The sequence below is a fragment of the Rhipicephalus sanguineus genome, chromosome 3, assembly GCF_013339695.2.
Source record: "Rhipicephalus sanguineus isolate Rsan-2018 chromosome 3, BIME_Rsan_1.4, whole genome shotgun sequence".
Classification (NCBI taxonomy): Eukaryota; Metazoa; Arthropoda; class Arachnida; order Ixodida; family Ixodidae; genus Rhipicephalus; species Rhipicephalus sanguineus.
Window position 1 is genome coordinate 77,923,664 of NC_051178.1, and position 72,089 is coordinate 77,995,752.

Consider the following 72,089-nt stretch of genomic DNA (forward strand, 5'->3'; position numbering starts at 1 on the left):
TTGGAACTTCTAGCGCTTCGAATGAGTTTTCTGCAAAAACAGAACTGTATCATCAATATACAAAATAAACTTGGAGAACGTGGTATGTAAGAAAGATCATTATTGTGTAGGTCAAACAACAAGGGTCGAAGTATAGGTCCTGGTGGAACGCCTTGTAGTATCATTAATTGCGGAGATTTGGAATTGGTAATCGATACATACTGTTACCTGCCTTGTAAATAACTTCTAATTAAGTCATGTGCTCTTCCTCTTATCCCAAAATCATAAATCCTAGTCAACAAAATAGCGTGGTTTACAGAATCAAAAGCTTTTCTGAAATCTAAAAAGAGACTCACGGTGTATAATTATTGTTCAAAGTTATTTATTTCCCGTTTAATAGAGAGTGACGCTCCATGGATCTTTTCTGTCTAAGCCCACATTGCGCATCGGACATAATAGAGTACTTTCGGATAAAACGATCAATGTGGGCGTTTATGATAGTGTCAAAGATTTTTGACATTACTGGTAATACCTATATGGGATGGTAATTGTTCAAGGTGTAATCTGTGTCACCTTTGTGCGCTGGGCACACTCTAGCTAGCTTGAGTGCTTCTGGGAATACACCATGTTCAAGCATGCAATTAGCGACATGAGCTCAAGGGCTGGAAATTATGTCTATTACGTGTTTTACGGCAGTTGGTTTGATATCATCGTATCCTGCAGCAGCGTCATTCTTTAGGTTACCTATGATGTCTGACACATCGTGCTCCGTAGTTGGCGACGAGAGAATAGAAGTAATGGTAGTTTTTTTTTTATATGCGCACGTATGCTTAGGTGTATATCGTGCACTGTCCGTCTGTACTCTCCGCTACGAATGAACGGGCGGTTTAGCACAGTAGCAGCTTCCTCATTGCTGAGTATACCTTGAGTCGTAGTTACAAGTCTGGGCGCTGCATCATTCTTTCTTTGAGCGTAATTGTTAAGGGCCTGCCAGAACTTTCTCTTGTCGTTTCATACTCGCGAGAAGAAATTGTCAGAGTAAATATTTTTGCATATTTAAGTTCTGCATCAAGCTTGTTTCGGTATTTTTTTAGCTCAGCAAATTTCCGTTCGTCACGTGTCTTAATAAAAAAGGGAAACATGGTATTTTTAACGGCAATCCTATTTAAAAGTAAGCGCGTGATCCGCGGCCTCCTAATCTTATTCTTGGAAATTAGTTGTTTTTATAAAAAAGGCCAGCTTGGTAACATTGCATGAAACCAGCACACAAAAATATTATGTGCTTGATTTACATCGCTTTGCGTGAATATCGGTTCCCAGTTTGTGTTTTCAATAAGAGAACGGAAATGCGTTGATGGATTTGGGCTGAAATCCACATATGAACATACGCCTATTTTAGGCTTTTATCATTCGTCATCGGCAACAAACAAAACCTAGGTAGGTGATCACTTATATCCACTGACAAGAGAGCAGCATAAGTACTTGAGCCAAGCGCATTCCTGATGGCCACATCTAACAACATTGTGTTATTCACTGTAATTCGAGTGGATATATTCATAAAATCTTTCCAGCCATACGCATTTATAATTCTCTTAAGTTCTCGCGCATGAGTGTCATTTCCTAGCATATTATTCAAGTCACCCACGATAAGAAACGTTCAACCAGCGTTATTTAGGTAATTTAGTAGTTTGTCGGCGAATATAAAAAAAACGGTTGATCCCTCCGTCGTAGGAATCGGAATAACACGAAAGTAAAGCGTGCCCTTATAAAGGAACTGAATGCTTATTGTACATTGATATAACAGAGTTTGCACAATGTATATTGATGTCTGGCAGCTAATGACGCCGTTTAACGTGTATGCACCCAGTTTGATTATTGGTGGTACATCTCCATCCCGACGACTAACGTCCATGTTAAATGATTAAACGAGCCCTTGTGGTAGCTGTAGTAGTTAACAGTGAAAGCATTATCAGAGAACGAGGTGTGATAGCCACAAGAGCGTCGCATATTGGACGCAGAACTTGGTCGCCATCCCGTGACATGTTAAAATGTGATTGCACACCACAGCCGGACTAGAGGGAAACGCAAAGCGCGTCGTGCCGCGCCGGTAGCCCGGCTATGGCCATGGCCCGGCCCCGATTTTTGTCGGGGCGAGCGCGTGAGCATGGAACGCGGTGTTACAGCCAGGTGAGGCAGGCGCGCGTCGCGGAGCTATTTTTGGTTTGTGTTCGCGTGATGCTGAGCGAGGCCGACGCTTTTACGACGCTTGGGCAGAGGTCGCCACCTCGCGGTGCGTTAAGGCATTGACAAAATTCAACTTCTATTGAAAACGCAGGTGCTAGTCGCGGAGGCCACAGCAATGACGAATTACTTTACCTTCCCACTCCCAGCGGTCAACAACACACAGTCGACCGGGAGAGTGGTAGATATTGTGGGTACTGGGCTTGCTGCGTCCCGTCTGTAGTTAAAGCAAGGAAGACTGAGGCTTCAATTTACAACAAACAACAACAATAATTTATTTAACTACGCTGCATACGGCGCGGTCGGTCCAGGCACACGAGACGACGAGGCGACGACCATGATCGGCGGCAGCAGCAATCGGCCAGCGCGGGTGGCAGCATCCATCTTTCCTGGCGTCCCAGGCACGTCTCCCCCGGGCAGCGTGCAGGCTGCCCCTTTTAAGCCACGCAGCTGGGCCACGCGCACCACCTCTTCGCAGCACGTGGTGCTATCGCGCCATAGCCGGTGGGCGTGGTTCCCACACATCCGCCGCCCCCCTCAAAATGACGTGGTGGGGACCGGAGGATGGTCCGGAAAGGCCGGCTGCAGGGAGCCTAAATATAGCGAGGACAATGAAAACCAGTAAACATTTCCTTCTCGCCACCAACAAAATTATGAGCATTCAACGCATAACAAGGCGAACGGGACATTAAAGTACTTTGGGAAGGCCTATGAATGCTTCTTGCTCCCTCTAAAATTCGTGGAAAGACTGAACTGGAAAAAAGTACAAGTAAAGGGAATGAGTCATTTTCGCAAACCCCTCTTGTCAGTCACCGGGGACGCAGGTCAGTCACCCACACCACCACTTGCTTGGTGGTGTGGGTGACTGGGTGGCCAAGCCCTGGTGCGGCATATCTGTTTCATCAGCTGCTGCGTCTTGCCGTGCATAAAATGGTTTCAGATCTGAGACATGAATAGGGCCACACGCTTGATTAGTTAAGGAATCTTTCAGCATGTACGAGAGCCTGGATTTCTGGGGGATTCTATGCGGTCCGTCCCACCTGTTAGCTAAGGAAGCGGCAAAACCTTTCGAGGCGTCGCTGAGCGGGTGTGTCCGTTTCAACACCAAGTCACCAACCTCAAAGCTAACGTTTTGTGGACGCTTGTCATACTGTCCTGCCTGTTCCATTCGGGACACATCGAGGTGCTGTCTGGCTTGTTGTACCGCGTCGGTCAGCCTCTGTCTCAGGTCCCCTGCAAACTTTGAATAAGGCCTTGAAGAAGCGGTTGCACATGTCAAAGCACTGTCCTGCGGAAAGCTCAATTCTTTGCCCAGGTTAAGTTGAGCAGGAGTGAAACCTGTTGAGCGATTAACTGTCGTCCTAGTTGCGAACGCTATTTCTGCCAGTTTCAGATCTCAGTCTTTATGACGCTCAGTATGCGCGACAAGCATAGATTTCAGATTTCGGTTTACCCGTTCCGTCGTGTTGGCTTGCCGGTGATACACAGACGTGCGCTTGTGACGAATTCCCAAGGTGTCACAGGAATCCGTGAACACCTTGCTGGTGAAGTACGTCGCGTTGTCAGTGATCAGTTGGGCAGGAAATCCGAACCTCGTGAAGGTTTCGAGAAGGCAGTCCCATACTTTCTGCGAAGTGAGCTTGCGCAAAGGAAACAATTCAACCCATTTCGTGAAATGGTCAGTCACAACAAGCAGATACTGGTTTCGCCGCGGACTCATGGGAAACGGGCCCATTACGTCACATGCAACAATCTGCCATGGCGATGTACTCTCAACTGACTGCATTGTTCCTAACGGTAAACCCCCACGTGGCTTCGCCTTTTGACAAACTGAACAGGAACGTGCGTAGCGTAATACATCCTGTTTTAACCCTGGCCAGGTTACCGTACGACACAGCTTCTCGTAAGTCTTCTGCCCTGAAGAGTGACCATCTAAAGCACTGTCATGGTAGTACTTTATGAACAATTTGCGAAGATTGCAAGGAATGACAACTCGAAACGATGACTCCACACTACCATCGTCAACCTGAGGAAAGTACCGGAACAAGAGGCCTCCTTCTCCGAGCAGGTAGCAGTCTGTCTCCTCGTCGCTTCCGGTGTCAGTTGGATCACGAGCCGCTAGCTTTTCTGACACCTTACGACAAAGGCCATCGCCCTGCTGTGCTGCAACGAGCTCCTGTTTACTCACCAAAGTACCCCAACGTGACTGCATTGTCACAGCTGGTGTCGTAACCGCACACACTCTTTCCGGCTCGACCTGGGGTTCAATACACAAAGGTACACGTGAAAGTGCGTCAGCAACTGTGTTAGCGCTACTCTTCTTGTACTCAATGACATAGTCGTAGCGCTGCAAGTTACGCGCCCATCGGGCCAATCGTCCCGAGGGGTTAGGCAATCGTTTCAGCCAAGAGAGCGCTTGGTGATCAGTCTGAATGACAAACTGAGCCCCGTCCAAAAACATGTCAAACTTCTTTAATGCGAAAATTATAGCCAGGCACTCTTTTTCTGTTACCGAGTAGTTGCGTTCCGCACCGCTCAGAGTGTGGCTTGCGAAAGGAACAGGCCTCAAAGCACCTGCGCATTCCTGTAAAAGTACTGCGCCAAGTCCGTAATCGCTTGCGTCTGTCTGTAACACAAAAGGTTTGTTAAGATCTGGCAGCTGAAGGGAGGCGTTAATGGTGATTGCTTTCAGAAGCGTGTCGAAAGCTGCTTGTTGCTCACCGCTCCAGAGCCATTTCGCGCCTTTCTTCAGCAAATGAATTAGTGGTCGGGAGATGTCTGCGCACGGCGAAATGAAGTCACGATAAAAAGCAATCATTCCGAGAAACCTTTGGAAGCTCTTAGTATTCTGGGGTGGGGGGTAATCTGCAATTGCCTTTAGTTTATCTGGGTTTGGTTTTAGTACGCCATTGTCGACAACAAACCCCAGAAGGTTAATTTTGTGAGTAGCGAGCTGCAGTTTTCCCGGATGAACAGTTAGACCGGCTGCTGACATGCGCTGTAGCACTGTATGCAAGTGTTGCAGATGCTCTTCAAACGTGCGCGAAAACACCGTCACATCATCAAGATACCAAAGTGCATAATTAAACTTTGCATCACCCAAGACCATATCCATCATGCGCTGATAGGAACTCGTACTGTTGGAAAGACCAAAGGGCATGCGCACGAACTCGAACAAGCCTGTATGGCATGTGAATGCCGTTTTCGGGATATCGTCAGGGTGAACATCGATTTGCAGATACCCCCGAGAACAGTCGATAGTGGTGAAGAACTTTGCGTTTCCCAGCGCATAAGTTATGCTCGATATTGCTGGCAAAGGGTAGGAATCTCTCACCTTGACTGCGTTGAGCCAGCGGTAGTCCACACAAAGACGTGCCGTGCCATCTTTCTTTGGGGCCAATACCACAGGGAAGGCCCACGGGCTGTCCGAGGGTCGTACGGCTCCTGTGTCGATCATTTCGTCCATGGCTTTATCGAGAACGGCTCGCTTGTGCTGGCTCATTGGTCTCGGGTTGCAACGCCATGGCCGGGCGTCGCCGGTATTGATGCGATGCACTAGGACGTAGGTCTTCCCAGGACGGTCCGTAAACATTCCCGAGAACGGTGTCAGCACGGCCTCTAGCTGCTTCCGTTGGTGGTTCGTTCCCGTGAAGTCGCTGAGGGACAGCTGACGGCAGGGTGGTGTGCATGGCTGCCACGCCTTGCGCGTGTCTTGGCAAAGGCTCGAAGTCTATCTTCTCCGCAAAGGGTGTTGTCTCGGACTGTCCGTGAAGGCGGTAGCCTCTTGCAGGAAAGTCGAGTGTGAGCCCCTCGTCTGCAAGAAAATCTCGACCGAGAAGCTTTGACACTGATAGACCAGGCAAACAAACAAATCGCTGGCGCTTCGTTTTTCCATTAAAGCTTATCCGTAAACGAACACAACCTTCAGCGTTTGATACGTGGCTTGATGCCATTCGCAACTGAACATCTGAGTTACGAAGCTTTACACTTCTCAAGCAACACGTCACCGATTAACGAGATTCCTGAACCGGTATCAAGAAGTGCAGGTACGGTAATGCCCAGCGCTTTAACTCTCATCGTTGGTTCTGGAGACTGCGCCTGCGTTACGCGGCAAACAGAGGGAACGATGACTGACTAACCAGCTTGATGTTCGTCCATTACGCGCTCCGGACTGCGTTCCACGCTCCTGGCATTGACGGCCGTGGGCTGCGACACACCGCCAGTGTTTAGTGTCGCCGGCCGAAGCAGTTTCCCGAACCTTCTGCATTCGCGCTACGGCGCGCAAAGCATTGCCGCCGCACATGACCAGTTTGACCGCACTGGTAGCATACGACATGCGTATGTCTGCTTTGGCCAGTTAACCTATCACTGACATCACGCCTTTCGGCGGAGTGGCCCCCGGAGTACCCATAACAGGAGCGCCTGTCGCAGTCGGCTCGCGCAGGACTTGTGAACCCGGAGTATCGGGACTGGGGGTCCGACCGACTATGCTCTTGTATGGCTCGAGAAAGGAGCGAGCGCTCTGCACTATGACGCTGCTCCGCGGACATTTGCTCCCAGGGACAGCTTACCCCTGATACGGTATTCAAAGGGGCCCCGCGCCGCCCTTGCTCATGTGCGAAGGGGTCCAGGGCGCGGGAGGAGATAGCTGTGAATGCGCCTGGGCTCGTCAGGTCGCACGAGGGACTGGCTACGGGGGCGCGCCAAGCCAGTGACGGCTCAAGAGCAGATTGCGGCGCTGGCGGTGGCACGTAAGTGCTCTCAGCTAACAGGGCGTCTTGTACACCGCGGGCCTCCCGTGCGAGGTGATCAAGGGTTTCGAATGTGCGCCCATAAAGAAACGGCCTGAATCTGGGATGACTGTCGAATGACCCGGGCTACTTGGTCCCTTTCCGAGGCAGTCGGTGCTGCTCGGCGATGCAGTTCCTGCATCGTCCGGACGTACTCGAGCAAACTTTCGTCCGGATGCTGGGTTCTTAGTTCGAGCTCACGCTGGACTCGCAGCTCGTACCCAGGGGGCAGAAATTCCTCTCGGAGGAGCTGTTGAAATTCTGCCCAAGTGGTGAAAGGCGTTTGTAGGCTCCACCACCGTCCTGCGGCATCCCGTAAAGCCAACGGTAGGATTGGAGCCATCACGTGCGCTTCCGAGGCACCGGTCGCTCTGACATACCTGTCCATTTCCTCTAGGAAGTCAGCCACTGATTTCGGGTCGTCGTAACCCGTGTACGTCGGTAGCGTGGCCGGAAGTAGGAGCTGTGGTTCGCCGGCCTGAGTGCCTATGCGGTCCATGACCGTGTTGCACAACTCAGCGACACGCTGAAATGTGTTCAGCTGCTGTGCCAGCAACTGGTCAGCCTGCTTGTGCGAAGAATACTGCTCGCCGCCGGTAGGCACGGTCGTCCCGGACCGGAGATACATTCCGTCTGCCTGCGCGATGAAGAGAGAAAAAAAGAAAACCCGCGCCACAAAAGAACACACACGAGAATGCGCTATAGCGAGACTCAACGAAACAGACGAGGGACTGGACCTACGTCGAACGTGCTATTCCTAAGGGCAGGAGCAAAAACCACGTTGGGCGCCAACTGTGGGTACTGGGCTTGCTGCGTCCCGTCCGTAGTTAAAGCAAGGAAGACGGAGGCTTCAACTCGCAACAAACAACAACAATAATTTATTTAACTCTACGTTGCATACGGCGGGGTCGGTCCAGGCACATGAGACGACGAGGCGACGACCATGATCGGCGGCAACAGCAATCGGCCAGCGCGGGTGGCAGCATCCGTCCTTCCTGGCGTCCCAGGCACGTCTCCCCCGGGCAGCGTGCAGGCTGCCCCTTTTAAGCCACGCAGCTGGGCCACGCGCACCGCCTCTTCGCAGCACGTGGTGCTATCTCGCCATAGCCGGTGGGCGTGGTTCCCACAATATAAAAGGCGCTTTCGTGAAGCCTCCACGGTCTGTGACTGTGGCACAGTGGATAGTGTGCCCGGCATCTGTTGTTGCGGACCGAGCGGTCGTGGGTTCGAAGCCTGTTGACGGTACCTTTTTTCTTTGCCATCTGATTGTGTATATTTTTTCTACGTCATTTCCATGACGGAAATACGTCACTGAAGCTTGGTGGACCCCGGCATAAAACACTTTCGTGTTAAAAAATGGTCTTTTATCTCCGTTCGCAGGCTTATATATCACACATACGTAAATTAATTTCAAACATGCAGTAAGGCATTCTAAATGTTCTGTAGTAGTGGTAAAATTTGAAATGACCTTGTGCTGGTGAGGTTTTCTAAGATACATAGCGACGCCGCCGCCGCCGCGCCCACTAATGAACTTAATATACTCGGCGACAACTTATCTTGAGAGTGGAGCGAAGGCTACGCAGGCGGGTCATCCGCACATTTGTGTTGCTCCGCATTAGTACGGCAACTTGTGACCTATTTCGGTTTTTCCTAGCTCGCATCGCTGATGCATTTAAAAACATACGCACGAAAATTGTGAATGGGGGAGACATTTCGATTGCTCCATGTGCATTTCAGTGTCATATTACGGGTATATTTTTCTTGGAGAATTAAACAGCACGTTTGTAGCCGCACACTGACTCACTACGTCATGGACGCCATGTTCATTTTGAAAAACGGGCGTGCTGAAAAAGTGGTGCTGTCTAAGAAATGGAATGAACAGGAAGGCGTTCTTGCAAAGTGAGCAATAACTGTATTTCACCTACGACTTCCCGCAACTGTTCTAGTCTCATAATAAATAAAGGAGCATGTATTTCAGCAAAGAAAATAAGAACATTATCAGTACGTGGCGCTCTTTGGCCACCCATGGCCCTTGCGCCAAGAAACCCCACTAATCAACATTATCAGTACATTTAAATATTATTTTTTCCCGCGGTAGCAGGCATGCGTTTCGGTTCTGTAGCCTCCACAGTGCTGTCAAAAAAGCTGTCGCCGAGTATAGGATGTAACTTAGAAACAGAAATAGTAAACGAATCATGATCGTAATACGCAGAACATTTGTATCAGGGGTTAGCCGTGTGTGGTGGTATAAGTACACAAACTTTTGTTCAGATAACTCAAGGCGTTCACTCGACCATTTTATCAACATCATCCAAACAGATTAACGAAGGACAGGTGATGTTTCGTTTCGCCTAGCCAAAATTTTCCCACCAGCTGTCCGCACCAATTTCCAGTTAACAGCTCTTTTCAATAGCAGCACCGAGCAGCTGCTTACCCTCTTTCGTCAAGTGTTCATTAATGAACACTGGGTAATGCTTGTAAAATCCGAGCATTGTTGTGCCTTGCCGTGTTTGATTCAGCTAGAATGGGATTCCTTTTGTCCGGACGGAAAAAACGAACAATATTGTTGGACTGGTCATGCCTAGAAATGGGAACTCTGGCAGACGTTATGTCACGTTCTTCCATTTTCGCTTCTAACATTTTCGTTAAGACTCATATTGGTTCACTGTCAGGATGTGTGCCCTTTGATTTTTAGGTTGTCTGATCGCTGCAATTGCTCTAGCTCTTCCAATCTACGCGTCAGTTTTGCATTTTGTAACTCAATTTCCTTGTTTTGGCAGAGACCTTGACACAAGTCCTCTCCATAGGCTTGAGTTTCTGTATATCATGGATCAGTCTTTTTAGGTTCATTCAAAGCAGCCACGATTTCATGGCAGTCAACGGTTAATTAACTCAGCAGATTATCAGCAGGCTTTTAGCCAGGAATAAATATAGCTAGGTAGCCAGTATTCAGCAAAGAAAAACAAAAAAAAAACTAGAGAAGCGAGTTGGGCTAGTTGGTGCGTATTAGCTGCGGACATATTTACTAGCGCGAAAAACACAAAGGACGATGTAAAGAAGGCGGATAGGATGCAGCGCTAAACTTCAACTGATCATTTACTTCCACAAGAAACAGGAAATCACAAGCTGCGCAGGAGGCTGCGGTTGTTTTTTCTTACGCGCGATGTTCGCCACGAGCTGGAAATTTTCTAATGAGGCAGAGCCTCACGTGCATCTTTTGCTGGGCTTAGTACCTGCATGCCGCTCAAATAAATAACTGATAATCAGTAAGGGTGATGTATATATTGTCAGGTTATTCTTCGCCAAAGAAAAGATTACAAGACACGCAATAGACAACCTCAGATTCATTTTCATCCATTGTTCTTCTTGAATACGTGGATAAATGAAAATACACGGACGAATTTTGCATTTTGGCTCTAGTGAAATTGGACCGTGGTTGCCAGACGTAAAACTCGCGCAATTGAAATTAGAAGCTCAGCACTGTATTAGCAAGGCCGGCGACTACGGCAACGCAGAGTGCGAGGCCAGGAGAAGGGTCGTACAGTGACATCTGCAGCTCCAACTTTTCGTATAATGTAAATAATACTTACAGCAATATTAGTAGTTAACGAAGAATCAGAAAAGAAAACCTAAAGCGGTTAAGATGAGTCTAGGACGAATTCACCATTTACTCAGCCGATCCCTCCAATGGGTATGTGCCATGAGGAGAGGTCAAGAACAACAACAACAACGAGATGATTTAGCGCTGGACAGCAGGGCGCCAATATTACAGCATCATGCAATATACGCTTTCTCAAAGACTACAGTGCGGTGTCATACATTAGCATAGCTACGGCAGGCGGGCCGCCGGAGCAACTACGAGGTCAGACAGCTCCAACATTACAAGCATTTATTTGGAGCTGGTGATTGATATTATGCCTTGAAGTTAAAAACAAAGAGGAACAAAGGGGAAAGGAAGCGCATTGCGCATGAGCACAACTCTGTTATGACGCGCACAACACACATTCAATTGATGAAATGCATTCAGTTAGACAACCATTAAAGATACTTTCTGCCGTAATGTTATTGCTGAGTTTTTCTTAAGGACCTACTCTTTGAAACGCTGCATATTCAACTATAGCAGAACATCGAAGAGCTCCTCCCGTCTAAGAAAGCAGCTGTGCATTACGAGGCCAGGAGAAGGGTCGTACAGTGACATCTGCAGCTCCAACTTTTCGTATAATGTAAATAATACTTACAGCAATATTAGTAGTTAACGAAGAATCAGAAAAGAAAACCTAAAGCGGTTAAGATGAGTCTAGGACGAATTCACCATTTACTCAGCCGATCCCTCCAATGGGTATGTGCCATGAGGAGAGGTCAAGAACAACAACAACAACGAGATGAGTTAGCGCTGGACAGCAGGGCGCCAATATTACAGCATCATGCAATATACGCTTTCTCAAAGACTACAGTGCGGTGTCATACATTAGCATAGCTACGGCAGGCGGGCCGCCGGAGCAACTACGAGGTCAGACAGCTCCAACATTACAAGCATTTATTTGGAGCTGGTGATTGATATTATGCCTTGAAGTTAAAAACAAAGGGGAACAAAGGGGAAAGGAAGCGCATTGCGCATGAGCACAACTCTGTTATGACGCGCACAACACACATTCAATTGATGAAATGCATTCAGTTAGACAACCATTAAAGATACTTTCTGCCGTAATGTTATTGCTGAGTTTTTCTTAAGGACCTACTCTTTGAAACGCTGCATATTCAACTATAGCAGAACATCGAAGAGCTCCGCCCGTCTAAGAAAGCAGCTGTGCATTACTGAAGGCAGATTAAACGACCTGTGTGATTTACTCCTTTACCACATTTTGTTTTGCAACACCATGCTTTTTTTAACTTCCATGCAGTGCTTACCACATACCTGGTTCTCCGCTGCTGACTTCCAACTTTATCTCATCTCTCCCATATTTCTTTATCTTCTATATAGGTAAGCTTTATTGAAGAATAGTTGTTTATTTTTTCATTATGCTTATTGAGCTTCATGTTTATTGACCTTCACAAATCATAGTACTGCATAGTGTTTGGGTAGCGCATGCAACACTACCATCAACAGCTCCAAGGTCTTCCAAACTGTCATAAACTCACGCGTGTTATCGCACTGCCTATTTGAGTCCGAGGAGGAATTCAGAGCCTGAACATAACTAAACTTCATGATCGGCAGGACTAAACACGAGTAATAAGCACCGCACATAGAAGCCATTTCGCTCTGTATTGCGACGCTTTTGGTGCCATTTCAATGTTTCCGCTGTATGTTGTATTGTTTGTTTGCCTCTGTTTCCAGGTGGCCTCGTGCAGGAGCGGCAGTGTGCGGAATGCTCGTTGTGGCTACCACTATTTCAGGCATTATGTACACTGCGTTCCATGGAATGGGGTTGGTATATTCAGTCTGTGTGCTTACACTATGGCAATATGGCTCGATGTTCACAACTCTGCATTGCTGTTCACGGTCGCAGTGGTATTAACAGAACAGAGGACAACGCTGCTAAATCAGTGCTCAATATGATTTTTCTTATTAGAAAATCATTTGAGGACATCTAAGTGGCATTGCTTTAGAAAGCACCAAAGACATCCTTAAGATTTAACACCAAAGTTATTTTGCGAACCTAGACATGATTGAGATGAGTAATGATCTATTGGCGCGGCTCCTACTAATTAAGCATCATAGAAAGTGACTGGCTGCCGGTTTGATGTACGTTGCTTTTGTTCTAATAAGGGATGCCTGTGGCAATCCATTTATCACGCAGTGTGTCAATCGTATTTCATTGGCACACAAAGACCGAAACAGTCTGGCAATTACATAAGAGACTGAAAATAAGGCAAACAAACAATAGGCTAGAAATACAATCAAGCAAAACGGTCTCCATGGCAGAGGATGCAGCCGCATAGATTTAAGTTTGTGTCCCACTCGATATAAAGAATGAATGCATTGAAAGATTTAAAATTGTCGTTAATTGTTTTGGAGAAAAACGCAAAGGGGCGTCTGACTAAATGCGTAAGTCTTCAACACCTCACGACAAAATTAGTACACAAGAAAGAAGACATGTAATATATGCGACAAAGGAACGTAGCAAGGAGGAATTCTAACTTCCATTCAGGAAAGATAAATATGCTAAGAGTAAGACTTGCTCTCCCCTGATTGCGCTTGGTATTTCAAGATAACTGGAACTGTAAATGCGTGGTCTTTTAACTGAATTTTATTAGGTGATCGCACATGACATACCAAGCATCGCAGGCAAGCCAAAGAGAAAGGCATAATGAAGAAAAGGCACAGAGGTTCTGAAAGATTTCCGCAATTGATGTCAGAATTCAGCTTTGATTTTGTAGGTTATAAAGCGATACAAATGTCACTGAACTGAACATCTAACTAGTTTCCGAAACTATCCAAATTCTAAAGAAATTAGTGTTGTCATGAATAATCATACGATAACCTGCCGACTCTCACACTCAACAGTTTGAGTTAATTGGTAGTCATGTATTTTTTTCAAATTATTGATTACCAGAACATATGCTCTGATTTATTTATTGACTACAGATACATAGGGATCTGGCGTAGTTTTCTGTCAGAAGTAAAATGAGCATTACGGCGTTTGGGCTGACGAACACAGGGCACAGAAAAAGACCGATGTTTGAACAGCGAAGCCGGCCCGCAAAATGTGCGTGGGCACCAGAAAACTCTCATCATCATTGGATATGTAGCACATAAATTGTGCAAATCCCTCTACTCACCACTGCTGCACTAAAAATGGAGAAGGCAATAGTGAGCCAAAAAATGGCTGCGAAGCGATGGCGGTGAGGCACAAAAATATAAAGAGACAGAAGAATATAGCGAGAAAAAGAAAGAGAGAGATAGGAAGAAAGAAATAGAGAGAAGAAGAAAAATAGACAGAACTAAAAGGAATAAAGACAAAAGGATAGAAAAAGAGAGAAACAAACAGAAATAGATAGAAAGAAGCAGACACGATAGATAAAAAACATAGGGGAAAAGGAAAAAAAAAAGAGGGAGAGTGAAAGAAGCAGAGAGAGACAGAAAGAAATAGAAATAAACAGGCACAAAATATAGATAAAAGAAATGGAGAGCAAGAAAAAGAAGAAAGATGCAAAAAAATAAGGAGTAAAAATTTATGTTGAATATATCACAATATTATGCGATTTTATTGAGGCGATTAAGTAATTAGATGCAGCAGGCTCCGCCGCAAAGGTCTATTGGTTACGGTGCTCGAGAGTTGACCCGAAAATCGCGGGTACGATACCGACCGCGGCGGTCGCATTTCGATGGAGACGAAATGCTAGAGGCCCGTGTGCTGCGCGATGTCAATGCACTTTCGAAAATATCTAAAATTTCCGGAGCCCTCCACTACGGCGTTCCTTATAAATCATTTCGGGGTTTCGACACGTAATACCATAAAATGTGTTTTTTTAGATGCAGAAGGAGGTACTGCGTGTCAAAGACGGCACTGATAACTGCTTCTCAATCTAACCATTTAAAGCATAGGCCGCATCATTTGGCGCACATCGACTACGCAGAATTGATGAACTTTAGCAATAGAAGTTTAACTAACAACGAGAACGTGGGCGAATGATAAGCACACAGAAAGCGTTACGGGAAAGTGATATTATGCATAGTTAAACATATAATATTGTGATAATACTATGATGTATAAAGCATAAATTGGAAATACATATGTAAGACAATACAAAAAAACTGCATAAGAGACCGTATGTACATATCCCGAAAGAATAATTCATATTGATATATGCATTACAAGGGCGGTAAAAAGAAATGTACGTTGTTCAAAGCAAGCTAATTATTTAGGCCCTCATTAAATCGGGGGACAATAAACGAATGGTGATGAATATAAACTAAGCATTTGCATGCGAACGTATATATTTTTAGAACTTCTTGAATTTCGGAGTTTTAGGCGCTTCAATGGCTCATAAAATTATGCTCGAGAAAGCGACACATTAGAAATGGGCCTTCTGCTTGCTGTAATCAGTATGCATTTTAGGGAAAATAAGAGTTCCTTTTGTCGTAAACCTGGTATTATACGTATTTTTAATAAAGCTAGAAAAAGAAAAATATTTTGCATTCCTATCCAAGCATAAATGCACTTGGTTCTAGCTGCTTTCTCTGAGTTAATTGCCATGTATATTATTGGAATCTGTTTCTGACTCACGTAGCTTGTTTTACTACCGACGACTAATAGTATTCGTATCAAACACCGCCCCAGGTACTGTAAGAACACAGATTCCGTGATATCGACAACTATGCGAACAGCGAGTTGCTTGTGATGGCGTTCCTGATAAGTTCGCCATATTTCTGTTATTCTTATTGTATGCGTCCTAAGTCTCGTTACTTAACATTCTTTATAGTATAACCGTGAGGATAGCTTTGTCGCGATCAATAGCTACATATCTGCTCTGCCATCGGTGGTATTATCAATAGTTTTGCAGTACTTATCCTCGGCCTCCAGCATTCATGAAGTAACATGTATGATCCGGTACACGAACTTAGTACTGTACTATATTTTCGCAGCTTAATGGCCGGCACCTATTACTACATCGAAGATGTCTACATGAAGCCATATTTTCGTTTATCAACTTATCTGACTGGCATTCTTTTGGGGCACTATGTTGTACTCAACAAAAGGGGCATCACGACAAAAAAGGTAAAGAGATGAAGACTATTTATTGAATACGTAATTTATATAGGACATCATCATGACTAATCTAAGCTGACACTACGTCAGCTGTGCATCCGATTTCGGTCAGGCTAGCTTAAGCGAGAATATATGCATGTGAATAGAACACTCCAAAATTCCCTGTGGCAAATACGTTTGTTTGAGCCGTTGGAAGGTCATTCATATTATTGACTTTCTTCTGCCACAACGCCTCCAGAAATTTTCCCCGAATGTGCCTTGCTCGCATTTTCGTCCCTGATTTACTGAGCTATGTCTGAATATCTCACTAATTATTATTTATCCTGCTAAACATGTCTTGATATAATTATCTTCTTACCACTAAAGTCTAAATCTTAAGAGTAAATGGAATGAATTTGAGAAAATCTTAATTTCAGTCAACATTGAGACCTCAGTGGTGCCTCAAATTAAAGTAAACGCTATACCAGGAATCGAAATCAAGAGAGTAATTCATCTCATATGATAAGTTTTATCCTTCGATTTTTTGTTTTAAGTAAGAATATCTTTTCTGCTGCTCCCTGCTGATGGTGATCTTCTCAGTTGTTGATATGGCGGCTTTACCGCTTGGCGCATCGCCACTTACTTCATGCCACTTCCGCACGATATCTAAGATGGCAGACATCATTCGTAGAACAGGTAGCCTCTTTCTAATCCTAAAAATTACTACGAGATGCATAAATTAAGTTTACATTGCTGAATATTTGTGTATGATCGCCTTAGGAACGCAGCTGGATGACATATGAATTCGGTGCACTGTAGCTATAAAACCCTCCTTTTTCTGTATTGCCACAGTATCGGTCATAGACCCGTCGCGTTGTGTTCGAAAATACGCCAGATGCATTATTCCATCACAACATGGCTGAACCGTGCAGTTAAGGTGCCATAATTAAATGGGAAAATTGCCATGAATGGGGAACTTGAAACTTAGAAAAAATATTGCTTGCAGCAAAACAATGTCGTAATAGAGCTTGCCACATAACAAGGAATATTCAGTTGCTTGAAGGTGGAGGTAAAAATCTGACTTTTGACTGGGGCACTACAAGCTGTAAAATGTGTGTCAATGTGGATCAGGATGAAGATTTTTAAACTGGTAATTTTTTTGCTTAAGATTTACAGACTGCAGTGGTCGAGAAAATAATGTTCACCTAAAATTTACAATGTGTAGATTAAGTATTCATTAATGTGTTAGTCAGATACAGCGCCATAATACATTGGCAAAAATGAAAACATGGCACACTTTGGCAAAAGTTCTAGAGGCGTACAGGACAGGAAAATTGTGGTAATATTATTGCGCTAGTGAAAGGTCTCCTCTTATAGGTAAACCAAATTTAGTATTTACAATAGGAACGATACAGTGAGAATGAATTTTCTTACGAAGATAACTCAGCAGACAGTGCGAAATTCAGAAGGCTCCCACGTGACCAAAATTTTGTCCGTCCGAAATATTTTAGGCAATCACTGTTTCCGGCGCTGTAAATAAGCACGGTTTTACGAGTATATTTGAGGGAGGGAGAACGAAAGAAGCGAGGAAATGAAGGAAGGTTACTCAGACGGACGTCCGGTTTGCTACCCTGCAGTGGGGAAGGAGATAAAAAAAGGAGTAAAGAGACAGCGAGAAGAAAAGGAAGAGGGCGACAGAATCACCCGCACACAGCTACTACACAATCAATGCCCTAAAAACTGGTCAGATTATAAATCAATTGCAGGTACATTTAAACGTACAGTCGCGAAAGCGAAGGTGGAGTATGACCAAAAGCATTTTGAATTTCTTTCGAAATCAAATAACAAAAGAGCACTATTTGGATTTCTCAGACGTAAGAAACTAATTCCTCAATCAGTAAATATTGAATCGATAATTTTATCGCCACAGGAATTGACGCAATCATTGGAGAGCATAGCGCAAGGTTTGGAAAAGCGCTTTGCGGCGAAAGTTCATCCCCCTCCAATAATGCCGAAATCAGGTGATAGTTTTACTGAAATATCGATGGAGGAATTATCAGAGGTGATAAGGAAACTTCCCGCTGCTGCTCCAGGCCCCGATGGAGTCACGTCGGCAATGTTAAAAATTTTATTCAAAGAGTCACGGGAAGATGTCCTTAATATAATAAATTATTCCATAAAAGAAGCTTGGATTCCAACTGAATGGAAAATCGCCAAAATTATACCTGTTCTTAAGAAACCAGGAGAAGGATATGTGTTAGGCAATATCAGGCCAATTGCATTAACGTCAAATTTTGTCAAGTTAATAGAAAGAGCATTGCTCATTCGGATAGTGAAGTTTGTGGACGGAGAAATGATCCTTCGTCCATGTCAAATTGGATTCAGGCAGGGATGTTCAATATGGCAAGCGCATATTGACCTCGAAAGTCGAATACATCTGGCGCGGCGACAAGGACAGTATGCAGCTTTAGTTACTCTGGACATTACAAAAGCGTACGATAGTGTTGAACACAGCGTGTTAATTAGTCGTCTGAGAGAAATCAACTTCCCACATTATTTAGAAGCGTGGATCGCGGAATTTCTTGGTAATAGGAAATTTTAATGTTCCCAGAACGGAGTTTCACCAAGTAATTATGAACAGGCAAAAGGAGTACCCCAAGGGGCTGTTCTGTCACCGGTCTTACTCAATATTTTATTAAGGTCGATTCCATGTAACGACAACGTACACACGTACGTCTATGCGGATGACGTAGCGTTCTTTTCATCAGCTAATGACATTCACGCTCTCTATCAAAACCTGCAAATGTACTTATCTGAAATAGAACATTGGCCTGACGCTGTTCATCTTTCTCTAAACGTGAACAAGTGTGCGGTACTAGTATTCCCTATAAAAGACCCAGTGCATTTATCTGTATCATACAAACTTGTCATCATTCCACAAGTTCAAAATATGAAATATTTGGGAGTGATATATGACAGTTCTCTCTTATGGCGAAACCACATAGAATATGTCGCAACGAGGGGTGTTCGGGCAGTTGGTATCCTACGGAGAATAAGCAACAGGAGATCAGGAAAGCGTAGAGCCGCATTACTATCAATATACCGCATGTATGTACGACCGGTGCTAGAATTTGGGAGTGTTTTATACTCCGCGGCACCTGCCTATAAGCTTCGTCCCCTTGTTCTTCTGGAAAAGCAAGCACTGCGTATGTGCTTAGGGCTACCTAAATTTGTAGCGAATAATGTGTTGTATATGGAAGCGAGAATTCCCTCACTGGTCACTAGATTCAGAATATTGGCTGTACAAACATATTTAAGGGCAATTGAATCTCCTTTAAGACGTAACCAAACAGTTTTCATTGCGCAGCCGGGCTTATTTTATGATTGTTATTGGCCTAGATTTCACACACCTCAAGTAAAATTTCTACAATCTCTCCTCGATCCACTGTCCGTCCAAATAAGGTGATGGTCCAAATGGTCCAAATAAGGTCCAAATGTGATGATGGGTTCGTGGGCCCTCAGACACAGACAGAGTCAAGGACAAGAAAACATTTATACACAACACTCATCAAAAGACAAATACATACACATACACTTGCTGGACACTAACATACACCAGTACTTTTCCCTAAAGCCTCAGTCCTAGCAGTCCTATACGTCTACGCGAGTATCCGCGCGTCCTGCCTAGTACGGAGTCTATCGTTCCGTAGACGTCACTAACGGCACCGAAGACCGCGTAGCTGACGCACGCTCGCAGCAGGAGATGCACGACGAGCCGTCGACGTGTCGGACCCAGATCCCGAGCTGCTCGCTCAGGACCGCACCGGACCACGATGTACCCGGAGTAGCACCGAGTCCACTCAGCATACGGTAGTGCCGGACCGGAATACGTGGCGCGAGGACCACGCCCTCAGAAGTCGGTAGTGCCGGACCCCAGAAGCCTCAGCACCATGTGCCGACTCGGTAGCTGGCTGGTCTCGGACACACCATCAGTAGCTTGGCCTGGCCCGCTCGCACGTCCACCGCCAGAACACGCAGCAAGGCCTCGCCTGGGACACCCGTTCGCCACAGGAAACGCCAGGCTCGTCCCGGCTGGTCTGATGGGCCCCAGCTCGCGGATCGAACGAGCTGCTTCTTGCTCGATCGCTGGCCACGCACGCTCTGTCCTCGCCGTTCTGAAGCTCACGCGCTTCACGTTGGCCTCTCTCGCGCGCACTCCGTCGTCTTCTTCACTTTCGTTTTCACTTCTTAATAACACCTTACTACAGGGAGGTTATTCCGATTGGTAATGCGACAAATTCTCTTCAAATATACTTTGATGACATTTTCCCTAACAATGCAAAACACCTACCGAGTAACATGTTAAGAGCTACCCTACAGGACTACCTGGTCAGAATGCAAGCAAATGTAGTCATTGCGACGGACGCGTCGCAGAGAGAGGAAAAGTGTGGTATCGGTATATACTGCCCTGTTCTTGACTGGTCCTTTTCGCTCCGAATTCCAGATTACACACCCATCTTTATTGCAGAATTCTTAGCGATAGTCTTGGCCCTTCGTAAACTGCCGACATCAATAAATTCCGCAGTAATAATAACGGACTCTTTATCAGTGTGCAGTGCGCTCACGGCATCCGGTGATATGAAAACATTGAAAGAGTTCAAATCCCTAACACCTGAGCACTTAATGTACGTTCGTTTAGTATGGGTACCTGGGCATAGAGGTCTATTTCTAAATGAAACAGCTGATACATTAGCGAAAGCGGCGTTAGACGGACCAGCTATTAATATTACCCCTACATCACCTTTTATAGTAGCGGCTAGATTTCGGAGGCAAATGATGATGCAAGAATTCAGTAATCAGCTCTAAGAAATTCCCCGGACTTTAATCATCTAATGACACCCTGGAAAAGTTCAACATGTCATAACAGAGATCTAGAAGTTATAATTACGAAGTTGCGTTGCCGAATTCCATCATTAAATTTTTATTTATATTGAGCCGGTTTGGCACCATCACCCCTCTGTTCCTATTGTAGGGAAGAGGAAACAATAGAACACTTTCTGATCTCATGTCAGAAGTTTTCTACATTACGAAAGACATCTCTGGAAACGCCGTTACGCATAATGGGATTAGAGTTGAGAACCTCAAATTTACTATCTCTAGGTGCACTTACCCTTGGGCACAGCAGCGGGAAAGTATGCGAGGCCATGCAAGAGTTCATAGAACAGTCAAAAAGATTTAAACAATAACCACAGTTCAAAAGGTCCATAGTTAACCAGAAGCAAAGTACAGCAAGATTCTTTTCTATATTTATGTATTTCTTATTTGATGAAAATTAATTCCACCCACCTTTTTCCTTTTTTTTGAAATTATTATTCTCACAAAATTAACTTGTAAAAAATCATTCTGTTAAACAAAATAGGAAATTATTCTCACTACTAGTTTATAAATAATTTTTTCTAAGCTACCCGATTCTTGGCCAATCCACCTGAGTGGGTGTGAGCCAGCTGTACAGGATCTACATCTACATCTAAATCTACTTAGGGTTTCACATCAAGTCTAAAGGTGGTCGCAGAAATCTGTTGACTTTACGCATTTTTATAGCGCTTCGATCGTCTTCTGTACGTGTGAGGCACATATCCATGGTCCATGAAGCATGGTTGTAGAAAATGGCCTCGAGTTCAATTGATTGAGAAGCATCCGGAGCGGGCAATGGTCGTCAAAGTGGCTCGGTCATTTTACATGAAAGGATCCTATGTTCTAGCGCATTTTAGATAATGTCGCTGCCATGATCCCTGCTTCAGTGACTGTATGTTGTCACGGGGTCATAACGTCGACGAAGGTAGCAGTCGGCGTGTCGAAGATGACATTCTTTATTTGGCCGAACTTGCGGCCGCGAAACGGAAAGAAAAACTACAGCAATACACACTATACACCGATAACGGCGAACAGAGCGTCGGCCGTCGATAAAACTGATCTGCAGCAAGGTGCGTCGCCATTTACACATGCGGCATCGAGCATTCCAGCCTTATCGCCGGGGGCCGCGTTAGATCCAGAATAATTTCAGCTGTTCGCATTTTCCTGCTCAAGCCTGTAAGAAGATTCTAACACAACGTAGCGAAGAAACGATCTCCCATCTTCTGTGTGAGTGTCCCCGTTTCAGTGCGCCAAGACAAGAACTTTCCAATGCGCTAGATAAGCTTGACAATCGCCCTTTGTCGGAAGGAAGGGTTTTGGGACCCTGGCCGAGTCCATCGTCAGCACAGTAGGCTTTAAAAGCATTATTGCACTTCTTGCGGACAACTGGTCTTAGAGACAGACTCTAAGTAGTGCCATATTCTCGTTTCCTTTTTTCCCCTCTCTTTTTCTTTCTCCTTTTCTTGCTCTCCATTTTTTGTAACATCTCTCTTCGATCATCTTTTATCCCCCTTACCCCTTCCCCCAGCACAGGGTAGCCAGCCGGTCTAAGAACTGGCTAACCTCCCTGTCTTTCCGCTTGTTTCTTCCTTGCTTCCTTTCTAACACAACGTAGAAGTTTCCCAGACACTAGGGCGCGGCTGCGCTAGGCAGCGGCTACGCGTGAAACGCACTAGTTACATAAAATTACAAAAGTGCGCGTGGAATAGCCCCGCTCTAAAAAACATCACCCCGATGCTTGTAACATAAAATGGACGCGGGGAAAAAAGTGCATAAATAAAGTACAATAATAAAGCAAGTGCAGAGTCCTGAGGTTCGCTAACGCGTATAAAACGCCTCAAAGCGCACGACATGGACGACTTCGGGTCGTGCGCGGCGTCACTAAAACTGCGTGATGCCGTCCGGGACGACCTCGTAGTCTAGTGCGCCGAGACGTTGAAGCACCTTGTATGGCCCGAAGTACCGCCGAAGAAGTTTTTCACTTACTCCATCATGTCGCTCGGCTGTGCCTCTTGCGAGGCAAATCAGACAGTTGAGAAGCAGGTGCTGATCGCCCTCAATGATGCCTTCTAGGTCTGCGTTTTCTTCGTTGCCGACGGAAATGATGACGCTGGAGAGAGGCGGAACTGTGACGTGCTCTTCTGTCACATCATTGTATGGTTCCCTGACGCCGTGTGGGGCGGCAGCGCTTTTGCTGAGGTTAGTGTTACTGACTCAGACCTCAGATCGATGACGGCACCGCGGTGACTTAGGAAGTTCATCCCAAGTATCACATCCCTCGCGCAATGTTGTAAGATTACAAAGCTCGCAGGATAAGTCCGGTTATTCACGGTGGCTCTTGTGGTGCATACTCGAGCCGGCGTTATTAGATGGCCTCCAGCAATGCGGATTTCGGGGCGTTGCCAAGCAGTGCTAACTTTCTTCAACTTTGTGGCGAGCAGTCCACAGACGACTGGATAGTCGGCTACAGTGTCGATGAAAGCGGTGACGTTGTGGCCGTCGAATAGCACATCGAGGTCACTAGTCCGTTGTCTTGCGTTGAGGTTATGTCGCGGCGTCTGGTCACAGCTAGGTCGGCTTCCTCTGCTTCTACGTCGCGTCGAATGTTCTTCTGCAGGCCTCGAGGTTTCGTCGTCAGTGCTCAGTCTGGTTTGCATCGTGTTCTTGATATTTTGTCGCAGCGTCGTCGTCGGCGGCGGAGGATCTTCGGTATTTCGTCGTACAGCAACCGCACCTCCATCGGTTGCTGCCCTTTGTTTTCCGGATACGGGCTAGGTGGCCGGCTCCGCGTTGGGCTAGTGTATGGTTGGCGTAGGGGAGAGACGTAGCGGCCTGGCGAAGGCGATCGAGAAGGTCCTCGGGCGGTCCAGTGCGCTCCTGCGAGATAGTCGGCGATGTCACGTGGTCGTTCACCCTGCTGTGGACGCGGCGTGTCGATGGTGAACCTACGCAGTGGCATCTGTCGGCACTGGCAGCGGCGGTAGGTGTGGCCAGTTTCTCCGCAATGACAGCAGAGTGGGCGGTGCTCGGGGGTGCGCCAAACGTCAGTCTTCCTCGGTGGGTAACGCTGGCTGACTGGCGGGAGGTATGGCATCGGTGATGGCGGCGGCGTCTGGCGACGGTTCTGCGGCTCTGCTGCGTCTTGACGTGGCCGTGCAGGTGGGGCGGTGCGTGGAGCTGCAGCAGCATAGCTCAAGGCTTCTGGCTGAGCCTGTGGCGGTTCAGGGATTCGCAACCGTCGCTGGACTTCTTCGCGAACAATGTCGGCGATCCAGTTCACCGCTAGGATGATCTCGCGCAGGTTGGTTGTTGGTTGATTGTGGGAGGGCGGCTGTTGTACCGCCTTATCCGCATCTCAAGCGCCTTTTCTTTTCTCCACGCCTCTGTAAGGAATTCGTTGACAGTATTGGGCGGACTGGGAACTAGTCCCGTAAACTACTTTTGCTTAACTCGTCGCATTAGAAACCGCAGCTTCTTCTCCTCGGACATGGCGGAGTCGGCGCGATGGAACAGGCGCGTCATTTCTTCGGTGTAGATTCCGACGTTCTCGTTTGCCAGCAGTACACGGCTTTCCAACAGGCTATCAACCTTTTCCTTACGCACGACACTTGTGAAGGTTCCAAGGAATGCAGCGAGAAATAGGTCCCAGGTTGTCAGGGTGGGCTCTCTGTTCTCGAGCCAGGTCCTGGCGCTATCTTCGCTATCTTCAAGGCGAAGTACACTTGTCGAAGTTTCTCATCACAGTCCCAGTTGTTCAATCGGGCAACTCGGTCGTATTTTTCCAACCAGCTTTCCGGGTCTTCACATAGTGATCCGCGGAAAGTTGGCGGCTCCCTCGGCGGATTCACGACGACTCGTTGAGGTGACACAGCAGCCGTCATTGTGCCTGTCGTACTCGTCGTCACAGTATTGGCCTTGTCGCGTAGGGGTCCGTATTCTGGTGGGATACCTTTCTGCCTGCAGCTGGCTCACTCGTTGGTGTCGATGTCCCCTTGACGGTGTGGGCTTGGCTCACGGCTGGACGGGGGCGTTCGGTACATGGAAAGGGAAGCACCTCCATCAGATATCGAGGGGTCGTGACGTCGACGAAGGCACCAGTCGGCGTGTCGAAGATGAAACTTTTTATTTGGCCGAACTTGTGGCCATGAAACAGAAAGCCGAACTACAGCAATACACTACACTGATAGCGGCGAACAAAGCGTCGGCCATCGATAAAACTAATCTGCATCAAGGCGGGTCGGCATTTATACATGCGGCATCGACCATTCGAGCCCTGTCGCTGGTGGCCGCATTAGATCCAGAATAATCTCAGCTGTTCGCGTGTTCGCGCTCAAGAAGATTCTAACATAATCTGGAACATTCCCAGACACCAGGACGCGGCTTACGCAAGGCAGCGGCTACGCGTGCAACGGACAGGTTGCTTAAGAATAACAAAAGAAGTGCGCGTGGCAATATTAATGTGGGAGAAATGTTAAGACAGCTCTTTGCAATTCGTTCTAACATTTACGCTCATGTGCACCTATGTCAAAGCTATTTGCTTGAATTTGTTACGAGGATTCTCACAATAGCCTGCCTTTTAACCATACGGTGGTTTTCATACTATAATGCTTCGAAGCAGCTTTATTTTAAATCATTTAATATATTTAGGTTTGCGGCACAAGTTTAATCCACCAGATAAGATAGAACTACCTTAGTATGATGGAAATGTCTGTCTTGGTTTACAAAAATGCCGTATGGTGGGCATGTTGGTAATCTATGCAGAGCCATACTGGTTGATAGCTTGCAACTTTGAATGCGTGGCAGTGAACATGGTATCAGCTGGGCCCGAGTGCATGTCGAACATGGAGTATTTCTTGCAGGGCAGCAGCGACCAGTGTGGTACAATGGTTATGGCGCTCGGCTGCTGGCCGGAAAGCCGCTGGTTCGATCTCGGCTGCGGCGGTCGCATCTTGACGCAGGCGAAATTCTACAGGTCCGGTTAAGTGCACGTTAAAAAGCCTGAGATGTACCAAATTTTTGGTGCCCGGCACTACGGCGTTCCCCCGGATATCATGGGTTTTGGCACGTAAAACCCCAGATAATATTATTTCGGGACAGTAGTGCTCACAAGATTTTATCGCCGCAACACAAAGCAACCGCTTCAATACTGTTCATAATGTTATGCACAGCGTCATAGGTTTTTTACAAGGAGTAGTTTCACAGTAGAAGGGTTAAAAATTTGCTAAAACTACAATTTTAAGACAATCTGAAAGCTTCAACTATTCTCTGTATTGTGACAGTCAAATGTATTCACAACCTTCGTATTCATTTCTACAATTTCTTTCGATAGGAGCAATTTTTTTATCTGAGACTTCTAACATATGTAACTTTACGTGTTTTGAAACGTTGGATTGGGACCAAGAATTAATGAAGGTTAACACGATAGAACGCTGCATTTGTTTACATTAAGCGGAATAGTAAGAACAATAGAGATGACACGATGACGTAACGATTTGCCTATGTTCTGTCCACATTCTGTTGTGGACAGAACATAGGCACAGTCTTTCCTTTCTTACGTTATATTTGACATTGGACATCCGGCTTCTGTGAAGACTTGTGCAGGCTTAAAGCTGGCCAAATTCCGCTTATGTAGAACACGAAGAATTGTGCCGAGCGCCCAGCTCTCAGTCCTTCTAAATAATCTAGAATAGTAGCGTAGCGCGTTTTTGTGAATACAGGGCAATTTCATCGCGCATTTTAGAAAATGCTTTCTGACATGAATAAGCGTGTTCACTTGCATCAGCAGCGTATGCTTGGCCATCTGATCTGACTCTATCGGTGAGTAAATTCCGCAAGGATGAAAGCGCGATAAGGCATGGGCATACAGGCACATTTAAACACTGTTCACGAGCGATGAGTTATGAGGAAAAACTATGCCTTGCTTTTCTATTGAAGCTTCACTGTTTCCTGTTTCCTCTTCACGATTGGTCGAAATATTTCGAGCCATGCTTACTGCTCTACTCTTGCTCGGGAAATAGGGACAACAGTATAAAACGTTCCACCACCGAATAAAATGCCCTGAATGTTATCGCACGATTATGTAGAAGAGAAGATAATAAATGACATTGGACTTTCCGCCTCCATGGCTAATATCATCAACTGTTAACAAACTTATAGATAATTTTAACGTCACCTGTCCCACAAAGGACGCCGAAAACTGCGAAGATGTATTATCACTGGCAGCATTTAACAGTTCTTTAATATTCGCAACAAAACTTAAGATCTGTTCGGAAATTCTGACGGAAGTTAGGATGGCTGCCCCCGATTTCTACAGCGCTCGCAACTCGTAGCTACCCGTAGAAATGGACTCACTTGTATTAATATTTCGCGGGATTATAGAACGCTGGCAACCCGTTAGCAGTAATCTTACTGCTCGAGGACACAATGACAAGAAAGTACACGACACGCTCCGCTATATTGAATCATAGGACTAGGAGTCAGAGCTACGCAGGGGGAGTTGACGAAAGCACTACCCAGTTTTCAGATGTGATCAGGTTAAGTGGTTTTTCTCGCGAGCTAAAATCGATTTCTCGCCAACACATGCGCTCTCGTGAAAATCGGCACGCTGCCGCAGTCCTTGCAATGTACACCTAAACGGTTATGCTCATATGGACGTTATTATGGACACGAACGCTCATGCGTATAAGCCCACGAAGCGGCTGCAGCAGCAAATGTCGTAAGACAGTGCAGTGTGCCATCTTCTTTCTTCTATTCCTGTCCTCGCGGTGTAGGTCTGCTGTTGTGGATTTGAACTTTCCAACAAGCGCAAGCCTCTACCTTTGTCAGTCGGTTTAAACGCATGCACAGCAGCGCAATCCGAAAGTTTGTTCACCGAAAATATGTTATATTTACTGCGTCGTTCGAATGCAGTTCAAAGTGGCCATAGGGACACAGACAAATTGTAGGCGCAGACCCTGAACTCCGTCATTCTGCTCTCACTCCGCGAGCTTGATAAAATTATTACTTTTGCCACGTCTACGCGCTCATCAATTCATGTGAGCTGGACAGCATGAAGTGGTCGAGCCTGACACGGCAAAGCTGCTTGTTTTAATGCAACTAAAAGGGAACCTCCTGTAAACAAGAAGGCCCTTTTAGTTTGGCTGCTTAAAGAAATTTGCTGCCTATGCATGGTTAACAGAACAGAAAAACATATTACGTTAAAGCGACCATTATTACATTGTTAATTCATTAGAATCTATATTGCGAATGCAAGCCACAAAGTGATGTAGATCTCACCGCTATACAATCGATTACTCCGGAGGCATTGTTTTCATTTATTTAGAAGCTGAGGCATCCGTTAATATTTTTACTCTACCTAATATTCGCAGTATTCAAAGAAGTAAACACCAGCTTGCCCCTTTAAACACATAGCATGATACGATACCCTGCCTGCCTTGTTCTTCAAGCAGTCAGATAGTAAATATGAAACATGAAATGCTTTTGAGAAATGCCTTATAGATTGTATTGGATATCTATATTTATTCTTTCATGGACGACTATATATAATTTATTTTCCAATCATATTTTATGAATAGGAAGAAGTAGCAAAATATATATATTTGGTAATCAAATTTGTTTTCTTTTCAGTACCACGATCGCATTGGCTGGTTGTGGTGCGTGTTTTGCCTGCTGTTCGCCGTTTTTGGCCTGCGAATTATACATCCTTCAATGCGAAGAACTTGGCACGATGTTTTCCATGTTGCTACACCGACGCTTTGGTGTCTAGGAATTGCATGGGTTATCTACGCCTCCATGGCAGGATGTGGAGGTAGGTGACGAAATAAGCAAGTACCTAAGATCATTGCATTAACACCGCAATGCATGGTAAATATCAAAATAGGCGAATTGAGAGGACCAATATTCAATTCACGAACATACGACGCCAACATTTATTAAAGTGCATGAAAGAAAAATAAACATCGGCGGGCTGCATGTCACAGCGACAACAAATGTAATTTCAGATAATTTCGAAGAGCAGATTTGATTGAAAACATGGGATAAATAACATTTAGCACTTATCGCCTTCTCTGTGGCACTAAGTACCAACATGAACCGCTTCTTTTAACAACTCGGGAATCGGGCACCTCTTCAATGCGGTGAGATAAGCAAGACGATTTGAACAGTTCACTGATTGCTGACATAAAGCTCCAGAAACATGAATTACCGAAATGGGTCTTACTACAACATGGAAGATGATGTAATATTTTTGGAACGGCTATGTTGCTCATTCTTCCTAACGCTCCTTATAAATCCGCCTCATTCCTTCTTACGGCTGTGCTGTTGAAAAATGTCAGGCAATCACTACACACGGATGGTATGTTCACTGGCTAGCTACCATTTATTGCATAGTATTCAGCCACTCTTTAGGAAATTATTCACCGCTGAACTAGCAAAACAAGCTTTTTCAGCAAATTGGAGCTGTGCTAAATATACGTGCCAAATGTTTTTTACTCGACTTCATCGACCCTTATCAAGAGATCGAAAGCGACATACTTCCTTTCTTAACAATTTCATTGCAGTGATCACTGTCAAAAGACAGTGATCACTGGAATATGAGGGCTTGTTCTTTGCGATGAGTCTATTTGAGTGGGCCAGATGATGTACTTCATCTGGGATACCACCAGTAGCCCTAGTGCAGGCCAAAGCGGTTCTATTAAACCCCTTGAGTTCGAAGAAGGTGTCGTTCCAGCTTCTGCACCAGCCGAGCTTGTTTGGAACCCCATTCATATCAACGTCAGGCTACACACCTTTATGAGTCTTTTTGGGCAGTGAAAAACCACGATCCGGTTTAAGAACACTCTTGTTATCGCAGCTGAAAGCATAACTGAAGTATATTGTTGGTAGTTTGTGGCAGAATCATAATGTTTTCATCAGTAACGCAAACTTTATTGTTAAACTGGTAAATAAATGAATCCGCAACGTCGGAAAGAAAACTGCCCGGCGCTGCAGCCACATAGCCGTCATTGCGCGTTGCAGGAGCTCGCGATAAGCTTGCTTCGTCTTGCTGAGACGCTTCCGGCTGCTTGAGGGACGACTCCTTTGCTCAGTTTGTAGAAAATAAATAACAAGTGGTTACTGGCGAATGTGTTTTCAGTGTTTAACAACGAAGCCCGCGGACGGCAGTTTTCGCTAGTTCATTCTGTTCACTTATCGTGGCTTGCCGGTCATTGCGAGTTTTTCCGGTTCTAAACAGAAACATTGTAAACGTGTTTTATATACACAATTCACAAAAATAAAATAATATGCAAGATACAGAGCCTTCACGAACACAGTGCATATCTAGCGAGAATGCCTTTAAAGGACTAATATTATTTGCGCGTTGTCACTAGTGTTACATGCAATTGTGCTACCTCATTTTCTTCTCGCAGCACTTAAGGTTTTATATCTTGCAGCATATTGGAGCCATTAGTGAACACCAGCACACATCATAACATTAGAGAAGAGTGGCTGCTTTGCCTCGGCGACTTCGTTCACCGGAGAGTGTGCTTGAAGAAATGCACAACAGAGACACTACCTTACATAGGAAATAACGAAACCACAGCAGTGTAGTTGTGAATATGAGTAACTTTTCACTGTCATCATACAATTGACAAGGCCGTTCATTACACAACCCAGTCTTCTATTTGTGTCAGTTAGTGCACTACCAGTGTTTTTATTTCTCTTTACTGCTCACCTTCACCAAATCACCCTTGTCTGTAGCGCACTATTCCGTGAATCAAAATGTTATCAAACAGGGAGGTAACTGATATTGTACAATATCTCTTCTATTTTGCGTCCCTTGTTTCTGCACCATGTTACTTCACCCATACCGTCTTATTTATGTTTCAGGCTTCGTGACCAAGTTCCTTTCATCTAGCATATTTGCGCCGCTTGGGAAACTGGTTTTTGCTGTATACATTACACATCATCCTCTTCAGTTTATCTTCTTTGCATCACGAGAGGAAAGCTTCGACTATAATTACTTTCTGATGGTAAGATTTCTATATTCTCAGCTGCAAAATCGGGCATTTTTGCTCGATTCTGGGTCACACAGTGTAACTCACATGTTGGGGTAATATTTGTCTTCTGAAATGTCCGAGTTTATTCAACTCATATGTCTTTAGCTTTCAATTATACAGCGTACAATTGTATCTCAAAGAATCGCTATTTCAGACTAAAGCAAGCATTGCCCACGCACGAGGTCTCTCGGGGCGGGTCGATTTCAAGCCGCGGTGGTAGCATTTTGATGGGGGCGAAATGCAACAGCAGCCGTGTGCTTAAATTTAAGTACATGTACATTAAAGGATCCAAGGTGATGGAAATAATCCCCATTTCCACAAAACGGTGTGCCTCATAATCACATGCTAGGTGAGGCACGTTAAACAAAAGAAATATTAGCAACTTGGCGCCGCTACACTCACAGCGCTTTCGTTCTGTGTGCGCTAGATATGACGGTAGCTTATCGATGAGGAACGAACTTATCTCAGCCTCTGTCGTTTTCCCATTAAATGACGTCCTTGCCCAGAAAAAGAGTGGTTACCCTTTAAAACCTATCGATGCCACAGATCGATAATGTAAACAAGAGCCACTGATTTATGTAAATGTTCTCACCTTTCAAAGCGCATCTAACTCAATGAGTTGGACGAAACATGAAGGGGTTTTTTATGTTGCTTCATCCTTTTTAAATTAGAAGCATTTCTCGGGGAACCCAAGGCCATTTGAAGGTTTCTATTTACGTATCTAAGTATCTATCTATATGTCTATATATATATATATATATCTTTCTATCGAATGCAAAGAATATAAACTAGGTTCCCAGCAGGAATCGAACCCAAGCATTCTGCGTGGCAGTCAGGTATTCTACCACAGCGCCACGCCAGGTCTTTAAATTGCTCTGGAAAAAGACCTATACAAGCGTAAGGTCAGTGGAACGTCAGTTGTGGTTGTAGTGCTGGCTATCTAATTTTATATCAACGCAATAAACACTACATACGTACTCCTACAATACAGACTTCTGGTAAGGCTAAGGTCATTTGTGGTTCCAGTGTTGGCTCCGCTTTTACAGCAGTATAATATACATTACATTTGTAGTCATATTGCTACATGTAGGCTGCCGGAATTCATATTGTCGACGCGCGTGTCCGCCCGACGAAGAGGACGAAGGTCGCTAGCTGCTCGAGCTCGGAGCCGGACTGGTCAGCGCTACAGCCGCTCTTGCAAATACATCTTGTGAATAGCGACTTGTAAAAGCGACTCGTCACTCACGTAACTCACGTAACATATTTGGTGGAGGTGGAACGTTCCCCGTCCTCACCACGCAGCTCCGCAGTGGCCGCGTCATCCAGCCTCTCGCCATGGCTTCCAATGACAACCCGTCCCCATCTCCATCTGCGGCTCCTACGACAACCTTTGTCGCGGTCCCCACCCCCCGCGATCCCGGGACATTCTCCGCGCAACCTGGCCTCGACGTCGACTACTGGCTTCGCCTGTATGAACGGGTCAGTCAAACTCACCGGTGGGACCCTACCATGATGCTCGCTAATGTTCTCTTCTACTTGGACGGAACCCCGCGCATCTGGTACGAGACACATGAGACCGAGCTCACCAGCTGGGAGACGTTCAAGGAGAAGCTACGTGACATCTTTGGGAACCCGACCGGTCGCCACGCAGCTGCACGACAAGAGCTCGCTACCCGTGTACAGTCGCCTACTGAGTCGTATGTCTCCTACATACAAGAAGTGCTTGCTCTTTGCCGGAAAGTGGACGAGGCAATGCCCGAAGCTGACAAAGTGGGTCACGTTTTGAAAGGCATCGCGGACGACGCTTTCCATTTGCTGGTCTACACCAACGTCCCGACTATCGACCGCATCATTCAAGAATGCCGCCGTTTCGAAACGGCCAAAAGCCGTCGTGTGCACCCTCAATTTTCTCGGTTGCCAAACACGGCTGCCACGTCTACCTGCTCCGATTCCGCCGCTACACCGCCCTTTGAGCAGAGTGTAACGCGTATCGTTCGACGGGAACTTGAAGCGGCAAGTCCAGCGCCGTTCCAGCCCTCTCCATTCGACCATGCCACTATACAACCAACCCCCGCGGTCTCCGTTATTCAGGCGGTCGTACGACAAGAATTCGCCAACCTCGGGTTCCCTGTCGCCTGCCCCGTCTCTCGCCCCTCGTCCCGACCAATGCCCATGAATGCATCTCGAAGTGACCCATTCGTTCCTCCACGATCTCGCAACCCAGCGGAATGGCGAACTCCCGACGACAGACCCATCTGCTTCCGGTGCCACCGCGTTGGTCATGTCTCCCGCTACTGCCGCGCCACTTGGACGCCGCCATATAGGACCCAATTTTTCTCGCCTTCCCGCCCATATGACGATCTTCGCCGGTATTCGCCCAGCCGTACAGACCCTACTTGTGACACACCTAACAGCCGCCCTCCTGCTCGTTCACCGTCCCCTCAACGCCGTCGTTCCCCGTCGCCCCAAGCACGCCGCCACCCCTCGCCGCCCAACTTTGCATCGTACCCGACGGAAAACTAGATCGTGCAGCTCCTGGAGGTAGTGCTGCATCATCTCCTTCTGAACCAAATCCTCCGTTGACGCTTCCTACGAACAAGAACCTCATCGATGTGCATGTGGACGGTATTTCTTTGACGGCTCTAGTCGATACTGGAGCTCACGTGTCCATAATTAGTGCTCGTCTTTGTCGCCGACTGAAAAAAGTCCTCACGCCTGCTACTACAAAAGCTGTACGCGTCGCCGATGGCGGAACTGTTCCTGTCACTGGAATGTGTACAGCTCGTATAAGCATCGCCGACCGTTACGTTCCTGTCCTATTCACGGTGCTCCATAATTGTCCTCATGACCTCATCCTAGGGATGGACTTCCTATCGACCCATTCTGCCCTGATAGACTGTTCCGCTGGTACTCTTTGCTTGGACCTTCCTCTTCAGCCAGATATTCACCCCGACCTTCCCCACAGCCTCTGCACCACGGATTTCATCCGCCTACCGCCTAAAGCCCTAACATTCGCCGAATTAACAACGACTTCATCCGTGTTGGATGGGCACTACGTCGTCACGCCGATTACTGATGTACTTCTGGCACGTGACATCACTGTGCCTCACTGCGTCATAACTATAGCCGCTAACCGGGTACATCTCCCCGTCATAAATTTCGGCTTCACGAAGCAAGTCCTCCCTCAAGGCATCTTAATCGCGACGTTGCAGTCCTTAGCCGATGACCACGTCACCTCTTTTGCAGCAGACGTATGCTCCAATCTTCCTTGTCGCCCACCCGATGCCACAAGCCTCGACATGGCATTACGCCCCATGATTGCCCCAGACCTCCCCCCAGCGCAATCAGCCGCCCTCATCCGCCTTTTGGCTTCTTACCGCGAGATCTTCGACCTTGACAATCGACCACTCGGCCAAACTTCTCTTGTGCAGCACCGTATCAACACAGGTGATGCTGTTCCCATTCACCGTCGACCGTATCGGGTGTCCGTATCGGAGCGCCAGATTATTCAAGAAGAAGTAAACAAGATGTTAGCTAAAGGTATTATTGAGCCCTCATCGAGCCCTTGGGCGTCACCCGTCGTCCTGGTTAAAAAGAAAGACAACACGTGGCGTTTCTGCATCGATTACCGGCATCTAAATCGAATTACGAAAAAGGACGTGTATCCTTTGCCCCGCATTGATGACGCTCTCGATTGTCTCCATGGCGCACGCTACTTTTCATCCATAGACCTTCGCTCCGGTTATTGGCAGATTGCCGTGGACGAGAAAGACCAAGAAAAGACCGCCTTCGTCACTCCCGATGGCCTGTACCAATTCAAGGTTATGCCCTTCGGTCTATGCAACGCCCCAGCCACGCTCGAGCGCATGATGGACACTCTGCTACAAGGGTTCAAATGGTCAACATGCCTTTGTTACCTAGACGACATCCTCGTATTTTCACCTACATTTGAGACCCACCTTGAGCGTCTGTCGGCTATTCTCGACGTCTTCCGCAATGCTGGCCTCCAGTTGAACTCGTCGAAGTGTCACTTCGGCCGCCAACAGATTACAGTGTTGGGCCACCTCGTCGATACTTCTGGTGTGCGGCCGGACCCTGAGAAAATTCGTGCCGTCACCAGTTTTCCAGTACCCCAATCCGCCAAAGATGTTCGGAGTTTTGTGGGACTCTGTTCCTATTTCCGGCGGTTCGTGAAAGACTTTGCAGCAATCGCTCGACCACTTACTGATCTTCTAAAGAAAGACGTCCCATTTTCGTGGGGGTCCACTCAAGCTGCCGCCTTCTCTCACCTCATCACAATTTTGACGACGCCACCTATATTGGCCCACTTTGACCCATCCGCCCCGACTGAGGTCCGAACTGATGCCAGTGGTCACGGGATCGGAGCCGTCCTCGCCCAACGTCAGCAGGGACACGACCGCGTTATCGCCTACGCTAGTCGCCTCCTTACACCTGCGGAGCGCAACTATTCGATCACCGAACGAGAATGCCTTGCTCTTGTCTGGGCGGTCTCCAAGTTCCGTCCATATTTATATGGCACTCACTTCTCCGTAGTCACCGACCACCACGCGCTCTGCTGGCTTTCATCATTAAGGGATCCCACAGGTCGACTTGGTCGCTGGGCTCTGCGACTGCAAGAGTACACTTTTGCAGTGACGTACAAGTCTGGACGCCTGCATCAAGACGCCGACTGCCTATCTCGCTATCCGGTTGGCGAGTCGCGCACCGTCCCTGACACCGACGCTTGCGTGTGCACCGTTTCCCAACTGACCCACATAGCCGACGAGCAACGCAGTGATGCATCCTTACGGGCTATCATCGAGTGCCTTGAATCCTCACCTTCGGACCGATCTCATCGCTCGTTCGTACTCCAGAATGGTACACTTTACCGCCACAACTTTCATCCAGACGGACCACCCCTGCTGCTTGTTGTACCCAAACACCTCCGCTCGGCTGTACTCCACGAACTTCACGACGTTCCAACTGCCGGTCACCTTGGTGTGTCTCGCACATACGACCGAATCCGCCGTCGCTTCTATTGGCCAGGTCTCGCACGCTCCGTCAGACGATACGTCGCGGCGTGTGAGAAATGTCAACGCCGCAAAACACCGTCGACGCTTCCGGCTGGGTGCCTTCAACCCCTCGACATTTCGTCCGAACCCTTCTTTCGCGTCGGCTTGGACCTACTCGGCCCTTTTCCCCTGTCTTCTGCTGGCAACAGGTGGATAGCTGTGGCCACAGACTACGCCACACGCTACGCCATCACACGAGCTCTTCCTACAAGCTGCGCCACAGATGTCGCCGATTTCCTTCTGCGCGACGTGATCTTGCAACACGGTGCTCCACGCCAGCTGCTCACGGACCGTGGCCGCACATTTCTATCGAGAGTCATAGCGGACATCCTGCGTTCATGTGAAACGCGGCATAAGCTCACTACGTCGTACCATCCGCAAACGAATGGCCTCACGGAGCGTCTGAACCGAACCCTAACCGACATGCTTTCAAAGTATGTTTCCTCAGACCACTCCGACTGGGACCTTGCTCTACCGTACGTGACATTTGCCTACAATTCCTCGCGCCATGACACGGCTGGTTACTCCCCATTTTTCCTGCTGTTCGGCCGCGAACCCACATTGCCCCTCGATACAGTCATTCCGTTGCCAGCAGCTCCGACCACTGAATACGCCCTGGACGCTATCAGCCGGGCCGCTCATGCACGCGAAGCCGCTCGTACTCGCCTTCTGACCTCCCAAGAGAACCAACGCCGTCGGTATGATCAACGACACCGCGACGTACACTTTTCGCCCGGTTCTTTGGTTCTGCTGTGGTCTCCGACCCGGCACGTTGGCCTGTCCGACAAACTGCTCTCTCGGTACACAGGGCCATACCGAGTGCTTCGTGCGGTGACTCCCGTCACCTATGAAATCGCTCCTGCTGCCCCGTCGTCTTCATCCACCCCGCATGCCAGCGACATCGTACACGTCGCACGCCTGAAGCAGTACCACTCGCTCAATGACGTTGACGTCTAGATGCGCCGAGACGGCGCCTTTGCCGCCGGGGGTTATGCTACATGTAGGCTGCCGGAATTCATATTGTCGACGCGCGTGTGCGCCCGACGAAGAGGACGAAGGTCGCTAGCTGCTCGAGCTCGGAGCCGGACTGGTCAGCGCTACAGCCGCTCTTGCAAATACATCTTGTGAATAGCGACTTGTAAAAGCGACTCGTCACTCACGTAACTCACGTAACAATATAATGGAGCAAGCTATGTTCAAGTATTGCTCGACCCTGGCGAAATACGCCAGCCAAAGTTATGTATGATATTCACATCATTGTACCATAGCGTGCACTTAGTGTCGATAACACAGACGTCTGCGCTTAACGTGAATGCTGATACTACGTCAGACCATAAGTTACCCTTTAAGCGCCAGTGTAGTCGATGTGCCTGGTAGGCCCACGATGTGAGCACAACTCCTCGATTTACAGAACCTATCGATCCACCTCGTAACGCTATGCTCAAAGCCAATAAATGCACCACAGAACTACTGGCTACCCGCTTCGCATGAAACCGATTCCCACAATGCGTGGGATCTGCCGAGTTTTTTTCTTCATTCACGAGGCACGCTTCACTAGAGTGAAAATTATTTGAACTTAATGTGTACACGGGAGATCGCCAAGTTTCAATCGAATATAAGAGCAATCATGTGAAATTTTGCTGAAGAATTTGATAACGCTTCATGTTAGATTCGTAATCATTATTAAAATTATCGATAATGAAGGTAATCGGTCTCTTTTAAATATACAAAGATTGCAGTTTTGTAGTCGTCAACTAGCAAGAATACTATTGCGGCAGCAGAGCTGACTATCGACGTAACTAATTAGCGCAAAGTGGGCAAACGACAGGACGAAGAAAACAGACAGGACACTTCACCTTGTTCTTTGTCCTTTTCCCGCTAATCAGTTATGTCAGAAGTCAATTCGCACCAACTAGGCGAACTCGCATCTCTGATACTGCGACATAGCCATTCTTTCAACGCAGGGACTTTAGGTGCTGAGCGACAGCCCATTCAACAATTAGCTCATTGTACAACAATTCCAGTGCATAGGTAATTCTGGTACCTGTTTCATGAATTTGTCAGGGTTGCACATCCTCTGTGCGATTTTTTTAATAAGATCACGCTATTTATTGGCCATTCGAACCGCCTCTCGGCACAATAAAACATGTGATTTGTTGTGGTATCACAATTTCTTCTTAAACGCATTATACATCGAACAAGCGTTAAGTAGTTGTTTATTTTCATTCATACTCAAACGGCTATACACACATGCTGATGTGGACGTACTTAACGAATATAGCTGATGTTTATAGGATTCCTTTCGTAAAGGGTGTTTCACACAAAGTTCTCTTTTAATATCTTTGGTGCTCAAGTATTGATTATTGGCTGCGCAAATAGGAAGGTAGATATGTGAAGGACAGACAGTGAAAGCGCAGGTGCGAAGAGAAGGGCCAGCGACTGAAAGGGCAAATGAGAAGGTACGCAAAGGAGCACCGCTATGCGCACGAACACCTTCATTGTCTTGCTCGGTGCGGAAAATACTGCCTGAAAGAGAGCATAGATAGGAGCGAATCATTGAATAAGACAGTAAAGTGCCACTATCGTACAAAAGAATGGGTTGTCTGTTATCTACTACCCTTAAAATAATTATAGCGCAACCTACACGACTTCAGTGAGCAGGTGGATCGCAGCGCGTTTGATTAGCTAAGCGTACATCATAAATACGCTGAACGTTATCAAGAAAACACGTCATTCACAAATTACTCACGAAGAAGGGCACAAATGGTCTGAGCCACCATTTTCTAATCTCAAAGAAGACCTCAATTTATTGCTTGTATACTGCGTTTCTGCTTTGTGTCATCAAGTGTTGTTTTCATAAAAACCCCTACATTCCAATAGATCAGGAACTTGCGCGCCATACGCTTAAATAACGCTACAATACTTTCGACGTCTCTTTTCAGGGCTATTTCTTCGTTGGAAACCTCGTCCTGGCATTTGCAGTCGCTGCAGTCCTAAGCCTAACAATAGAAATACCCTTCCGCAGACTTGAAAAACTTATATTAGGGAATGCATGAAGACATGCTGAAAGCAATAAATATATTATCTAAAAGAAACAACCATCGTACCGGAAGACGTGCCTGGTCATTGACGTTCCTGCACCACGAACGTAATGATCCCCAAACAACGCTATCTTATGTTCGGTAATTCTATTGCATTAAATGCGAAGCATTTGATGTCTGTTCAATGTACTTTGTCAGTATCTATCTATCTATCTATCTATCTATCTATCTATCTATCTATCTATCTATCTATCTATCTATCTATCTATCTATCTATCTATCTATCTATCTATCTATCTATCTATCTATCTATCTATCTTTACGCCTGCGTCTGGTTGGCTGTGGTTGCCACCTGAGTTTAGTATATATCAAAATTGGCATAGGTGGACATGTGTGCATGGCGTTTCCAAGTTATGACATTCATCACATGTATGCCTGTCGCGTAGGTTATGAAACCCTTCCCCTACCACGTGTGGTGCATATATCTTCCGACCACTGCCCTTGCTAAGTGGGTATGCACCAAGCGTGATTCACAGTGTATATCAACCGAGAAGGAGCGAAAACTGAGTAACAACTTCATAACTGACGCGGTTCATGTGTTGAAGAAGATGGATACGTACAGTTTCTTACAGTAGGCGACTTCAGTGCAGTCGACAAAGGCCTACATAACTGCTGCAACGACCCTTAGCCAGCAACCACGCGGTACAACTCATGAGATCATGTACTACATCAACGGCTGCCTAACATCAGCAATGTTTGCGGTGCTTGCCTGACATCAATTGTAGTTGCAGTAATGGCTATCCGTTTGATAAGAATAATGTAAACATTACGTATGTACTCCGGACTCAGTGAACAACTATAGTCTAACGCTGCTCGTCCTTGCACGAGTGCGACAACGAATGCTGCTTACATTTCGCTTCGGTAACGTGGGGTCTGTGCTTTAACGTGAGTGGAGACTTACGTCAGACCATGAGCTATTCTTTTACACATGCCACTTTAATCGGTGTGCCAGATAAACCGAGTATGGGCACAAAACTACTATATTTGCGCATGGACATAGATCCACCTCGTGCAAAAATTAGCTCGAAGCCAAAAAAAAAAAAAACTGCTGCATAAGCTGGACATAGGCTGTTTTCGGCGTCGTGCTCCGCTCGTTGCTTTTCTTCCCGCTTCTTGCGTGTTCTCAAATTTCGCGTGTTTCATGCACCTAATAGTTCTAGTCATCTGCGTTGTGTGTCGTGTTGAACATGTATGATTTGTGAAGATCAGGGAGAGATGCATCGTGCTCGTCAGCAAAATCAGCGACGGAGCACAAGCCTTCGAGGCGAGGCGCTGCGGTAGTTTACTTGCGGTAAGTTGTATCGCACGGGAAACAATTATTACCGCCGTTCTGACCGCAGTTCAATTCGGTATCGGGTCGTACATATGGTCTGTGTTACAGTCACACTGAAGAGGCAGCATGACAGACTACATAGCAGACGCAGCCAAGTCAGCACGCACCCAAATGGCATGACACCGCTCAGGACTTTTGGATTATGCGATGTTAGCGTCATCTGACGTAGTTATCAAAAAGCTAGGCGTTTGCGCGCCGCCAGAGGACTGGCCCGGGATTTGGTAAATCGAAAAAGCTCATTGTTAAGGTGTTGTTGACAAGAAATATTCAGAGAACACAACAGTGCAAAAATGCTCCGTGAATGAACGAAACGACTTATTGTTTTTGGCAACAGAATACGGAAGAGTCCGTATGGCTTTATTTCAGCCAATATCCACTTACTATATTACCACGGGTCCCTCAACTCCTCTGTGTCTCCGTATGTTTGTGCTCCATTATGACGTATTATATTACTACAACATGCATCCTGACGGACCTGAACTGCTGCGGGTCATACCCAAGCATATGCGTCAGACTATCCTCGCGCAGTTGCACGATATTCCTACTGCTAGTCACTCGGGAGTATCGAGGACTTATGACTGTGTTCGACGTCGCTTCTTTTGGCCCGGCACTACCGGTCCTTCTAGCGTGACGTCACTTCACGCAAATCCTGTCAGCACCGCAAAAAACCTACAGCCCTTCCAGCAGGACGCGTTCAGCCCATTCAAATACCATCTGAACCATTATTTAGGGTAGGTCTTGACGTCCTTGGCGCTTTCCCTTTATCGTTCAGTGGAAACAATTGGAGAGCCGTTGCAACGGATTACACCACTCGGTATGCGATCACGCGGGCCCTTCCTACCAGTTGTGCAACGGAAGTCGCTGACTTCCTCCTGGAAGACGTCATACTTCACCATGGCGCTGCTCTGCAACTGCTTATCTATCGGGGTCTCTACTTTCTATCCCAGGTTTTCCAAGACACATTGCACTATTGCCCCACAAAACACAAGTTCACAATTGCGTGCCACCCTCAGACCAATGGTCTCACAGAGCGGCTGAATCGAACTATCACAGAAATGCTGGCCATGTAAGTTTCTTCCAACCAATGTGACTGGCACGCCGCGCTGGCATTCGTAACATTTGCCAATAATACGTCCCGGCATGATACTGCAGGTTTTTATCCATTTTTGCTGCTGTACGGACGAGAACCCATGTTACCTTTTGACAGGCTCCTTCTTGTCGTTGCTCACACGACATCAGAATACGCCCGTTATGCAATCTCTATAGCTCTAGATGCGCGTTAGATTGCCTGCCTGCGTATTTGGGCTTCGCAAGAAAAGCTACGACTTGTCAACGATGCCCGCCACCTCGATGTCCGCTTCAACCCTGGCGACATGGTCCTTCTCTGGACGCCGTCACGGCGAGTTGTCCTGTGCGAGAAGTTGATTTCGCCGTACTGTGGTCCAGGCCTGGGCAGTATCGCGATACAAGAGTATCGCGATATTATTTCAGAGATACTTTTGAGTATCTGTATTTCTGTATCGAGATACATTTGAAAAATGTATTTGTATCTCAGTAGTGAAATACATTTACGATGTATCGCCTGTATCGCGATACTATGCAGGACACGGGTATCTCGTTACATTGTTTTTTGTGTCGGAAATGAGTTGAGGCGTGTTTCCAATGGGGGAATGACGTTTTTTTTTGTTTTTTTTTGTGCCAAGACAAGCAAAGGCGCGCCGCCGGTCGCCGACAGATAGGGCGGCGATGGTTTCCCCTCAAGCACAGAATGGTCCATGAGGTAAAGCGCGCGACAACGCAGACGGCAGAATCGCGGGGGCAGTGTTGCGGCCTCTGCCGACAAAAGTCGCTGTCTCTCAAGGTCAGTGCAGCACGCCTTACTTTTTCCGGGTGGCAAGCCATTACTTCGCGACCCCCGGCGCGGATACCGCCTTGGAACAGGCTTTGCAATGCTTCGCGGGCGTTCAGTTCTCAAAGCAGCGACACTTCCAAAAGCAGTTCCCGTATAGTCGCGGCCGAAGTGACTAGAAGATGTCTATCTTTGACGCGCTTTCAGCCACCTCTCCAATGTCAGGGTGCGTTCCTAATTCATGACATGCGTGAAACGGTCTTTTGTGGTAGCAGGCTCCCCCACCGCCGGAGCCGACTTCGCCTGTTTGCGGTTTTCTGAAATGGGTGCTGGTAGCGTCGGTGGTGGTGACAACTTCATTGAAGCCGACAAGGTCAGGCGGCTTAGGATTCTGAAGATGGGGACAGACTTCGGATTCTGAACAGTCAGAACAACCCAAGTGAGGGCGAAAGTGTTTCGGTATCTAGATGACCCGAGAAGAGATATCGCCACGCTGCAGGGCAATCGGGCTATGAAGGCGGTATTTATTCACTATAACACGAATTTGTGCTCACCTTCAGCGGTAGACACACTTTTTTTCTTTCGTGAGTCTTGTGCTGAGGCTGAACCGACGCTGTTAGAAGACAGCCTATTTGAGAAGCCTACACAACAACCTTCTTAGCAAAGCAGATCTTCAAAATAAATGTGTGCTTTTTCTCAATTCACTGAGGTTCATTAGTGCACTAGAAGAGATTCATCAGTGATTCGAGTGATTTGCTTAAAGTGTGCTATTCCTAGAATAGCTTAGTTTGTTCGCCAAGTATGTCGATTTCGGTGTCCAATCCTTGTTACTGTTGCTGTGAAATGTGTATTTTTATTGCAATTGATACTTGTAATTATGTCATTATTACTAATTATGTACTTTGCCCGCCCCCCTCCCCTGCAATGTCTTAATGGCGCTGAGGGTACTGTAATAAAGAAATAAATGATCTGAACGTTTCGATGCGCTGTAACTTTAATTACAACATCACGCTGCACTAATAAGTGTCTTTGCGTAGTGTGAACATCCTTGAAAGAAAAAAAAGTATTCCAGTATCTGTATCGATGTAACTGTATTCCGGAATACTTTTTTCGTCTTATTGCAAAAGTATCTGCGAAATATCCCGTTACTTTAAAGGCAAATGTATCTCAGTATCTGTATTTTAGGCTTCCAGTTCATGTATTTCGATATCTGTATTCCGGAATACTTTTCTGAGTATCTCTGCCCAGCCCTGCTCTGGTCCGTACCGTGTCATGCGCCAAGTCACCGATGTGACATACGAGACCGAACCTCTTCGCGCCACCATTTAACGATCGTCTTTTGATATTGTTCACGTCATTCGGCTGAAGCGATATCATTCTGACCAGCCAAACACCGGGACGCTGCCTTCGCCGCCGGGAGTGATTGCATGGGGCACCAGAGATGAGAACAGTACGAAAGACGCTTGGTCATCTCTCCTGCAGACTTGGCTCCATCTTGTAGGCCTGCCTCCGAGCTGTACATTCGTTGTAAATATATTGTGAAACGCATTTTGTCCCAGTAACAATATAAGCCACATACTAAAAGGAGAGCGTTCTCATGTGAAAGAAATTCACGTAGCAGTAATGCTGGGCAGGAGCTCAATCACCAAATAATACAAAATCATGGCCAGCTATTTACTGTGGTCCCTAACTACTAAATAAAATTTTTCCATACCGTTCCATTTCTAAACTCGGAAGTATTGAAGAATTGAATTCTCCCAGTGCTTGGATATCTATAACTTCAGGCAGAATAGCACAGAAGCTTCCCGCATTCGTCACTCTCTCTGCATTATGGGACGAAATCCTCTGGGCCATGTACACAGCCAAAGCCACCTAGAACAGGTTAAGGCCTGCGCACTCCCTCCGTGACGTCACGCGCCTTGCCCGAGTGGGCCGCGCCTCGCGAAAAAGTTTGTCTGCTAGACGCCCAGGCTCTACTCACTTCCATGCGCTAGACGTGTGTGGGGTTGCCTCACGCAAGTCGCAATGGTAATCACATATATGTACTTTTCACTCAAGCATACAGATGTAAACTCGAGGGCAATGTATGTCAAACTAAGACATGCTAAGGGAAGCTTTGATTATTGTGCCCGAAAGCCGCAGTGTTAGAAGCGTGTCAGACTATGGCATGGCGTCTTTCGATTTCCTTGATTAAAAAGAAATAAACTACGATCAAATATATTTCATGCAGACTGCATCATTTATTTATTCTGAGGCGAATCTTCAAGCCGGTAGGTAGCTTAATTAAGCGTCTTCAGTTTTCTCTTCAGTGCTGCACCCTTCTTTGCCGCCGATAACTTGTCGGTTTTCATTTGGACATAGTTTTTCAGTAAGGTGTTGGTGGCTGCGCACAATATGTTATGAAGCACTGTGTCTGGATGGTGTCCTTTGCAACAAACGTCGAAATCTTCATTGTGAGTTAAGAGGTGCTTCACCACACTGAGAAGAAGCCGCCTTTGGTGCCGTGCTGCATGAAAGCGGGCGATGTTCTCTATTGAGGTTAGCTTTTCTAGCACGAGTGGTCTGTGAAGAACAGCACTGATTACTACTGGTTGGAGAAACTTGAGGGCCCCTCTTGTGAGGCCTTCGATTAGCATATCATCTCCCATTGGCATATCCCTATCTCGTCTCGTGATGTTGGCGGCACAATCTCCACAGGGAATTTTTCTGAGAGCGGCGTGGGCGCAGTAACCTGCAATATACACTATTTCAGGCAAGCTTTCCTCTTTTGATTTCACGTCCTCTTCGGTCACCTTGATGTCATATTCTTCTATCACCTTTGCTGCATCAAATACAATGCTGCTCGGCTGGGACAGTTCTTTCATGTCTGGAAATACCAGTGAGTTTTGAGGCCTCAGTTTGGCTTCTGATTGAAATAATTGTTGGACGGAAATATGGTAGTTGGATCCACATAGCCGACGGTAACGACCAAACCTCTCCTCGAGGCGGTCTGTCTGAAACTTTCCAAGCAAGACATATTCAAAACGTGGCTCCTCCAGGCAATACCGGCTGACTTCAATCAAGGAGTACGATGTGAGACGTAGTGCCAAGTGCGTCTCCGTGGTTAACAGTCCTGCACGGCCACTGCGAACCTTCAAGTTTTCCCAAGTGTCAAGCCAGTCCACAAATGTGTTAAGAAACTGCAGTTGCATGTCCTCCATACTTCTTACGGGTGCTTGAAGAGGATTTCTTAGGCGCTTGCCTTTCGATGGTGTTTTAGTGTTCACAACGCACCACCACTAGTGTATTAATTCAATAAATTCGGCAGTTTCTCGGGCAGAACTCAAACCAAGCTTTGCACCATGAGTTTTGAGTGCTTCTGCAATGAATGGACTCATCACTTTCAGTGCTAGTTTCACGTTTTGTCTTTCGAGGTTGGAAGGGTTCAAAGCCTTGTAGGTAAGTCCGTATCCAAGCTTCGAGAGATTGTGCTGCTCGGAAGCGTACAATTCACGAAGTGTCTCAAATGTTGCTTTCTTCACTTGCACCTGCGATGTCGTACTTGAAAATTCGGGATAAAAAATTGAACAGCCATCATTTTTCTGGTTCAACAAGTTGTTACGGATGCACTTTAATAAATGCACGGTATCGACAACAAAAAATAGCGGCCTTGAATTGTCTGCTGGATGTGGGTACACAATGTCTATTGTTTTGTTTTTTGAAAAACACGACATGACTTTTCGGTTCACAGCGTTGTTATCAGTGAGAACGGATATTACAGTAAGTCCTGCTTTTTAAAGAACCAAAATTGCTTTTTCCAAGATGTCGTGCAAATGGCTGGCTTCAATGCTGAAAACAGGGAGGATGTGTACCACATCTTTGTGCGCAGAAAGCGACGAATTTGTCGTGAACACGTGTGCTGTTTTTGCTGCTTCAGAGGAATTTGATGCCGTCCCTGTTAATGAGCCGCCCTTATACTCTAAATATTGCTGGATGTGGATTTCAACTAACATGAGCGTTACGACTCTTTCATGCGGCTTTAGAAGGCTCACCTTTTTTGTAATGTACTGCAAAAAGCCTTCATCGCTTTGTTCGTTTGCAGGACTTACATTGTACTTGCTGCACAGCCTCAATATTGTGGAAGGACGAGGTAACATTAATTTCCCAGTGTTGCGAACAAATTTGCATGCGTGAGGAGAGATCGTGTGAAAAATGCTTGCTAGTATAAGAAGATCTGAAAGATATCTCACAGCTCCTCGCTCTTTAAGTAGAAGGCGCAACTGTTCCTTCAGAAAATCGAGTGCTTCTAATTTCTCTTCTGGCAGGAGGTCACCATTGGACAGGTCATCAAGAAGAGAAAAAATAATCTGGAAGCAGGCTTTAAACTTTTCTTCTTTTTCACAGACGTCTGGAGCATTGAAATGCTCCACACTTTCAAGAATAGTCTGCAAGCACCGAATGTCCTCCAGTTTTTCTGGAATGGGAACATCATCAATGAACATCTTCATCTTTTTCCAGTAAGCAGAAATGCGCAACGCGTCGGAAACAACCACAGAACGTTCAACCTCTGGAGGTAGTGTGTTGCTCTGAATATGCAGAAACATAATAGCAGCTTCCGTGCTGCTCACTATCCAATAGTCAGACAACTTAAGTTCGGAGAGTTGTGACACGAGCTGCTCAAAAGATGCCACCCTATTTTTGCGTTCATCCTCTTCGTGCGAAGAAAGCGACATCTGAATGACCTTTTGTAGCTGGTCTGCCTCACGGCGCTTCCGTTTTGAGTCAGGCTCCTCGCGAACCGGAGCACAGTCGGATAGGTAAGCGCAGCTGTTAGGAAACATCGTCGGCACTGCATCTTCGGTTAGTCGAGTAAGGCTCATCGGAACTTCTATAGTCCTTCTGTTGCTATACGTGTAACTAGTGGTAGTCCTCAAATACGCTGCTTTGAAATGAAGTTCGCAGACCTGCGATATGCAAAAGCAACAATAATGTTTTAAAATATTTGACCAACATTTCAGATATGTTTTGCTGCCTGAATTACTTTATAGAACGCTATAATTAGCAAGAATTGAGGTCTATAGTGACGCTTTTCAGTAATCCTTTGCAATAACACAGGTCTGCGACACAGAATTGGCTTTATGCAGGCCCGTAGCGAGGGGGCGAGGGGCGAAATTTTCATGATACATGGTGTTTTACCGAAAATAAATAATGAGAATAGGCGTTCTTCTCAATTTGTCAAGGCTTTCAGAGCAAGTGCCCCCCCTCCCCGAAAAAAATTCCTGGCTATGGGCCTGGCTTTATGTGAATATTTATTGGTACAAATCTTAAATTCTTACCTTCGGATGACGCAGAGTGTCGATGTCGACGTCTTCCCGACGAATAGCGCGTTTCCATTTTATCCTGCGGTGGTCTTTGGGGAAGGAGAACAAGCGGACCTTCGGTACACCGTCATAATTTCCACGACAGTTCGGCACGCAGCAGCGGCCCATCCTGTGAACTTCCTGGTAATTTCACGTCACGAAACTTCACTGCTTGCACTCCAAATAACGCAGACAGGGTCAAGACTTGCACAAATCTCCAAAGCACGTCCACCAGCACTATTTCCAAATTCTTGTGCAGCGTAGCACCTCGCTGTGGCAGGCCCAAACAAGTTCTAACAGGCTCGCCCTAACGAAAGGAGTGACTGACTTTCCTTTCCCAGCCGGTCCTCACCTTGCCCACCAGTTCGTCGGGCTACGGGTGGTGACGTCAGACAGGGAAACGAAGGGAGTGAAGAGGCCTTGAAAATTCTAGGAGGCGCTGATACGGCGCGTGTGTTACTTGATGCAACAAACGTTAGGAAAACGCAACTATCATATATTAACACCCTATGAACGATTACGTGGGGCATGATGGAATACATTTTTACGGTACATCCCATTTCTCGCCATTTGTATGTCGGCTAAGGTCATAAAAATTCTACCTGTGCTAAATCTGTGTGTCACGGGATATCAATAATCGTGGAAACACACGGCGTCAAAATAAATGTAAGTACTAACTAGCGTCCTATAAAGCAAATAAAACTTACACTTTCATAGAACAGTCAGAGAGTGCCTATTTTTAATACGAATAGAAGAGGGCTGCCTGTGGATTGTACTGCCCTGGTTGCTTGTAGCTGCTAGCATAAATAAGTCTACTTGAGTATGTCAGAAAATATTGAGTTGTTATATAACGCCTTCGAGCTGCCTTTCGTTGGAACATCGCTACGCGAACTCTGCTGAAGATGCATAGTCTCTTTTCTTTAAAAAAAGAACTTTTTTTCTTTCCGTAAACCCCAGCGCCGCAATAACCTCTGGTGGCGTACTTTAATTGTCCGATTAGCGCACTTTAATTGTCAGAAGGCATGCAGTATCTTTTCCACCATTTGGTATATTGGGCCGCCCTGTTCAGCACGGTTAATTATGATAATTCGCGATCAATAACAATGACACGACAGGCGAATTTCGGCAGTCTTCGAAGTCCGCGCGATGAACCGCATGTACAGGGCATTTCTGCTAAGTCCAACAAAGTATAAAATATGTCCACGTGCTCATTACTGGAATGCGACAAACTTAGTGTCCTTTAATGTTTTCTTGACCAAGTTCGACCATATTGAAGTGAGTTAATGTGATTATTTGCAAGCATTTAGGAGCTGACTTTTAAATATCATTTTCAATGCCATATGTTCGATAGAGATTTGCAAAATCTGTGAAGTAGTTCCTGAATAAATTATTTTTTTCGTGATACCTTCAGTGCTTTAAAGCTTTCGAAATTTGTCAGAAAAGGCACGAGATTGGACATATACCACGCGAATACGCGCTCCGGTGCGGCATCATTAGCACCCTCAAAAACGCAAGGAACTAATGATAGACGCTACAAGAGACCGAAGGTGTGAACGATTCTAAGCCAACAGAGACTGTTCGAATGGATCGAGCTTGGCTTGTACTTTTACAGCGGCAGTTTGTATGTTCAAACATTCTAACAATCAGCCGAAGTGGAAAATGACGATACGTGATACATTGTAAATTTCTCCTATTGAAGCTATGTCGACGTTCCAACTCCTGACAGAATCTAAGGGGCGACGATTTTTCGTCGGCAGATTGAGACGTGTGGCAAACGAAGGGTGTGACCGCAACTTACGTCTCCTTGGGATCTCTTTTAGAAAGTTGTGCTATGGCATGGATGACACGGTCATTTAACGCGTCGTAAGGCCCTGGAGCCGGTGTAGCGGAAGCGGCACGCAAGGCGCGTTCGGTCAGCCTTGGCAAAAAGAAATCACAATTTCGCTAAAGGACAAATCAATGAATGCGAGAGCAAGAATGGCTGACAGACGCCGAAGGTGGGTCTCAAATGTAGGCGAATATACAAGGACATCGTCGAGGTAACAAAGGCAGGTTGTCCATTTGAATCCTTGTAGCAGAGAGTCCATCATACGCTCGAAGGTGGCTGGGGCGTTGCAAAGACCGAACGGCATAACCTTGAAGTGGTATAGGCCATCGGGACGTACAAGCGCAGTCTTTTCTTGGTCTTTCTCATCCATAGCAATCTGCCAGTAGCCAGAGCGTATGTCTATTGATGAAAAGTAGCGCGCACCGTGTAGGCAATCAAGAGCGTCGTCAATTCGGGCCAAAGGCTAAACGTCCTTCTTCGTAATTAAATTCAGATGGCGGAAAAACTGTTGTCTCGATACACAGGTCCATACCGTGTCCTTCGTGCGGTTACCCCTGTAACTTATGAAATCGCTCCTGCCGCCTCGTCGCCTTCATCATCCACACAGGCCAGCGATATCGTACATGTCGCACGCTTGAAGCCCTATCACTCTCCCATTGACGTTGACATCTGATGCGCCGAGACGGCGCTTCTGCCGCCGGGGATTATGCTACATGCATATTGCCGGCCCCTTGAACCAGGCGCGTGTGCGCTGGAGGAAGAGAAGGAAGATCTCTCTCTCCGCACGGGCTCTGAGCTGAAACGGTCAGCGCTGCAACCGCCACTGTGAATATATCGTGTCAATAGTCTACGGACTACAGTCTGCCGAGTCGTGATTCACGTAACAATATTGTGATATCATACAAAGCAAGATAAGGCTGGCAGCTAACACTTTTGGATCCGATATCGCACTAACTGAACGAAGCGCTGGTTTAAGGGAACATGGGCGCTCCAGGAACCGAACCGGTTTTCGTGCTTTCAGTTCTCTAAGCGCGAACTAAGCGCTGAGAGCACAGCTAGTTTGCGAGCCGTCTCCTGATGCCTCTCGAGACGGTGCGCAAGACCGCGCCCCTTGAGCGAAGCAACCACCCCCACCCCCCTTCCTTTGTTTCCATGCTCCTTACGGGTTGGGCGGGGTGTTTCCCCTCTTTGCTTGAGGAACAATCGACAGAAGGCCTCGCACGTGGGGGATATTATCGCATGTGCGCTCCGCACTACGGAGATGACCGGCTTGTTTCATCTTTGCTTAAGCCGCGTTCGTCGCCAGTGCTCGCGAGCTTTTACTCGAGGGAAGAACATGCGATGCGCGGGTTGACATCATTAATTTACATGGGAAATGACGGCGACGCCAACGGCGATGGCATATACCCATCTGGAGTGTCTGTACGATTGCTCTAGTAATAAAATGAGCCGCATGGCTCAAGGCCCGAGCCAGAGAAATAGGAGAACCCTCAAAGCTCTCGGCCAGCTCGGGCAACATATAGCTGCACCAGCTGCTCTTTCCTCCCTGCGTCCGGAGCTGTGTCTTCGTGCGGCTGTCAACGGATGCCTTATTGAGACACCTCCGCGAAGAGCGTTTTTAGGGTAAGGCGGGGCGAAAGGCGACAAAAACTTGCAAATATTTTTAAGGGTTTTAGTCGACAACACAAGACAACGCATGAGGGACGTTATTTTGGGCACAAGGCAAGCGGTGCATTAACATTCCCATGTTCGCAAGGACGACGTGCTCCGGTAACTTCCCCGATTCCACTCAAATTGACGCATTCAAAGAGCATATCTTCAGTGAGTATGGCAATTCGCTTCGTCAGTTTCTGATTTCATGGTTGCTTTTTCAAAAGCTTGAATAGCCTGCGACGGGCTTTCCTCATGTGGAGTAGGCGAGCGTCGTTGCACAGAGTGCGGGCGCACATCTGCATTGTTTTTGTGTGCGCCTTCACAGCTTGGTATAACTGAGTGATCTATTCCTGAATGGAATCCTGCGGTTGATTGTCTTCATTTGCATGTCTTTGCGACCTTGTCCCCCACACGTGGACCCATCTGTGATCGAGTTGTGCCTAGCTGGGCTTTGTATCGAGCATATAGAGAGTGGTGGTAAGCAGCGTACTCATAGATACTCCAGAGTGCTGTTCCTTCGGCTAGTTGGAAAAACATACTCTATTTTTGGATGCGCCTGAAAAACAAGGACACAGTGAGTCACACACAAAACCACAAACGGAAGCGCTTTAGCAACTTGACTTTCTTTTAGGATCCTTTCTACATTACACATGCCAACTTGAACCGTCTGGCGTGTGCTATCGTACCATAGGGAAACATTTTTTAGGACAAGAGCAGCTCTCTGCTAAAAAAGTACCGAAATGTTCCGCTTCTGAAACAGAGAGCGATTCGGTAGTTTCAGGGCAACGGAAGCTTTTGCAGAGAAAGACACGCCAGCGAGAAGCGTAACGCTTTCCCGCGTTCCCGGGTCAAGCTACGAACTTTGCGCCTCACGTTCTTAACGCGCTATGCTGTATAAGCATGAGCACAGGCGTAGATTACCCTATTACTGGGGAGGGTACAGCTTGGTTTTTATCCCGTAAAATTACGACGCTTGAATGGGTTCATAGCGAGTACCAGTTTTTATTATGTGCTTGTTGATGCTATCCTTGCGCGGAATTCACCATATGGTATGTCCAGGTGTACGCTAACTACTTCAGCTACCGCAAGGGTTAAATCATGATCTGTGGCGTTATTCGGGATGGAGATGTGCTACTAGGCGTCAAGGTGGGTGCATCCACCTCACACGGTGCTATAGACATTGTGCAAGCTCTCATAGATCAATGTAGAATAAGCAATCAACTTTACTCCTGTGAAAACACGGTTCAGTTTCATGTTAAACCGATTCCTATGACGGTGATATCAACCATGTTTTACGTCAATGGCAGCACTGCGAAAATAAAGCCCCAATACGGGTCAAAACGATTACTTTTTTTTCAACGTTGTCGCATATGTGGCACCAGGGCCACATCGCACTCTTAAAGCGAAAGCTAAATGCTTCGACGACACCAGTAACACGTGTTAGCCACACGTCAATTATTCTTGTATAACGTACCAGAAGATTCATCCGGATACCTTACGTATTTTCGCAGAAGCGCTGCAGTTAAGAATACGCGAATAAGGAGTTCACCTGGCAATAGCGACAACCCAACTGACTGCGATACGGCTCGGATTTCCAAGTCTCTGATATTGCTATCCCGAAGAAATTTCTAGGACTTCGCATTCGCATTTTGATGGAGGTGAGTTGCTAGTGGATCTTGTAGTGCGCGACGCCAGTGAATGTTAAACGAACCGGGGTGGTTGAAATTACTCGGAGCCCGCCGCTATAACGATCCTTACAGCCTGAGTCGCTTTGAGATGTTAAACCGCTTAAGCCAACCAACAATGCTACGGATGAAGATGTATCGTAAACGCCGCATATTCCCACCATTTGTTGGCTATTTGCCTAGCATGGTCAATATAACACATGGTTGTTATCTTGCAGTCACCAGAAATCTACATATACCGCCTGTAGCGACATTAAAACGGCTTACTTCTTGTCTCTTTACCGATGCGCGTTCACCGGTGCAAGGAACAAGGACGGGAAACGTCTAAGGCTTCAAGTGAAAAAAAAAAGAAATGCGCACTTCTTAGGTGCACTGCTTCCAAGAGTTAAATAGAAGCAACCATATATTTTGTTCAATTTGTACCTGTTTACTGCTAAAGCTTATGAGTAAAAACTGCTTGCGAGTCTGAAATGACCATATGTTGTTACACCAAGTTAGAACATACGAGCGTGCCAGCTTACATCCATTTTACGAATAAAATTATACTTTGAAGGTTTCAGAACTATGCACTGCAATTTATACGCATGGATGTAGAAGTGTCATAATTCGGCTATCGGATTTACAAGGAACGTTCCAAATAACGTTAACAATGCCATGCATTCGGGGCTTTCTGCTGCATCCTTCCAGCATTTATCATACAGGAAACGCACCTGCAGCGAACATATGGGCGAGAGGAAGCAGCGTGACGAGAAGAAAAAAACGAGACGACGCGGCAGTACCGATGCCAGCGCAGAGTCAGTCTGCTTGTTTGCTTCATTTCCGCTGAGCACTTCATTTGAACACAGTTCTCAAAATTCGAGTGTAGCTGTAAATGATCCATACCACATCCATTTGCACGTTGCAGGCACTGTGTTTAAAGGTAAGTATTCGATAATGCAAGGCATTTATTGATGGCTCAGGTTTGCGATTAGCATATGCTTTCATTAACTGGTGTATGAACGTATTTTAGTACATCACGTTGTCAGACGTGCCGCGCGATTATCACCTTGATTGAGACAGTCAATACTTTCTGTTCGATGATTTTGTGATTTCGTTGTAATCGCTGTCCGAATGGTTTGATTGGTGCCACCGCGCTAGTCTCAACACAGTTAGCGTTCTTTTTTTTTGCACGCCCGTGGGCTTGCAACACACTTTCTGCAGTTTAGCATCCCGAAGTGTTGCGAAACTTATTATATGATAATGTACCAATATAGACACAGCAGACGAATGACCTTCGGGAACCGCGTGGTGATCCGTATAAAGAGGATATTGCTACAACCCCTGGCCAAACGTCGATAAATTGTCGTGTACATTATGACAAGGTGGCTAATGTAGCATCGCATACTGTTCTCGTCAACAACTTGAACCATTTTCAATATGGGCTGAGCCGCTGAGGTGACTATTCACAATAACTAAGGAGCCGACATTTAAACAATTGCTTTCAATGCACGACATTCACTGGGGAATTGGTAGAATACATTAAGTAGTGTGTAAATAAATTACTTTCCTTGTAACGTTTCGAGTGTTCTGGGTTTCTGCGATTTTATAACAAGGCGCAAGAGGGCTGAAATTACCACGGGACATTAGTAGCGACATTAGCGCCGTCAAACATGCTAAGAACCAGTGTTTTACAAAAAGTCAAAATGCGTGAACAGTCCTTGAGTAACAGAGGTAGGTCGAATACAGTGATTTTGGCTTCAACATTTTTCGATATAGTTTTGCGTGTTGTAGAATTGATGAAATCAACTGAATTGAAGGAAGCGATGAATGATCAAAATTTACTCTTGAAGCTCAGTCAACGTTTTTACTGCTGACAGAAACCTAATCGACTAAAAGTCTTTATCGACGGAATAATGTGTAAGCAAAAAGAAGAGTGTGACCAAGAGATAACTTCTCATTTTGGTCTGTTTTTGGGGCGAAATACCTTAGTGTCTAGGCTTGTCCGGTGTGTAGTGTCCGTGCTCACGGCACAGCACCATGTAAAACACCCATAAAGGTTTAACAGAAGAATAATATCAATCACAGTTGTGACAAAACAATATAAAACAATACGAGCACCAACCCTTTATACCAGTCAGCGTCTTTATTCTTTTAGTGGCCGAGGCTACGGCAAAGGACTCCGCCTTGGCAATTGAGGAAGTGCATAGAGAGGCACTCGTGACCGTCTTCAAATCCCAGTCAACTGCTGTTGCTTCACATTTCGCCCAGTTACATCTGGACCGGGCAAAATGCGTAGCAACAGCACTTGACTGGGATTTGAAGACGGTCACGAGTGCCTCTCTATTCACTTCCTCAATTGCCAAGGCGGAGTCATTTGCCGTAGCCTTGACCATCAGAGAGGAAGAACAGTCAATCCTAATCTCAGACTCCCAAGAAGCGTGCCGACTTGATATGAACGGACGCTTACCCGCAAACATAATTAAACTTATTGGACCTAACTGAACAAAGGAACACCGGCGAATCTGGTGCCCCGCACACTTGGCTGGAAGGGAATGAGAGAGCGGGCGCTTTAGCTCGAAATTTGATGAACCGAACGGAGTGTCAGCCTCCCGCAATCGAACCCCATTTAATGGCCCCAAAATGCATTCTCGCTTACCAGTGGAGCACTCGGGAAAAATATAGTGCCTCTCATAAATCGCTTCAAGGGGAAGACGTTAGTGATATCCGCAGGTGCAGACGGGAGTCTTTTCAAATTTATCGCGACTCAGTAAAATATATCCCACGTTGTACCGTGAAGCTTGTCCGTGGTGCGCCGGTTTGCCAACTTTATATCACATCTCTTGGGTGTGTGACCGAAAGCCAGCGAATTTAAGCTCATTTTTAGGCAACAACACTGTCGGAAGTTCGGAGCAGTGGGAGGCACAACTTCCCAGCTCGGATCCAGAAGTGCCATTAGCGCTTCTCAGTCAAGTTAGGCGAGCGGCGCAAGCCAGTGGGGCCCTGGACTTAGGGCCCCAACCAACATGCTCCTGAGTACCTCCTTTTCTACCCCTTCCCTCAAATAAAGTTTTGATCTTTCTCTTCTTTCTGCCATAAAATAAACACGAGAGGACGCTGCGGTGCAAATGCGTATGTAAACGCATTCCAGACCACACATTCTCTTTTCGGCCATCGATGAAAAACGAACGTAAAGGGCGAGACAGACGGTATGATTTTTCATGCAATTCGACGTCCGACACGGCGAAGGGGAAACCGGAATGGTGACCTTTCATAGCATCGTACAGCCACCATTCCCTTTCCCACCGCTGCGTCGGCCGTGGGATCGCATGCAAAATCGGACCGTCTGTCCCCCGCTTGAGGCGCGGCATCCGGCGGCTCAACGGTAACGTCGACGACAAGCTACTACTCCGGAGGCGAGGGCGCGGGATGCGGCGGCAGAACGGCAAAAATGACAAGCCCTCCCCGGAGTTGAGGGCGCGGGAAGCGGCGGCAAACGGCAACGCCGACAACAATCTGCTACACTGGAATCGACTGGCTTGTGCAGCATATGACATCTCGATACGCTCTACGATGCATTTCGTACTTATGCAAACAACCAACAACCACCAGGGGAACGTGCATAGACCTCGTATTTGCAAACTTCATGCTACATCCGATTGAAGAACCATTGACTCTACATTTCACGGACCACAAAGTATTAATAATGAACTCAACACGGAATCCACAACTTAACATAACATACGAGTTATCATCAATAAAACACATTGTATATAACTGTGCGCACGCGTTGTCACTGATTTACATGTGCGAGTGGGCAATGTCACGGGAGGTTCACTGTTGCCGAACGGTCCCCAGTGCTTCGCCCACTCATCGTCATTCACTTCGTGGATATGCGTGGATTTTTTACGTTCTGTCCGCATGTAGGTGTTCGGCCTTAGTTTTAACGTGTTTGATAGTGGTAATGCCGCTGCATTCAAATGATTGATGTTGTCCTACACCTGCAAATATTGCGCACGATTTTAGAAGCATAATATAAATAAACGCCAGTGGTACACAAGAATTTATCGTATTTAGAATGTCAGTGACGTCCTAGCGGTTTTCAGCAATCGCTTACAGCCTTTAGTTATTAAGCACGAGAAACTGGATAATGGTTCCATGGTACGGTGTGCTGGATTTATGTGCCGTGTGCTCGAAAGCCGCTTTTGCCGTACCACTCGGCGCACTCAGAATAGGTAAGGAGGGGAATTTTCGAGATTTCCGTTACGAATGCCCTCAGTAGCCGTGCGTGCATTGCCTACTTGACTCGTTGACCCAACAATCCGACCCCATGGAGAAGGCTGGCTTCTCGATACACATAGTGGTGTCTGCTGCAGAAGCCGTTCTAAAAGACATGCAGACCCAGCAGCGTCAGGATGAGCGGGGAAGCATGATTCTGAGTTGAGAAAAAAAGCCACATTCTACCGTACAGCCGCGTCGACGCTTGAGTAGTGCGTGCGACCAGCCAGCTTTGCTCTGCGGAGCGGCAGTTGCGGGCTCTCACTTGCTGTGCAGGAGCATGCGCGGCCTAATATAGACATGAAGAACTGCGCACATTTCTTTAAAGTATGAAGACTATTGTCGAAAAAAAAAAAGCTATTTAATGCGATAAGTACTATAAAATATTAGTCTACATTATAAAGCACACAATTTTAGGCACATGTGAACATTATAAAGGAAGTAGTATTTTTGCTATTTTTTCTTAAATAAAAATTTCATTAAAGATAGGCCTTACGCGAAGACTGCTAACTAGAATTCTACTCAATAAAAAAACCTCATTTTTTGTAGGCACATAACAGAAACTTTGGCCAGTGAAACGAAGCAAAATAAATGGTGTAATATGAATATTAAAAACATAGTGATTAAATAATAAAAACTATGCACTAACACCTGGAGCAACTTCGTATAAGAGGTAGCCTTATGAAATCTTGTGGCAAAATTTTACTTATTGATGTTCATCGCACACCCACTAATGCGATAAGAAAGACTGCTAAGTTCTAATGAAAAATCTTTAATAGCAAAAACAAATTATTATTGTTCGCGTACGGAAAAATACCAAAAATATAAGTTCTGAGAAAATAAAAAAAATATTTGAAACAGGTGCAGCGCTTACACAAGGTGATCAGGAGCGCTGAAATACTCCATATTTATTGCTAATTCTATCCTGGACCTTATGGTGAATTCCAATGGCAGATTCGGAGCACTTCCGGTAGCAGTTTTTCTGCTCCATTCGGAGCAAGTCTGTTCCATTCGGAATTGAGAGTGCTCTCTGTATGTTCCATTGGCAAACCTGAAGCAGCTCCTGCGCCAGATTCACTCCACGGAGCAGCTCTCTATACTCCGCGAAAAGCGGCTGATTCGACCGGAAGTCGCAAGCTCCACGCGCGTGCTCAGAGCGTGGCGCACCGCGTGCGCGATGAAATGCGCTGTCCCGTCGCGCCCGTTCTCTCCGCTAACGCCCGTGAAGGCGAAAACTGGCGAAAACAGCGCGAACCGTGAGGAATGCTGGGCGCTTGCAAAAGAGGTGTGCGCTAGCGCCCCTTACCGTTTGCTGTGGTGAGGGCGCTTTTGTTCCATTGGGAGATTTCCTTCGGTTGCTCTCCGCCGGAGTGGAGTGTTCCGGCGTAGAGTTCGTCGGCCACCCCGAATCCGCCAATGGAATTCGCCATTAAGGCTCGTTCACACTGAGCATTCCGGCGACCGGAGAGCCGCAGAATCCGGTTCGGCGGCGGCGAGATTCGCGGAATCGGCCCTCTCCGCGGCGATCGCTCCCGGACCGATTTTTGCGGCAACCGCCGCCGGATCCGCTCGCCGCGGAACTTGAAAACATGGCGGCCAAGTCCGACAAGCTTGTCCCGTCGCAGTCGAAAAACATCCACATAGCGGAATTGCTAATCGAAATGGTGCGGAACTACCTCGTCCTTTACGACAAACGCCACCCGAAGTACAAGGACAGTTTCCTGAAGGACGATTTGAGGAATAAAATTGGCAACGAGCTTGAACTGACTGGTACGTACGAGTACTGCTGTCTATGTTGCTTTGTTTCTGATGCAGCTAGCACCAGTTCAAGCATAGCGATGTAGCTGCCTTGCACGCCCTAGTCGCAAAGAGCGTTGAAACGAGCATGGTCGTTTATAGCAGCGCTGAAGTCCCGCAAAATTGCATGGCGTAGTTGCGAGCCGCGACAACATCATCAGAACATCCGGGAAACTGCGAATCCATCCCGCGCTCACCCGTGGTTGGTAGTTTACTCGACAGATGGAGCAATATGGCTATCCGGCGGCGCGGTGCGCGTGCAGTGCGAACGACACTGTGTTTCGGCGACAGGAGCATTCCGGTCGCTGTAGCCGGCGGATTCCCCAGTGTGAATGAGCCATTACTGTTGTGTGCCTTTGCTCGGGCGGCAACTCGCCATTTTTTTCTGTCTTTCTTTGCAGCATCAGTGCCGTGACGGGATGCTATCGCAATGACGTGCCGATCATTTAAGAGGCAAGCTTTTGGCAGTGTAGAAACCAGGCTCGATGCCAATTTGCTTCAAAAAATCAAATTTGCTGATGCATTGAAATGACACTGCGCGTCATACAAAGCAAATTTTATGATTGACAGGATCACATGCGTGTCATTGACGTAAACGCATGTTCGACGTCGCGCGTCCACCTGGTTAGAAGTTTCTGACCTCTATGATTAAAATGGTATGTTGACAATGCTAATCGAGCATTATTACATGTTCACACCTCATATGATTGTTAAATAACCAATCAAATACTACATATCAAGCGAATCTGATGATGCACACAAAACTGGCAAATCTTATGATGTACACAAACTGGAAAAACTGGCAGATGATGCGTGGTCTAACATTTTTGCTTGTATCTTTTTTAAAGAAACTGCATAGACAGAACCTTTATGGCCGGATCATCCCAGTTGTTTGTTGAACTCAATCGGTCTTAGTGGTCGAACCAATTCTCCACATCTTCACCTCGAAGTCCGGCGAACATGGTCGGGGGGCCGTGGAGGTAGATGCAGGTGCGCTGGTTGTCTCGTCTTGAGGTATGTTACCGGACACCTGGTACAGACGGCGACCTGAGCGGAGCTCCAGGAGGTAGAGCAGGTTGGGAGAGGAAGGAAGATCGCTGAGCAGCCTCCACCACTTGCGACGCAACGGTTAACGCGACCTTTATTAGGCCCCGAAGGCACGGTGAAGCGACCACACCCGAGGCACAGATCACAATCAAGCCGAGTTCCTACCACCGATGAAGACGACGAAGACCCATGACGATGAACATGAATGAAGACGGTATATGTGTCTAATGAACGCGCACACCATCTTCTTTAGATTAAATAGTTTTTGTCATTCGCATTTTCGCGTGTATTTTCATGAACGTGTGAGGCGATGTGCGTGCGCATGGCTTCTACGGCTGTATATGTCGCTGTTTTTCTGAAAATCAAGTTAATTGCGAGGGACGCCCTTTTCTGTTCTGTCTGGAATACTTCCTTTATGGTAAGCGTCTTCTTGTGTTTCACTAAGCATATACCAACTAGCCCATGAACAAGTTTTACCTCGCTTAGAAGCAGTAGCACCCGCTCAAATTCTCACAAGTTAGGCTAGCTCATTTGTGACAGCCTTATTATGCAAACAAAATGGCGTCAGGCACCACGTTAAAAGTAATAAACACGTGATACGTGTTACGCGTTTTCCATCTAAGAATATGAATAACGGACACATTTCTCTCTCTCTTTATATATATTGTCACGTGGTCGTGACGTCGATGAAGACAGCAGTCGGCGTTTGCAGGATGAAACTGTTTATTTGGCCGAACTTGTGGCCGGAAAATGAGAACTAGAACTACAGCAATACACGCTGTACAAATATAGCGGCGAACAGGGCGTCGTCCGTCGATCAACTGACAAGCGGTCAATCGCGTCGGCTTTTATACAGGCGGTATCGAACTTTCCAGCAATATCGCTGGTGGCGGCGTTATCTCTAGACAAAGCTGGAACGTTCGCGTGCGGGGCGCAATCTTAACAGAACGATCTACTATAGACGTGAAGCTTCTCGAACAATGCTTCGCGGACAGCGCCGAGCGTTGATAACCGTCCCTGCCGGTCAAACCCGAATACATCAAAACAAGACAAGAAGTGGGCGTGGCATTGCCCCCCTCTGAAAAAGCATCGTCCCGATGCTTGTGAAAGAACATAGAAGAGAGAAAAAAAACAAGTGCATACAAAAATAAATTACAATAACAAAGGAAGAAAAATAGAGTCCCCAGGTTCGCTAACGCGCAAAAAACGGCTTAAGGCGCACGACATGGACGACTTCAGGTCGTGCGCGGCGTCGCTGGGAGTTCGTAATGCCGTCCGGGATCACCTCGTAGTCAAGAGCGCCGAGGCGTCGAAGAACCTTGTATGGCCCGAAGTATCGCCGAAGGAGTTTTTCGCTAAGCCCACGTCGGCGTATCGGCGTCCAGACCCAAACACGGTCGCCGGGCTGGTATTCCGCGAAGCGTCGTCGAAGATTGTAGCGACGGCTGTCGGTGTGCTGCTGGGTCTTGATGCGCAGGCGGGCGAGCTGTCGAGCTTCTTCGGCACGTTGTAAGTAAGCGGCGGCATCGAGGTTTTCTTCGTCGGTGACGTTGGGTAGCATGGCGTCGAGCGTCGTCGCCGGGCTCCTTCCGTAGACCAACTTGTACGGAGTCATCTGCGTCGTTTCTTGGACGGCCGTGTTGTATGCGAAGGTCACATACGGAAGGATGGCATCCCACGTCTTGTGTTCGACGTCGACATACATGGCCAACATGTCGGCGATGGTCTTGTTTAGCCGCTCGGTCAGGCCATTTGTCTGTGGGTGGTACGCTGTGGTCCGGCGGTGGCTTGTTTGGCTGTATCTCAGTATTGCCTGAGTTAGGTCAGCAGTAAACGCCGTACCTCTGTCGGTGATGAGAACTTCTGGGGCGCCATGACGCAGGACGATGTTCTCAACGAAGAACTTCGCTACCTCGGCGGCACTGCCTCTAGGCAGGGCCCTCGTCTCGGCGTAGCGGGTGAGGTAGTCTGTAGCTACGACGATCCATTTGTTTCCGGTATTGGACGTCGGGAACGGACCCAGTAAGTCCATCCCGATTTGCTGGAACGGCCGTCGAGGTGGCTCGATAGGCTGCAGAAGTCCGGCTGGCCTAGTGGGCGGTGTCTTGCGTCGCTGACAGTCCCGGCAGGTCTTCACGTAACGAGTGACGTCGGCGGAAAGGCGCGGCCAGTAGTACTTCTCCTGTATTCTTGCTAGCGTGCGAGAAACACCCAGGTGTCCAGCCGTCGGGTCGTCGTGCAGAGCCTGGAGGACCTCTGGCCGCAATGTCGAGGGTACCACGAGAAGGCTATCGGCTCGAAGCGGTAAGAAGTTCTTCTTTAGGAGAACACCGTTGCGCAAGAAAAATGACGCCAGTCCCCGCGTGAATACCTTCGGAACAACGGTGGTCCTGCCCTCGAGGTATTCCACAAGGCCCCTGAGTTCTGGATCCGTTCGCTGTCGTTCGGCGAAGTCGTCGGCACTTATGATTCCCAAGAAGGAGTCGTCCTCCTTGTCGTCCTGCGGCGATGGGTCGACGGGGGCGCGAGACAGGCAGTCAGCGTCGGAGTGTTTCCTTCCGGACTTGTAAACGACGGTAATGTCGAATTCTTGAAGTCGTAGGCTCCACCGTGCGAGGCGACCTGAAGGGTCCTTCAAGTTAGCTAGCCAACACAATGCGTGGTGGTCGCTCACAACTTTGAAGGGCCTGCCGTAGAGGTAGGGGCGAAACTTGGATGCAGCCCAGATGATCGCTAGGCACTCCTTTTCTGTTGTGGAATAGTTCGTTTCTGCCTTTGATAGCGACCGGCTAGCATAACTGATGACCCTTTCCTGCCCGTCAGTCTTCTGCACAAGGACGGCGCCGAGTCCTACGCTGCTTGCGTCGGTGTGGATTTCCGTATCGGCGTATTCGTCGAAATGTGCTAGTATAGGAGGCATCTGAAGGCGTCGTTTCAGTTCTTCAAATGCTTCGATTTGCGCTGTTTGCCACCTTAATTCGACGTCGGTCTTCGTGAGCTGCGTTAGTGGCTCGGCGATCCGTGAAAAGTCTTTGACAAAGCGTCTGTAATAGGCGCACAAGCCGAGAAATCGGCGCACGGCCTTCTTGTCGGTGGGTGGCGGGAAAGCGGCGATGGCAGCTGTTTTCTGCGGGTCGGGGAGCACTCCGGTCTTGCTGATCACGTGGCCCAGAAACAAGAGCTCCTCGCACGCGAAGCGGCACTTTTCTGGCTTCAGGGTGAGCCCGGAGTTCTTGATTGCTTGAAGTACGGATTGAAGTCGCTGGAGGTGTTCGTCGAAGTTCGAAGAATACAGAACGACGTCGTCCAAGTAAACAAGGCAAGTCTGCCACTTCAAGCCAGCTAATACAGTATCCATGACTCGTTGGAAAGTCGCAGGTGCCGAGCAAAGACCGAAGGGCATGACCTTGAACTCGAACAGGCCGTCCGGCGTTATAAAGGCGGTCTTTTCTCGGTCTCTCTCGTCGACTTCAATTTGCCAGTAGCCGGTCTTGAGGTCCATCGACGAAAAGTAATTCGCGTTGTGGAGTCGATCCAGGGTGTCGTCTATCCGTGGGAGAGGGTATACGTCCTTCTTTGTGATTTTGTTCAGGCGACGATAATCGACGCAGAAACGTAGGGTCCCATCCTTCTTCTTCACTAACACCACGGGAGACGCCCACGGGCTGTTGGACGGCTGGATGATGTCGTCGCGTAGCATTTCATCGACTTGTTTCTTAACGGCCTCCCGTTCCCGCGTCGAAACCCGTTAGGGACTCTGACGGAGTGGTCGAGCATTTTCTTCTGTTATGATGCGGTGCTTAGCAAGGGGCGTTTGTCGGACCCGCGACGACAACGAGAAACAGAGAGGTACTGCGAGAGGTACTGGGATCGATACCCAGCACCTCCACCAGATGTCACGTGGTCGTGACGTCGATGAAGACAGCAGTCGGCGTTTGCAGGATGAAACTGTTTATTTGGCCGAACTTGTGGCCGGAAAATGAGAACTAGAACTACAGCAATACACGCTGTACAAATATAGCGGCGAACAGGGCGTCGTCCGTCGATCAACTGACAAGCGGTCAATCGCGTCGGCTTTTATACAGGCGGTATCGAACTTTCCAGCAATATCGCTGGTGGCGGCGTTATCTCTAGACAAAGCTGGAACGTTCGCGTGCGGGGCGCAATCTTAACAGAACGATCTACTATAGACGTGAAGCTTCTCGAACAATGCTTCGCGGACAGCGTCGAGCGTTGATAACCGTCCCTGCCGGTCAAACCCGAATACATCAAAACAAGACAAGAAGTGGGCGTGGCAATATATATATATATATATATATATATATATATATATATATATATATATATATATATATTAATATATACATATTGCCACGCCCGCTTCTTCTTTTCTTTTGATGTGTTCGAGTTTGACCAGCAAGGACGCTTATCAACGCTAGACGCTGGCCGTGAAGCAGTGTTCGAGAAGCTTCACGATTTTAGTAGATTGTCTTGTTAAGATTGCGCGCCGCACGCGAATGTTCCAGCTTTGTCGAGAGATAACGCCGGCACCAGCGATATTGCTGGAAAGTTCCATAGCGCCTGTATAAATGCCGACGCGCTTGACCGCTAGTCAGTTGATCGAAGGACGACGCCTTGTTCGCCGCTATCATTGTACAGCGTGTATTGCTGTAGTTCTAGTTCTCAGTTTCTCGGCCACAAGTTCGGCCAAATAAACAGTTTCATCTCGGACGTGCTGACTGTTGCTTTCGTCGACGTCACGACCACGTGACATCTGGTGGAGGTGCTGCTTCTTCCATGATCCGGACGCCCCCGCGAAGCGCTGACCCAAGCCCAAGCCGCGAGGAGGACGACGGCAAAGAAAACCCGGATCGTCGAGCAAGCCGCAGGCAACAAGGTCTACCGCCAGAGCACGGGCTTCTACCTGAAAAGATCCGGCAAACAAAGATCCTGACCTCGACCACAGCGACGATGACAGACGCTGTGCCGCCCGCACCGATCCTTCTCCGGACACCCAAGAAGCCGCCAACCTTCCGCGGATCGTCGTTCGAAGACCCGGAATGCTGGCTCGAGGCCTACGACCGAGTCGCCGTTTTTAATGCCTGGACCAGCGAAGACAAGCTACGGCATGTCTATTTCGCTTTGGAAGACGCCGCTCGGACCTGGTTCGAGAACCAAGAGCGAAGCCTGACAACGTGGGACATTTTTCGCGACAGGTTCCTTACCACATTCACGAGCGTCGTCCGCAAAGAGAGGGCTGAGGCTCTGCTCGAGACCCGTGTGCAGATGCCGAACGAAAACGTGGCGCTCTTCACGGAAGAGATGACCAGGCTGTTTCGCCACGCAGACCCTACCATGCCCGAAGAAAAAAAAGTTCGCCTTCTCATGCAAGGAGTTAAGCAGGAGCTCTTCGCTGGGCCCATGCGGAACCGACCCAAGACAGTCCAGGAATTTGTTTCCGAAGCCACAACCATCGAGAAGACGCTGGAAATGCGAACCCGACAGTACAATCGCCGCGCATTCCAAGACAGCGCAGCAGTTCATGCCCTCGGCTCCGACGACTTCCGCGAAACGATCCGAGCCATCGTGCGAGAGGAGCTGCGAAAGCTCGCACCTTTTGCACAGCCCGAAGTGACGTCGATTGCGGACGTTGTACGCGAGGAAATCCAACAGTGACTGGGTGTTCCTCAGCCGGCACCGCCGCAGCTGCAAGCAATGAGCTATGCTTCTGTAGCCCGACGCAACGCCCCCCCTCCTCGCCCACGTCAAGACGCCGGGCCGCACCAGCAGTTCCGCCGCCAGGCACCACCGCCGCCACCACCGACGTCATACCGCCCGCCAGCCGGTCAGCGATACACGCCGAGGAAGACCGATGTTTGGCGCGCCCCCGACCATCGTCCAACTGCTACCACTGCGGAGAAGCCGGCCACACCTACCGCCGCTGCCATTATCGACAGATGGGACTGCGTGGGTTCGCCGTCGACGCGCCGCGTCCACAGCAGGGTGAACGACCACGTGACATCGCCGACTATCTGGCAGGAGCGCAGTGGACCCCCCGAGGACCTTCCCGATCGCCGTCGCCAGGCCGCTACGCCTCTCCCCAACGCCGACCATACACTGGCCCAAACCGGGGCCGGTCACCTAGCCCGCATCCGGAAAACTAAGGGCAGCAACCGATGGAGGTGCGGTTGCTGTACGACGAAATACCGAAGACCCTCCGCCGCCGACGCCGCCGCCACGACGAAGGCTTCAGGACACGACGCGAACCCCTGACGACGAAACCTCGCGGACCGAAGTAGACCTGACGACGCAACGTGGAGGCAGCGGAACAAGCCGACGTAGCCGTGACCGACGCCACGACCTAACTGCAACGCAAGACGACGAACTAGCGACCTCGACGTTCTTATCGACGGCCACAGCGTCACAGCCCTCGTCGACACCGGAGCCGACTATTCTATCATCAGTGGACCGTTCGCCATGAAGCTGAAGAAAGTTAGGACAGGCTGGGAAGGCCCCGAAATCCGGACAGCTGGAGGTCACCTCGTAACGCCGGAGGGAATCTGCACAGCGAGACTCACCGATAACAGCCGGATTTATCCCGCGAACTTCGTAATCCTGCCGCGTTGCTCGAGAGATGCCATCCTTGGTATGGACTTCTTAGGCCTTCATGGTGCAATCATCGACCTGAGGTCTAAGTCAATAACACTGTCCACGGAAAGGGCACTATCGCCGCACACTCCGCCAAGAAAGCACGCCTTAAATGTGCTGGAAGACCAGGTCACCATTCCCCCTCGCTCCAGCGTCATCATTTCCGTCGGCACTCGGAAATCAGCAGACCTGGAAGGCATTGTTGAAGGCGACCAGCACGACTTGATTAACCGCAAGATTTGCGTCGCAAGAGGAGTAGCAGAGCTGCGGGCAGGGAAAGCAACAGTTATGCTCACGAATTTCAGCAACGAGTACAAGCACGTGAGCAAAGGCACGACGGTCGCCTACATCGAAGAAATCGTAGAAGCCAGCAATGCTCTCGGCCTCACCGATTCTCCCGAGCCCAATCCGACGAATAAAGCGCCGCAACCAGCTGTCGACAATAATCCCATCCTTCCGAAGCACAAACAAGAACAGCTCAAAACCCTGCTCTTGCAATACAAGGACTGCTTTTCGTCGTCGTCAAGAATTAGGCAGACTCCCGTGGCAAAACATCGCATCATAACAGAGGAGAGCGCCAGACCACTCCGTCAGAGCCCGTACAGAGTTTCGACGCGAGAACGCGAGGCCGTGAAGAAACATGTCGACGAAATGCTACGCGACGACATCATCCAGCCGTCGAAGAGTCCGTGGGCATCCCCGGTGGTGCTAGTGAAGAAGAAGGATGGGACTCTACGTTTTTGCGCCGATTATCGTCGCCTGAACAAAGTCACGAAGAAGGACGTGTATCCCCTTCCCCGGATAGACGACACCCTGGATCGATTACACAACGCAAAGTACTTTTCGTCGATGGACCTCAAGACCGGTTACTGGCAAATAGAAGTCAACAAGAGAGACAGAGAAAAGACTGCTTTTATAACACCAGACGGCCTGTTCGTGTTCAAGGTCATGCCATTTGGTCTTTGCTCGGCACCTGCGACTTTTCAACGGGTTATGGATACAGTACTGGCCGGCTTGAAGTGGCAGACGTGCCTCGTGTACTTGGACGACGTCGTTGTCTTTTCCTCAAACTTCGACGACCACCTTCGGCGCCTTGAAATTGTACTTCAAGCAATCAAGACCTCCGGACTCACCTTGAAGCCTGAAAAGTGCCGCTTCGCGTATGAGGAGCTCTTGTTCTTGGGTCACGTGATCAGCAAGGATGGTGTTCACCCGGACCCGCGGAAAACAGCTGCCATCGCTGACTTCCCGACGCCCACCGACAAGAAGGCCGTACGCCGTTTTCTCGGCTTGTGCGCCTATTACAGACGTTTCGTCAAGGAATTTTCACGGATCGCCGAGCCACTGACGCAACTCACGAAGGCCGACGTCGAATTCAGATGGGAAACGTCGCAAGTTCAAGCATTTCAAGAATTGAAACGACGCCTGCAGAAGCCTCCCATACTTGCGCATTTCGACGAATACGCCGATACGGAAATCCACACCGACGCAAGCAGCGTAGGACTCGGCGCCGTCCTTGTGCAAAAGACCGACGGATTCGAAAGGGTCATCAGTTATGCTAGCCGATCGCTATCAAAGGCAGAAATCAACTACTCCACAACAGAAAAGGAGTGCCTGGCCATCATCTGGGCTACATCGAAGTTTCGCCCCTACCTCTACGGCCGGCCCTTCAAAGTTGTGAGCGACCACCACGCCTTTTGTTGGCTAGCTAACTTGAAGGACCCTTCAGGTCGCCTCGCACGGTGGAGCCTACGACTTCAAGAATTTGACATAACCGTCGTTTACAAGTCCGGAAGAAAACACTCCGACGCTGACTGCCTGTCCCGCGCCCCCGTCGACCCACCGCCGCAGGACGACATGGAGGATGATTGTTTCTTGGGAACCATAAGTGCCGAAGACTTCGCCGAACGACAGCGAGCGGACCCAGAACTCAGGGGCCTTGTGGAATACCTCGAAGGCAGGACCACCGTTGTTCCCAAGGTATTCACGCGAGGACTCACGTCGTTTTTCTTGCGCAACGGTGTTCTCCTTAAGAACTTCTCGCCGCTTCGAGCCGATTCCCTTCTCGTAGTGCCCTCGACATTGCGACCAGAGGTCCTCCAGGCTATGCATGACGACCCGACGTCTGGACACCTGGGTGTTTCTCGCACGCTCGCAAGAATACAGTGTCAAGACGTTTATTAACGGGGACTGGCGGGCAATTCCTCCCGCACGAATGACTTGATTTCGGCGAGTAAGACGGAGTGGTCCGACACGGCCGACAAGCCAGCGAGATCGGCGTCGCATGATGGAGGTCGACGCGTCATCAGCCGCTGCCGGCGTAGCTCCTCGTAGCTTTGGCACAGCGTGATAACCTCTTCCACAGTGCGAGGGTTTTTGGCGAGTAGCATGGTGAAGGCATCGTCGTCGATGCCTTTCATGACGTTCCGGATCTTGTCGGCCTCAGACATGGTTGCGTTGGCTTTCTTGCACAAGTCGAGCACGTCTTCAATGTAGCTCGTGAAAGACTCGCCGGACTGCTGGGCTCGTTCACGTAACCGCTGTTCGGCTTGCAACTTGCGAACGGCAGGGCGGCCAAAGACGTCGATGATGGCGGTCTGGAAAGCGGACCACGTAGCGAAATCAGATGCGTGGTTGTTGTACCATAGACTTGCCACACCCGCCAGGTAGAAAACGAGGTTGCTCAGTTTGCCTGCCTCGTCCCATTTATTGGGGACGCTCACACGCTCGTAGATATGCGAGCCAGTCCTCGACGTCGGTGCCATCCGCGCCGGTGAAGATAGGAGGGTCGCGGATGCGGGGGACACCCGGACATGGCGTCGGTGCAAGAGGAGGCGTTTGCTGGGCGGCGTCTTGAGTCATGGTAGCAGGCACGGTACGGGATCGAAGCTCCAAGGGCATCGAATGCGGACCGTAGTTGTTTAAAGGGCACAGCACTCTCCACCAAATTGTCAAGACGTTTATTAACGGGGACTCAGCGACGGCGCACGGCAGAGACAAAGCGGGGCCGACTCTCTGCACGAGGAGCGTGCTCTCAGAGAAGAGAACGACCCACTGGAAGGCGCTCGAGAGGACGACCCATTACTCAGTAGGAACGCTTCACTACAACAGGAAAAGTACTACTGGCCGCGCCTTGTCGCCGACGTAACTCGCTACGTCAAGACCTGCCGGGACTGTCAGCGACGCAAGACACCGCCGACTAGGCCAGCCGGACTTCCGCAGCCTATCGAGCCACCTCGACCGCCCTTCCAGCAAATTGGGATGGACATACTGGGGCCGTTCCCGACGTCCAATACCGGAAACAAATGGATCGTCGTAGCTACCGACTACCTCACCCGCTACGCCGAGACAAAGGCCCTACCCAGAGGCAGTGCCGCCGAGGTAGCGAAGTTCTTTGTTGAGAACATCCTCCTGCGTCATGGAGCCCCAGAGGTCCTCATCACCGACAGAGGTACGGCGTTTACTGCTGACCTAACTCAGGCAATACTAAGATACAGCCAAACAAGCCACCGCCGGACCACAGCGTACCACCCACAGACCAATGGCCTCACCGAGCGGCTAAACAAGACCATCGCCGACATGCTGGCCATGTATGTCGACGTCGAACACAAGACGTGGGATGCCATCCTTCCGTATGTGACCTTCGCATACAACACGGCCATGCAAGAAACGACGCAAATGACGCCGTACAAGCTGGTCTACGGAAGGAGCCCGGCAACGACGCTCGACGCAATGCTACCAACCGCCACCGACGAAGACCATCTCGACGTTGCCGCCTATTTGCAACGCGCCGAAGAAGCTCGACAGCTCGCCCGCCTGCGCATCAAGAACCAGCAGAGGGTCGACAGCCGTCACTATAATCTTCGACGACGCCACATGGAGTACCAACCCGCTGGACGCCGATACGCCGACGTGGGCTCAGTGAAAAACTTCTTCGGCGATACTTCGGCCCATACAAGGTGCTTCGACGTCACGGCGCTCTTGACTACGAGGTCGTCCCGGACGGCATTACGAACTCCCAGCGACGCCGCGCACGACCTGAAGTCGTCCATGTCGTGCGCCTTAAGCCGTTTTTTGCGCGTTAGCGAACCTGGGGACTCTACTTTTTCCTTTGTTATTGTAATTTATTTGTGTATGCACTTGCTTTTTTTCCTTTCCATGTTCTGTTGCAAGCATCGGGACGATGCTTTTTCAGAGGGCGGCAATGCCACGCCCGCTTCTTTTATTTTGATGTGTGCGAGTTTGACCAGCAAGGACGGTTATCAACGCTAGACGGTGGCCGTGAAGCAGTGTTCGAGAAGCTTCACGATTTTAGTAGATTGTTTTGTTAAGATTGCGCGCCGCACGCGAATGTTCCAGCTTTGTCGAGAGATAACGCCGGCACCAGCGATATTGCTGGAAAGTTCCATAGCGCCTGTATAAATGCCGACGCGCTTGACCGCTAGTCAGTTGATCGAAGGACGACGCCCTGTTCGCCGCTATCATTGTACAGCGTGTATTGCTGTAGTTCTAGTTCTCAGTTTCTCGGCCACAAGTTCGGCCAAATAAACAGTTTCATCTCGGATGTGGTGACTGTTGCCTTCGTCGACGTTACGGCCATCGCATACAACACGATGCATCGCACACACACACATATATATACACATATATATATATATATATATATATATATATATATATATATATATATATATATATATATATACAGAAACATCAAACAGACGCGCGTGCGAAGCAACTTTATTAACGTTTCGCTCGGGGTCCGAGCTTCAGACCCCGCTTCAGACCCCTGAAGCTCGGACCCCGAGCGAAACGTTAATAAAGTTGCTTCGCACGCGCGTCTGTTTGATGTTTCTGTGAATATTTCATCGGACCTAGAAACCTTTTGTTGTTTTGATATATATATATATATATATATATATATATATATATATATATATATATATATATATAGGTGTTCCACACTCGCCTTCGTGGCTCAGAGCGGCGCTGATCAACACTGCAAGAGTTTGCATGCACATAAATACCCGATAAGTGGACGAGGGGACGACCGCCGCTGTAGTTTATTGGTGAGAGCATCGGGCGCGCAATCCGAAGGTCGCAATCTGAAGATAGCGAAGGTCGCAATCCGAAGGTCGAAGAATCCGAAGGTCGCAATCCGAATCGCTATCCGAAGATAGCGGGCGCTGGCGTGCCCGCTGTCTCGGCAGACAGCACCAAACGGCTCGGATGCCCATGCCCTTGTACGTGCTGTGCTCTCACCGCTTCGCGTTGCGACAATAGACTGCACGAAAGCCGCTGATCTCCCTAGAGAGGCCGTATATTCTTTCACCACCGTTTTCCAGCGGAGCTGCTAAAGCCGAGCTCAAATGAGCGAAGTACATCGTCCAGCAGAGAAGTTTAAACTGCGAGAAGAAGACCTAAGAACATATAAGCAAGCACTCACACGAAGCGCGGCATTGTTCAGCTAGTTGTTTCGTAGATTCAGGAGACACGTTTAAACTGTTCAAAGATGACAACACGTAACAACATAGAAACACGCGCTATAACATACATAGCATAACCACGTGTGGTATCGTACAGCAAGAGTTGGAAAAGCGAAGTGAGGACGAGGAGCAGAGAACTGAGGAGGGAGAGTATATTACAGTATAGCGTAGGCGAGTTGGAGGCTGGAGTCATGCAGGTGGTCTAACGGAGAGGAGGTTTCTTCAGTACCAAACCATGCCCATATTCGCCTAGCTTTGCATCACTTTGAATTTCGTCGGTGAGGCTTACCTCAGCTCCGCTCTACCTTGGCCTTTACAAATTTAAGGCAGGTAAAGCTACGCATAC

At 47.9% G+C, this 72,089-nt stretch overlaps 1 protein-coding gene across 1 annotated transcript; it reads right to left on the reverse strand.

The window, feature by feature from the left end:
* Positions 1–25,367: 25,367 nt before the first annotated feature.
* LOC125757833 (uncharacterized) lies at positions 25,368–47,664 on the reverse strand. Its single transcript, XM_049414028.1, has 3 exons — positions 47,322–47,664; positions 46,392–46,949; positions 25,368–25,580 (listed from the first exon to the last, which is right to left on the reverse strand). The coding sequence occupies exons 1-3, from the start codon at positions 47,472–47,474 to the stop codon at positions 25,368–25,370; spliced, it is 924 nt and encodes a 307-aa protein (XP_049269985.1). The 5' UTR covers positions 47,475–47,664.
* Positions 47,665–72,089: the final 24,425 nt, after the last annotated feature.

Coding starts and splice junctions, on each gene's coding strand:
- LOC125757833 (XM_049414028.1), bottom strand. CDS start 47,474: ATGGGCCGCTGCTGCGTGCCGAACTGTCGTGGAAATTATGACGGTGTA. Junction 46,950..47,321: donor ACACTCTGCGTCATCCGAAG/GTAAGAATTTAA, acceptor TGCATATCGCAG/GTCTGCGAACTTCATTTCAA. Junction 25,581..46,391: donor AGCATTTCAATGCTCCAGAC/GTCTGTGAAAAA, acceptor CCGGACCTGTAG/AATTTCGCCTGCGTCAAGAT.